This window comes from Spermophilus citellus (genome assembly GCF_964194105.1).
Source record: "Spermophilus citellus genome assembly, chromosome: 3".
In the NCBI taxonomy this organism is placed as follows: domain Eukaryota; kingdom Metazoa; phylum Chordata; class Mammalia; order Rodentia; family Sciuridae; genus Spermophilus; species Spermophilus citellus.
In genome coordinates, this window is record NC_138184.1 from 6,058,457 (window position 1) to 6,130,545 (window position 72,089).

At 40.8% G+C, this 72,089-nt stretch overlaps 7 protein-coding genes and 1 pseudogene across 8 annotated transcripts; 5 read left to right on the forward strand and 3 right to left on the reverse strand.

Moving 5' to 3' along the window:
• Positions 1 to 879: 879 nt before the first annotated feature.
• LOC308645913 (olfactory receptor 7G2-like) lies at positions 880 to 1,818 on the reverse strand (the record flags this gene model as incomplete). Its single annotated transcript, XM_081288368.1, has 1 exon — positions 880 to 1,818. One exon carries the CDS (start codon positions 1,816 to 1,818, stop codon positions 880 to 882), a length of 939 nt encoding a protein of 312 aa, XP_081144494.1.
• Positions 1,819 to 7,861: 6,043 nt separating this feature from the next.
• Positions 7,862 to 8,788, forward strand: LOC308645963 (olfactory receptor 7G2-like; the record flags this gene model as incomplete). The annotated part of the gene is made up of 1 exon (XM_081288411.1): positions 7,862 to 8,788. Exon 1 carries the CDS (start codon positions 7,871 to 7,873, stop codon positions 8,786 to 8,788), a length of 918 nt encoding a protein of 305 aa, XP_081144537.1. The 5' UTR covers positions 7,862 to 7,870.
• A 10,311-nt stretch (positions 8,789 to 19,099) lies between these two features.
• Positions 19,100 to 19,688, forward strand: LOC308645732 (olfactory receptor 7G2-like; annotated as a pseudogene). The gene has a single exon. The product of its transcript is annotated as an olfactory receptor 7G2-like (transcript).
• A 4,174-nt stretch (positions 19,689 to 23,862) lies between these two features.
• On the forward strand, positions 23,863 to 24,825 carry LOC308645946 (olfactory receptor 7G2-like; the record flags this gene model as incomplete). The annotated part of the gene is made up of 1 exon (XM_081288397.1): positions 23,863 to 24,825. The coding sequence occupies exon 1, from the start codon at positions 23,887 to 23,889 to the stop codon at positions 24,823 to 24,825; it is 939 nt and encodes a 312-aa protein (XP_081144523.1). The 5' UTR covers positions 23,863 to 23,886.
• Positions 24,826 to 31,695: 6,870 nt separating this feature from the next.
• Positions 31,696 to 34,195, forward strand: LOC308645933 (olfactory receptor 7G2-like; the record flags this gene model as incomplete). Its single annotated transcript, XM_081288386.1, has 2 exons — positions 31,696 to 32,244; positions 33,806 to 34,195. 2 exons carry the CDS (start codon positions 31,696 to 31,698, stop codon positions 34,193 to 34,195), a joined length of 939 nt encoding a protein of 312 aa, XP_081144512.1.
• Positions 34,196 to 44,070: 9,875 nt separating this feature from the next.
• Positions 44,071 to 45,009, forward strand: LOC308645922 (olfactory receptor 7G2-like; the record flags this gene model as incomplete). Its single annotated transcript, XM_081288379.1, has 1 exon — positions 44,071 to 45,009. The coding sequence occupies one exon, from the start codon at positions 44,071 to 44,073 to the stop codon at positions 45,007 to 45,009; it is 939 nt and encodes a 312-aa protein (XP_081144505.1).
• Positions 45,010 to 53,748: 8,739 nt separating this feature from the next.
• On the reverse strand, positions 53,749 to 54,687 carry LOC308645925 (olfactory receptor 7G2-like; the record flags this gene model as incomplete). The annotated part of the gene is made up of 1 exon (XM_081288381.1): positions 53,749 to 54,687. One exon carries the CDS (start codon positions 54,685 to 54,687, stop codon positions 53,749 to 53,751), a length of 939 nt encoding a protein of 312 aa, XP_081144507.1.
• Positions 54,688 to 66,676: 11,989 nt separating this feature from the next.
• On the reverse strand, positions 66,677 to 67,594 carry LOC308645934 (olfactory receptor 7G2-like; the record flags this gene model as incomplete). Its single annotated transcript, XM_081288387.1, has 1 exon — positions 66,677 to 67,594. One exon carries the CDS (start codon positions 67,592 to 67,594, stop codon positions 66,677 to 66,679), a length of 918 nt encoding a protein of 305 aa, XP_081144513.1.
• Positions 67,595 to 72,089: the final 4,495 nt, after the last annotated feature.

Consider the following 72,089-nt stretch of genomic DNA (forward strand, 5'->3'; position numbering starts at 1 on the left):
ACTTCAACCTAATTAAGTCATCAGGTGAAAACTATTGTAGGGGTTCTGTGTTTGGGATGGGGATCCCTGATGACTTCATGGCTGTGGCATGTTTAGTGTGCCTGAGAAAGTTTCTGGGCAAAGGCATAGGTTACCTTGTTGCAACGGCAATGCTAGAGTCTTATCAGCGTCAACCTTAACCTTAGGCACATAACTCCTGGGAATAGAGGAACTTGCTTGCTAGATAACTACAAGGTTTCCCCAAGCTCCAGTGCTCCTGGAGCTGCCCAACTAACAGTAACTTCAGACAGTGGACCTTCCTGAGAGCTGCACAAAGCTCTTGACACTGCATATTGTAACTATGAAATATAACTGCAGAATAAGCAGCCTTCCTAAATGTGGTTATGGTACTAATGACCTAATGTAACCTATTGGTATAAATAAAGGTGGCCGCTTGGACAAAGAGCTACTCTGCCACCTTCCCTGCCTCTGCACCTTGTCTCTGTCTCCTTATTATTATTCTTCTTTACAAATTATTCCCTAGGTATGACTACCATTGGGCTTATGGTCCTTGGCCTGTCCACTGTGTCTTAACTTGCCTCTTATGAGGCAGCACCAAATTTGTTTCTTTCTGAAATTTTGAACTCTGACATATGCTCTTCTTCCATGGAACCTGAGTAAATCAATGGTATTTAGAGAAATGAAGTCATGCATCCAGCATTACAGAGTTAGACAGAAAGCAAAGTGAGGTTATAAGCCAAGTCACAATGCACCCAGTCATGTGATCTCATTACTTTAGAAGAGGCCCTTTAAAGAATATAAGTGACAGGGATTCAGGACCACCGGTAATGATGTCATTTTGACAGAGTGGAGAAACCCTTGTGCAAAGCACATGAATCATTATAGATGAGCCAATATCCTGCCAGAGAGTTTCCTCAAAGCCCCCGTCATGTCCCTGTTCCTCAGGCTGTAGATAAAGGGGTTCAGCATTGGAGGGACCACAGTGTACATCACTGAAGCCACTGCAGTCTTTCTGGGGGAGTCACTAAATACAGAGGTAATATACACCCCAAAAGATGTCCCATAAAACAAGAAAACAATAGACAGGTGAGACCCACAGGTGGAAAAGGCTTTGTGCTTTCCTCCTGATGATGACATTTTTAACACAGAGGACACAATGTGAATGTAAGAAAAAATTATTCCAGAGAAAGGAAAACCAACAAATATGCAAGCTGCCAAATATACCAGGATGTTGTGAATAAGGGTGTCAGAACAGGCCAGCTTGATGAGCTGAGCAAGTTCACAGAAGAAGTGGGGGATCCCCAGGTCTGTGCAGAAGGACAGCCGCAGCACCATCAGAGTGTGGAGGAGGGCATCCCCAACGCTGATGATCAGAGAGACCTGGACAAGCACAACACAGAGACAGGGGTTCATGATGACCATGTAGCTCAGGGGGTGGCAAATGGCCACATAGCGGTCATAGGCCATCACTGCAAGGAGAAAATTTTCTAAGACACTAAAAACCAAGACAAAGCAGAGCTGCGAGATGCATTCTGCGTAAATGATGCTCTGATTCCATGTCTGGATGTTCACCAGCATCTTGGGGACTGTGGTGGTGCTTAAACAGATGTCAGTAAAGGAGAGATTGGAGAGGAAGAAGTACATGGGAGAGTGGAGGTGGGAGTCAGAGCTGACAGCCAGGATGATGAGCAGGTTCCCCAGGATGGTGACCAGGTACATGGACAGGAACAGGCTGAAGATGAGGGGCTGCAGGGCTGGATCATCTGTCAGTCCCAGGAGGAGGAATTCTGAAACAGCTGTGTGGTTTCTAGCTTCCATGTTGTTGACAAATCTTATGAAATTGATGGGGTGAAAGCTAAAAATTAATGGACCAGCAGGTGCAGCATCACCTGGGAACAGGTTAGGACCACCTGGTAGACTCCTCAATCGTTAGATTTTTAGAACCATTAGTATGGAAATTTCTATTAAGACACCCAGTCCAAGGTAATTGGTTATGATGCTCCTACCAACTAATATACTCACCACAATCCCTGCTCAACATGCACAAGAACACCAACACATTTCAGAATATTTTGTAGGTCATTGCATTTAAGAAGCAGCAGATTTCTGCTGTGTAGGAACAGTGGCATCTCCTTGAGGAAAGTAGGAGACGGCAACATTGAGAACTGGGTGGGTATCAGTTCACATGTCGGGGAATTTGTCCAGAAGATGATGGTTGACAGGAGTGGGCCAGGGAGACCGGCTTCTCATCATCAGGGTGTCCTCTCCTCCCTGCTTCCCCAGGATGAAATAACCACAAAACATCAGCTCTGCTTTCCAAAGCTTGATTAAGGCTGTGTGTTCCCTGTTTGGGTGGAAGAGGGGTGGTGTTGAACATCTTTCTTAATGTTTTCTGTGGTGCTGGGGATGGAACCCAGGGCTCACAAGCAGGAGGTAAGTGCTCTACCACCGAGCCACATCCACAGCCCATCTTACCTGAATGTTGCAGATATGAGTCCTCAGGAAATACAGACTGATTAAAGGAGTGGATGAGACCCTGGTCAGGAAGGCTCGTCTCTGGGAGGAGGCTCAGGTGCTGCTTCCAAGATTGGGAAGGACTTTTGAGGACACAGAGGCTCTAGTCTCTGTGTCCCTGGGGCTCAATATCCAAAGCACCTCATTAGACCAGTTATCTCACTAGTATTCTAATCTCAGGAGTGCATGTCCTTAAAGACCAAGAATGGAGGTGAGGAGTTTGGGACAGGCCAGATGTTCCCATTCAGTTCACCCTATTTTTTCTGCCCATCTTCATTTCTGAGTCCTTGAACATGTAACACACACCACTTCTCATACATTCCAGTGTTCCTTTTGACTTACAAACTAAGCCATCTCTATTTATTTTGTGAAATCAGGAAGCCTGGTTCTTATTTTAGGTATCGTAATATGTCTTATATATGTGGATCTAAATGGTGTCATTCTAACTGTTATCTAAATATTATAAAATACAGACCCTCAGGGATGGCTCTTATTAGCTATCATTGATGTTAATTTTTGCTTTCATATTGAGCACAGAGGATTATAATCTATTTTCTAGGATCACTGCTAATGGCCAAAATTATAGACAGGACCGTGACTCTTCATTTAGAATTTAATGAACACCTGCTTCAATTTTATCACAATAGTTTTCTTCACATACAGAGAGGATAGTTGAACTTATGGTTCTTCATCTTTACATGAAATTCTAATTCAAATTACAAAATCATCCCAAAGTAGTGTGTCCATATATTTAGCTCATCAGGTTGGATTTCAACCATCGCTTAATGGAGTTGGTGTTCCGCATTGGTGTTTATTTTAAAAAAACTTTCTTTTTTTTCATTTTTTTATTGGTTGTTGTGAACAACAAATAAAAAACTTTCATATTGGGGGATTTCTCTATGATCATATGTTTATCAAGTTACTTTACATTTAACCTCTTTTCATGTGAACTTATAATTCACTGGATATATTTTTTGCAATTTGTGAAGAGATAGATTGGTATGGTTTTCTTCAATGTCTCAACTCTATTAATTTTAAAAGGAGAAAGAGTGAAAAAAACTGTAATAGGTCTTCAATAAAGTTTGGTTTAATTTTTAAGAGAAACTCATATACATTGGATGCTACTATACATGATCTCATCAAATCAGAAAAAAACGATGCAGAAGAGAGATGAAGGGATTTCTAGAACTATGTCTTAGAATGAGAGAGTTCAATGCAAGATGGGAATATTGGATTTAATTATGTGCACACATCTCTCTCAATAAAAAACAGAAAGCAATTTGTCTTGGAAACAAAAAGTAATTGAACATTTATCAATAATACAACTTTCCATGGAACATCACCAGCCTCACAAAATTTTATACAGAAGTTCTTCCCAACTTTCAGGAGAATTGATTTCAATTAAAGGGCAATTTCAGAAAATATGGGTAAGGAATATGCTCTATATTATCCTCAATTTGAATGTCAGATATAGACAAGTTTAATACACAAAAGGGAAACCCAAATGTACTCTGACTGCAGATTTACTGGCAGAATATTAGAAATAGGAGTCCAGCAAAGAATAGAGAGTGTGACCATTTTTTGTTTGTTTTCTCTCAAGGAATGCAAAGTTGGTTCTATCTCTACATAACCACATCATGTGCTCTTGACTACACCAGCTCTTTTCTCAAATGTCATCTTTTCAATGAAGCATCTCATTATCATCCTATTTTAAATTAGAATAACTTTCACATCATCATATTCCTAACATATATAATCCATAGCATTTCTCAGCACTGAAAAGAATGTGATTTTCATATGAAAACAGGTTTGGCTACCAAGAATAAAACAGAAACAAAGTTTTATACTGAAAGGTTATTAGGATGTGTAACTGGGATGAGACCCTGTGGAAGAGAAGTGATTGAAAATTGATGAGGCTGAGGGATAAATTGTGCTGGGACAACCAGCATCCCCCAATAAGTGTCCTCTGACCTGCCAGGGGTTAGGAAATGGAGATGAACCTTCAGATTTGTCCCAAATTAGGGCAAGTGAGTCAGGTCCTTAAGCTGCATAGTATTACCACGGATGCAATTTGGGAAGGGGAAGTAACCTTGGTTGCAGTCAATCTCTTTTATTTTATAAAATTAATCAATTGATTTATTTATTGGTGCTAGGGATTGAACCTAGGGGCACTTAACACCTGAGCCACATCCCTAGCCCTTTTTTTTGTTTTAGCAACATAGGGCCTTTCTAAGTTGCTCAGGATCTCGTTATCCTCCAGCCTCAACCTGGGATTTCAGGTGGGTGCCACGGTGCCCGGCGCAGTCAATCTCTGCTATGGAGGCATTCCCAGAAGGGGTGCAAGAGGAAGGGCTGTCTGCTAGCAGCACCCAGCTGCTGTGGTGATGAGTCCATCTCTCCTGACAGGACATGCAGATGGTTCATCTCATGACCGTCATGCTTGCTTTCCTTGTGCATTGCCTATTTCTCCTCTCATGGACGAATCAGGATGTTTGGATGAGGGCACTGGATAGATGGGCTTGATGATCCGATCCGGGTGAGTTTGCAGAAGAGGGCATCTCCAGGTCTGTTCAAAGGGCAGTCACGGCCCCATCTGACTCATCAGGCTGTCTGCAATGCTGGCCAACAAAGGCCAGAACCAGCAGGACTCAGACAGGCAGGGGTTCATGGTAACTGTGTACCCAAGGGGTGATGATGGCTATGTAGTCATCACCATGTAGACATGATTGCAAGGAGAACATTTTCTAAGGCAGTCAAAACCAAGACAAAGCCCGACTGGGAGAGAAATCATGCTTAAGTGTTGCTTAGATCCTGTGCTTGGGTGTTCCCAACATCTTCGGTATTGTGCGGGGGCTTAAGTGCATGTGCAACTGGTGGTCTTGCTCTGTCTCTGGATGTTCACCAGCATCTTGGGGGACCATGGGAGATGAAACAGATGTCAGTGAAGGACAGGTTGGAGAGGAAGAAGTACATGGGGGTGTGGAGGTGGGGGTCAGAGCTGTTGGCAGGTTCCCGAGCACCTTGACAAGGTACATAGACAGGAAGAGTCCAAAGAGAAGGGGCTGCAGTTCTTGGTCCTCTGAGAGTCCCAGGAGGAGGAACTCTACTGCACCTGTTTGGTCTTCTGGTTTCATATTGCTGAGGAGGAGGATGGGGAAAGTAAAGGTCATGAACCAGAATGAGTGTACAAGGGTCCTTTATTTTGAAAACCTTCCATATATATTTTGGGAAGAGAATATTACTAGTCTCTCTCTCTCTCTCTCTCTCTTTCTCTCTCTCTCTCTCTCTCTCTCTCTCTCTCTCTCTCTCTCTCTCCCCTCTTTTTCTCTATCCCTCTCCCTCTTTCTCTCTCCCTCTCTTTTCTCTTTCTGTCCAAGTAGTGTCTACACTACTTGATTGCCCAACACTTTTAATGGAATGCCCACTCTTTTTCACATTGTACAAATGACTAGAAGAGCATGCGACTGTAGATAGACCAGGAGGTGTAGTGCACATAAGGTTTATTCTTTGCTTTTCTAAAGAGAAATTTCTGACTATTTGACATCATATCAGACTTTGGAGTTGACACTGTTTTCTTTCTGTGATACATGAGAAGACTGACATTTTAAAATCATCTCAATGATATCTCTGCACATTTTATCTACAATTAACGTGTTATCAAATTTAATGAGTTTAAAATAGTGAAGAAAGATGCCATCTTGCCAAAAATCTCAAAGAACATATCTTGAAAATTAGAAATTCATACAGAATGAGTGAACATGGGGTAAAATGATTTGATAACACATGAAGGTATTGAATCCTTAAGTAAAATGTTACAAAATGAACACACATGTGGAGCTTCACCTCTGACCACATGTACTGAGTATGTGCAGATTGGCACAGTCTGCCTTTTGGGTTCTTTTTAGTTATGCATAACATTGGCATTTATTTTGACATACTTATAAAGGCATGAAATATAATTTCCCCTTTCCCTCCCCTATTCTCCTACCCTGTTCCCTTTCATGTTTCTGGTATTTCTTTTTAGTTTTTTCTTCCAGTTTTTAGTTATTTTGTATTTTTTTAATTTAATTTTTTATTTTTTAGTTGGAGTTTTGTGAATATACATTATGATGAGATTCATTGTGGCATGCATATATGTATACATAGGAAAGTTAGGTCAGATTAATTCCCTGATTCTTAGTTCACATTTAAATGTCATAATTTATACCTGTATATATGTGGATATAAATATGTATGTGTGTACACACACTCACACACACATGTATGTATGTATGACATTTATTTATATATATGTGTGTTGTGTGTGTATGTATGTATATATATAAAATATTCTCACATCTAAAATAGGAACCAGGCGTTAGGAGGTAATTAAATACACAGCTGTTCCTTAGTTTTTAACTTGGACGGAACACTGGGATCTATTGTAGAGGCGGTAGGCATTGCAAGTTCAAGGTCTGGGAATTGGGGATGGGCAGGAACCATGGGGAGAACTGAATGATGAACAGTTTCCCTCAGGGGTCAGGAAATCAGCCATCCTGAACTCCCCACCACCAGAGTCTTGGTCTTTAAGGACCTGCACTCCTGGGGTGAGAATGACTGTGAAATAGCTGGTCTAATGAGGAGCTTTGCATATTGAGACCCCAGGGAAATAGCATCAGAATGCAGCATCTGACCTCACTCCCCAGCGCTGCCCTGCTCAGGAAGCAACACCCGAGCCTCCTCCCAGAGACGACCTTCCCTGACCAGGATCCCATTATCCACCTGGTCTGTCTGCACGTCCTGAAACAGATTTTCCATCTTCAGTATTCAGGTAAGATGTTCAGCTTCTTTCCTCTTGAAACCAGAAAGGGAACACAAAGTCCCCTAGTTAATGCTCTAGGAATGAGGGAAGACGTGTTTTGAGAATTTCATCCTGGGGAAGCAGGAGAAAGCATGTGCAGGAGACCATGAGAAACAAGATCCATGCCCAGCAAGTCAGTCTCCACCCCTTAACCCTTTGCATAGGCGCTTACCTGATGTCATGCAGCTCCTGTTCTTCACTCTGTGCACAAGTTCATGGGCCATTTCCTTCAGACAGGAAATCTTCCCTTTCTCAAAGGTGATGACTCTTACAAAGCACTCTGACATTTACTCAAAGACTTATTTGGTGTTGGGTGTATTAGCTGTCAGGAATGCCAAAACCACCTACCACAGACTAGTGGCTTTGCAACAGAAGCTGATGTTCTCACGGTCCTAGATGCTGATGCGCAGAGGTAAAAGTATCTCAGGAGTGGTGTTCAAACACATTCCCATGTTGGGCTGCTGCCACGGATCTATGTATATTCACCACTTTATTTGCAACAGATTGATCAACATCATGGAAGCTAGAAACCACACAGCTGTTTCAGAATTCCTTCTCCTGGGACTAACAGATGACCCAGCCCTGCAGCCCTTCATCTTCAGCCTGTTCCTGTCCATGTACCTGGTCACCATCCTGGGGAACCTGCTCATCATCCTGGTGGTGAGCTCTGACTCCCACCTCCACACCCCCATGTACTTCTTCCTCTGCAGCCTGTCTATTAATGACATCTCCTTAAGCACAACCATCATCCCCAAGATGTTGGTGAACATCCTGAGACAGGATCAGAGCATCTCCTACACGGGATGCCTCTCTCAGGTCTGCTTTGTAATAGTTTTTGTTGGTATGGAGAATTGTCTCCTTGCAGTGATGGCCTATGACCGCTATGTAGCCATCTACCATCCACTCAGGTACACAGTTCTGATGAACTCCTGCCTGTGTGTCCTGCTGGTTCTGGTCTCCTTTTCCATCAGCACTGTGGACGCCCTGATGCACAGTCTGATGGTGCTGCAGCTGTCCTTCTGCACAGATTTAAAGATCCCCCACTTCTTCTGTGAACTTGCTCCTATCATCAAGCTGGCCTGTTCTGATACCTTCATTGAGAACATCTTGATTTATATTTCATTTTGCATCTTTGCTGGTGTTCCTCTCTCTGGGATCATTTTCTCTTATGTTCACATTGTGTCCTCTGTCTTGAGAATGCCATCATCAGAAGGAAAGCATAAAGCCTTTTCCACTTGTGGGTCTCACCTGTGTGTTGTCTCCTTGTTCTATGGGACAGCATTTGGAGTGTACGTTAGCTCTGCAGTGACTGACTCACCCAGGAATTCTGCTGTGGCTTCAGTGATGTACACTCTGGTCCCTCAGATGCTGAATCGCTTTATCTACAGCCTGAGGAACAGGGACATGAAGGAGGCCTTCAGAAAACTCCTTTGACAGCTTCTCATCTATGACAAGGGGTCTCCAGAGTAAGTCACAGTGAAGTGTTCCTGCTTAGCTAGAATACCTGACACTTTGTCACTACATCCTTGTAAGATGTTGAGATAACACAATGACCACTTGCATTTTAACTTGGCTGAAACCTTACTTTTAAGGTGGTCTAGGTTGGTGATGTTTGACTTATGATTTACATTCTCTAAACACATTTCCTTGTTCAGGTTTCACAGAAGTGGAGTCTAAAACAGGGCTTCCAGTTGTAGTGAATTTCTCTGTGTTGCACCTTCAGTAGATGGCACATTAGTGAAGCAGAACAGGAAAAGGATGGACACAGGAAAGCGTGGTCACATCTGCAGGACGCTTCCCCTGGAGCTCTTGTCCAGGGCCATCACAGCTGCCTTCCACTATCAATCCTACTGTGAGACAAAGGGATGCAAATTCGTAACCCAGGAAGCAATTCCTTGGACCTCTTACTGGTAACCCATATCTGTGTGAGGCAGAAGAGCATCAACACAAACATTGTCTATCTGAGAAACTGGCATAATTAAATGATGTCCGTGATTTGAGATGACTGTGACGTAGTAGAACATTTAAATGAAGATGACTTCTGTGCTAATACGAAAAGAATGCCATGTGTATGACAGCTCTGCCAACGAAGAGAGTCACCTTCCATTCCTAGATCTTGGGAATGCACTGGGACAGATGGTAGAGCTTCATTCAGATCCCCATGAAGTGGCCTCATCTTAGCACTTGTTCTGTTCCTGTCTCCAGGCCATAACTGCATGGGCAGTGTCACATATGGACAGGATGCCTGAGGTGACACTCTGAGAGTCTTTCCCTGGTGACTTAACTAGGAAGTCATGGGTTATGGGTCAGTCACATTGTATCCTTGAAGTGGACTGAATGGTGGCCCTCAGAATATCCCCAATCCTGTCCTGTGAACATGCAATATATGTGGGATAAAGGTGACTGTTACTTGCTTATAGAGCAGGAGCTTTTACCTGATTGCTGTAAATGCAATCCTGTGTTTCCTTATAGCAGAGCAGAGGACACGCAGCACACAGGAGGCACTGTGACCAGAGGTGGGCGTTGGATGGATGGAGTCGCTATTGATGCCAGTGTTTGATCACTTAGCTCCACAGAGCTGTCGAGATTACTTAGACTCTTATGGATTTGTAAAAATCAATCCTTTAGGTATCCCTCTTATTAAGTAAAGTAACTACTATTGCAGTTCAGATTTAATACGTGAATCCCATGACTTCTTGTTAGTCCTGTGATTTTGCTTCAGAATCAGTCATGCTATTGGGTGTGGCAGTGATTCATCTATTTTCAATGCTCTGTGGTTGCATATTATGTGTGATGAGATTAAAATATGGAGCATTTCTGGCATTGATGAAGTTTAAGTAACTTTTTTTTTCTCTTACAAGAAAGCTACTTTAACATTCTCCTCTATGTCCTCTGAAGGAATGAAAACATAATTTTGTTCTTGTGGTAAAATTATTGGATACAAAAGAGGATCTTTTCACTTTGGGTTAGTTCCAAAAAGTTTTAAGGACTTAAATCTATTTATCCTACCCTCGGAAATTTCTGGTGGTCCACATCCTCCCTGAAGCATTCCTTTACCCTGACAATCTAATGGGTCTAAAATAGCATTCAGTTAATTTATGTTTTTCTTATTATGAGGCTGAGAATTCTTTTATACGTTAAGGTCTATTTATTTTCTTGTCTTTTGAGAAACATGTCTGTGATATTTCCAATGTTCTGCTTAATATCTTATTCAAAGGAGTTCTTTATGCAATATCACAAGGAATTATATATTATTACACATATTATACATATTATTATCACATATATAAGGTATATGTATATTGACATGTATGAATGGCAAGTGGATTGCTTAGTTGTGTGTTATAGTATTTGTAGATACCTACCCCTGTCTAGTTTTAACAGGGTTAAATTTGTCAGTATATGCCCTCATTATCTCTGCTCACTAGGTATTGGTCTTGAAAAGCGTACTTCCTTTTCAACTTGAAACTTCTACCAAAAAATCCTACTGAGATTTTCATTGTGATTTCACTGAATTTACTTATCAATCTAGGGGCAATTGACATTTTGACAAAGCTAAGTCTTCCAATTTGTGCATATATTATACGTATCCATATTTTTAGACTTTCTTTAATTTTCTCCAACAGTTTTTATAGCTATCAGGGTACAAAACCTTCACATGTTTTTTAATATATTTTTAAGTATTCATGTTTACAAAAAAATTTAAAAAACTAATCCAACATCCATACCTGTTTGAAATAAACAAAATCCCCAAAAACACCCCTCAGTAAAGCAGAAATAGGAAAGATCTTCCTCAGTCTGATAAGCTCACCTATGAAATCCTTCGGCCACTGTCACACGTATGGAAGTTCTCTGCATGCCTCTGCTCAGCGGTGTTGGCCGGGCCCTGCTCACAAAACACATGACATCTCTCTAATGAATTCCAGGGCCCCTCTTCAGTGCAAAGGCATCTCTAATAACGATTTCAAGAAGTCTTATTCCATTTCAGATGTGAAGCAATATTCTGTATATAACTGCATGGGTAATTTGCTAATAAATATTATATAAGATATTGTGTTATCAGCCTTTGTAGCTTAATCAAAACTTCAAATAAATCAGTCAAAAAAAAGGGAAAGGTTTATTTTGGCTCATTTCAAAGGTTTTACTTTATTGTCATTTCTCCTGTTTCTTTGAGCCTGGGATTATGAAGAACATCAAGGAGGGAATGTGAGACAGAGGAGGCCACCAGGAAGAAAGAGAGAGAAAGAGAGAGAGAGAGAGAGAGAGAGAGAGAGAGAGAGAGAGAGAGAGAGAGAGAGAGGAGGGGGCTTCACTATCCCCTTGACCTAACTACCTTCTGCTACACCCCATCTCTGAATGGTCCCACCACTTCCCAAGAGCACCCCAGTGTGATGAACAATCCTTTAACATACTGGCTTTTGTTGGGCCAATATCCAAACTACCACATGGTAAAAATGTAAATGCTCAGGGTGTTTCTTCTTGACCTTCATTGAATATTTGATGAACTGTAGCTTTTCTACCCTATATTTTACAAATATTTCAATATATTTTCATTGATCATTGCTAATGGTGAAAAATATCAACAGGTTGTGTCTCCCCACATACAGTTTTAAGAACACCATTTGCAATTCCATCATGATAGTTTCATTATGCTTTTCTTCATATTAGGGGATTGTGAGGTGAAATTATGGTTCTGTATGTCTGTTTGTCTTTTTTGACTCTCTGATATGTTTGTCTGTCTTTTAAAACTGCTGCATTATGACAAGACATACCAATGGGATTCACTGTGACACATCTGACACACAGAGAACATGTGATCAGTTTCATTCCCCAGGATCTGCCCTTCCCCTTCCTTTCTCCCTCCTCCAGTCTTCTTTCTCGGTTCTGCGGGTCTCCCTTCTATTTTCATGAAGTTTCTTTTTTTTATTAATTTTTAAATTTGTTTTAATTAGTTATACGTGACAGTAGAATGCATTTATGCACTTTATAGATCATACATAGATGGGACATAATTTCTCATTTTTCTGAGTGTCCATCTTGCAGAATCATATTGGTCATGCAGCCACATACATGCAGACAGTAATAATGTCTGTTTCATTCCACTATCTTTCCTATCTCCACAGCCCCTCCTCTCCTTTCACTTCCCTTTACCTAATCTAACACTATTCATCATAAAGTTCCTTTTTATGCTTTTTTCTTGCCAGTGTCCACCTGTGGAGAAAAACACATGACCCTTGTCTTTCTGTGTCTGGCTTATTTCACCTAACATAAAGTTCCTTACATTTTCTTGCAAATGAGACAATTTCATTCTTCTGTGTTGCTGATTTAAACTCCATTTGGTATATACACGAAATTTTTTCTTAACCCTTTTTTTTCATTTTTCATTTATTTACTTATTTATTTTTATTTTTAGTGATTTATAGTTATTCAAATAGCAGGGTTCATTTTGACATAATCATGAATGCATATTACATAGTTTTACCCATTTCAATCCCCAATACTACAGCCTTTCCTGCCTTCCTTCCTCCGACCTCCTCTGACCCCTTCATCTACTCTATTCGACTTCATTCTATTTATTTTTAATTGATGCATTATTTTATATGTAAACTTGGAATGCATCATGGCATATTCCTACATTCACCTAGTATAATTTGGTCAAAGTCATTCTCTAGTTCTTATCACTTGTTTTATCACTTGTTTCCTGTTTCTGCATGAATTTAAAATTTTAAAGATATATTATTTGTGTTGGGTGCAACGGTACACACCTGTAATCCCAGAGGTTTGAGAGACTAAGGCAGGAGGATTTCTGGTCCCCCACTTCTAGTCTATTGATCTCCCTTCTATTTTTTCGAGATCCTCCTTTTTATTCCTTTTTTCTTTTTCTCTTTAGATTCCACATGTAAGAGAAAGCATCTGATCCTCGACTTTCTGAGTGGCTGACTTCACTTAGTTGATGTTCTCTTCTTCCAACCATTTATCAGCAAATAACAGAATCTCGATCTTCTTAATGGCTGAGTAGAATTCCATTGTGTGTATATACCACTGTTTAAAAATCCATTCACCTATTGATTGGCATCTTGGCTGGTTCCACAACTTGGCTATTGTTTATTGTGCTGCTATAAATATTGGTATGCATGCATTAATATAACATGCTGATTTTAATTACTTTGGATGAATACTGAAGAGTGGGATAGCTAGGTCATATGGTGCCATTTCTAATCTCTTGAAGAATCCCCATACTGCTTCCAAAGTGGTTGTACTAACTTGCATTCCCTTAAAAAAAAGTATTAGTGTATCCTTTCCCCCACATCATCACCACCATTTATTTATTATTATCTGTATATTGATTATTGCCAATCTGTGAATGGGATGAAATCTCAATATAGTTTTGATTAACATTTTCTTTTTTTTTATTGGTTGTTCACAACATTACAAAGCTCTTGACATATCATATTTCATACATTAGATTGAAGTGGGTAATGAACCCCCCATTTTACCCCAAATGCAGATTTCAGAATCACGTGGGTTACACATCCACAATTTTACATAATGCCCTATTCGTAATTGGATTAACATTTTCTTGATTGCTAGAGATTCTGAACAACACAAATGTGTTGCTATTTGTGTTTCTTCTTTTGAAAAATCTGTTTAGTTTGTTTGCCTGATTACTCATTGGGTTAATTTTTTCTTTTAGTGTCATGTTTTTTGAGTTCTTTATATGTTCCGGATCTTAATCCCTTGCCAGAGAAGCAGATGGCAAAGATCTTCTCCCGTTCTGCAGGCTCTCTCTTGGCATTCTCGATCATTTCCTTTGCTGTGAAGAGCTTTTTAATTTGATGACATCCCACTTACTCATTTGTGTTTTTATTTCTTGAACTTCAGGAGTCTTGTAAAGAAAGTTGATGTTTGTACCAGTAGGTCGGAGTGTTGACCCTGTGAGAAATTACTCTTTGTAAAGTGAAAAATCTGCTTCAAGTTTCAGCAAGATCAAGATTGTCTACAAGACACCGATTAAAAAATAAAGGATAAATAACTTGCAGAAAAATTAGTAGAGAGGAGGGAAGGGAGCAGAGGGGAAGGTGGGCAAAGGGGGAAATGTTGGGAACTGAATTAGAGAAAATTATATTCCATGTTTTTGTGATTATGTCGAAAAGTATCCTAACATTATATATAACTGAAAAGAATCAATTAAAAAAATTTAGTGAGTTACACTGGAATTTGCCTTTATTAAAAAGTTGGATTTTAATGCATATTCACAGAATTATGTGCATATATTAATATGTGTAAATAGACACTCTTTACTTGCACCTACAGCTGTCTATATTACTGTATATAACTATAGAAACCATCTTTTATAGTTTGTTTTTGAGAGGAAAGGCAATAGTTTTCCTAAATTGTGTTTTAGCTTCGACTGCAGCGATGCCTGGGCACAGAGGACTAGGATCCACACAGAAGGAAGCCATGTCCATGTAGCTCAGGATGTGGGATCAGCCACCACCACGCTGGGAAAGGTCAGGAATCCCTCAACCAAATACCACCTAGCGAGGGTCTCACAGGCAGCAAGTGACTACCAGGCTCAGCAGCTGGTGCTGATGAGATATTTCAAGTTCCCGGAGGTGAAGGTTGTGGAGGTGCCGAGGCACGTCCTGCTAGAGGCCTGTTTTGTGTTGAGGTCTAAGTGCTGGGCAGTCTTCCTCCCCCTTGTCCTCTCCCAGCTGCATCAGCTGCCTGGACTCCTGTCCTGGGAGACTGCTTTCGACCTCCTAAGAGTTGGTTTACGATGCAGTTACGAATATGGCTACTTCTTCAGGTTTTCAATTCTCCGCATATTTATATTTCCTTATTCCTCTGTTTTGGAAAAAAAATGTGCAACCTGTCACCAGAACTCATAGAGATTTGATCTTCAAGTAATTACTGAAAACAATGTCTGACCAAAATAATAGTCATGAGTCCTAAGGTTTTGGAAGCAAGTCCTCTGACCCAGAGTGTGGGTGCTGTCTGGATGCTGGCCCTTGGTGGATAGGACCTATGAGGCCAGCAAACTGGAGACCTTGAGAGCCGAGTGTACCTGTGTCTCAACTCAGGTGGAAGTTCTCAGTGACGCTTCAGTTTTCCTAAGCTAGTACTTCTCAGAGATCAGTGAAGCCTGACATCCTTACTCCAAATGCATATGAACTTCCCCTAAAAATAAAACAAAGAGATCTCACACTCTCATTCTGCTCCAGCTGCCATCTCTCCTTTCTTTGTAACACAACTCCTCAAAGGAGATCTCTCTACTCACCATCCCTCCCTAAGTGGCTGAGGCTGAATTTGAACTTGCAATCCTCCTGCCTCAGCCTCCCAAGCCACTGGGATTAGAGGCATGCACCACCACAATTGGCTTATTATTCATTCTTTTTTAAGTGAATGGAATTAGAATGAAGAAAAATAATATTACAAGTCCATCTTGTCATAAACATCAAATATATATCTTTTTTTTTGTACTGGGAATTGAAACCAGGGGCACTTAATCACTGAGCCCCAGCCCTTTTTAAAAAATATTTTATTTAGATACAGGGTCTCACTGAGTTGCCTAGGGTTCCACTCAATTGCTGAGGCTGGCTTTGAACTCGAAATCCTCCTGCCTTAGTCTCTCAAACCTCTGGGATTACAGGTGTGTACCGTTGCACCCAACACAAATAATATATCTTTAAAATTTTAAATTCATGCAGAAACAGGAAACAAGTGATAAAACGAGTTGATAAGCATAGGGAAATATTGCTGTCCTGAAATATGAAAGGTTTTAAATGAACACTAACATGGAATTCCGTCTCTGCCTAGTAGAGCATGCTTGAGATCCAGCCAAGTCTACTGAGTGTATGGACGCATCTGCCTACTGCTAACTTTTGCTCCTTTTAAATTGAAGAACTGTAATCTCAGTTCACAGCTTCCTTATGTGAAGAAAAGTGAGCCGTGATGACACAGCAATGATTAAAGAAATAGATGAGAATGTGCTAGTGCCCTTCAACAGATGAACAGATAAAGAAAGTATGGTACATATACACAGAGGAGTTGGACTCCGCCATAAAGAAGAAGGAAATTATGGCACTTGCTGGTCAATGGATGGAACCCGAGAACATCATGCTAAGTGAGATCAGCCAGACTGAGAAGGTCAAGGGTGGAATGTTTACTCTAATGTGGGGGAGCTAGAGCAAAGTAAAGAAAAAGGTGGGGTAACCCCAAGAAAATAGAAGAGAGGCCAGTGAAGGAGGGGAAGGAGGTAGAGATGGAGGAGGAGGGAGAGAGAAAGTGGGAACTGCAGAATGACATGGACCAAATTATACTATGTACAATACGAATATATCACAGTGAACTTCACTTTATGTAATCTATAAAGCACAAATTAAAAATAACAGACTATAAATAAATAGAAGGAAAGATCATTAGAATGGAGGAAGTCGAGCAGGAGGAGAGAGGAGACAGGGGAAGAGAAGTACTGGGGAGTGAAGTGTAGCAGATGTGTGTATAATTATGTGAACATGAACCCCAATATTATGTAACTAACTATAATGCAGCTGTAAAAATATAAAAAAGATCGTGAGAAAAAACATTAAGGCTCAAGTATCATCAATGATAATAAGAGAAGCCTTTTTTTTAAAAATTTTAAAACCTCTCAGCTATATTTGTAGTCGTGTTGTTTATACTCCGTGTATATTTTCACACCTAAAAGCAAATCGGGCTTCCAGATGTTATGAATAGATAGACACTTGTTTAAAGCTAAAGCAGAAGTTTTCAATTTATTACAAAATGCTATGTGTTGTGTTCACAGGCTACAATAAATGGAGGGGAGGAGAAACAGTGGAGAGAACTGGATGATTTGCACCTGGCTTCTGGGGTCAGGTCTGAAAACAACCAGGTAACATGCAGTCCGTTGGTTAACACACTGGACATAAGATTTGGTGAGATTCATATATGTAATTCATTTATTACTTAACTCAATTTCCTATGTTTAGGATATAACCCTGCCAAAAGAATTTTGGAATTATTGATGTTTCTTTACTCACTTTTCTCCATGACCAGCATTCCCAGAGGGGAGTTCCGCACATAAATGTTTCCCTGACATGTGCATTTATCATATTAATCATGTTCTCTTACTTCTTTCCTCATCTGTCCCTACACCTTGCTTTTTATGAGGAATGGGAGGTGTCAGGAATAAATATTTATGACAGAAAAAAATAGCCCAATAGGAAATGTATTAGGGTCCTACCTGCCGTACACTGAGCTGACAGCGTTTGTTATGTTCCTTTGTCATCATTCCCCAATTTTTTCAGCTTATTCAGGAATAATTTAATAAAAAAATATATTCAGATGTACAGTGTGGGGATCCCATATACACCTGTACTGAAAAATGATCAGCATGATCCAGCTAATTAGCACGGCCATCATGCAGTTCCCACTGAACATGGAGGACACCAGGGCTTCTCATACAGTGAAGATGTTTCCTCTACACAAAGTGTGTTCTGGAGCACAGATTAGAATGTATGAGCCCATATTACGTCTAATCAAAATCTCTGTCATTGACAACCTTGTTTCACCCTGTAGAGAGACCACTAGTCAAGAGGGACACTCCCGGTAGCACCCTAATTATATGTATCTCATAAACGTGATAATTCTGTGTTATGAGGTCTCTGTTTTCTGAAGAACAGAGAATCATTTTTTGTTTCCATTGACAGTAGTTTGTGCACATCAGTCTTTCTCTCATTTTAAGAATCTATTTTAAAAATCCTATGTTCCTATTACCTTCAGGGAAGAATTCCCTTGGGATGACACAGAATCCCATGGACGGAGTTCCCCAGCTCCTCTTAGAATTAATGCTAAAGGAGAATGACTTGCTGCTCCATGGGTCAGTCTTCTGAGCTCCAGGCCTAGAGGCAACATTTCCTTGTGTCCACCTGGATCTATGCCACCCACTAATTTCATCTCGTCGGGGAGAAGTCAAAAACCCTTGAAGGCCAGGGATGTCTTTACACTTTGCTCAGGAAGTAGATGTTAAAAGGACAAAGGTAAATTGTGAGGTTGGAATGATCGTCAGGAATGCTGCTTCTTGCCACCCAGAGTCATTGGCAGAGCCTGGCCAAGATCTAGCTCCTCAGGGAGACATTCTGAGTTTGTCCCAGTCCTTGTAAGCACTCATGGGTGTCGCACATCCAAGGAGTATTCACGGGTAGATTTGGCAAGGTCTTCAGATGATTTTGAGAGACTCCAGACTTTGTGAACCACGGATCAAGTAGACGGAGCTAATGAAGTCATTATCACCTTTTTGTTTATTTGAAGGCATGGGCAATTCTGTCTGAAAGCCTTATCCTTTTCTTTATTCTCAACACTGAGCACAATTCATGAGAAAGAATTGGTACTCATCCAGAGTGGCTTGTATAAAGGGATTCCAGGGGAAAGGAAGGCTGAGCAGAAAGGAACAAATGGGAAAGGAGAAGGGGGAACTATTTGGATACTCGTGAGAGCTCATGATACAGGTATGAAGTGTTTGTTTTTAATGAACTGGTTCTCAGTGTTCAGCTTATATCAAAACCACCTGGAGGGCTGGTTGAAGCATAGACTGCTGGCCTCATCCCCAGAATTTGTCACCCATAACTCTGGAGGGGGGCTAAATCTTTACATTTTTAACATTTTCCCAACTGATGCTGCTGCTGCCGTCCATTCATGTTATTATTTTTTAACTGTATCTTATCCGTCAGATTATTCAACAACATGAAAGCCAGAAACATGTCAGTTTCCTCAGAATTCCTTCTCCTGGGACTGACAGATGACCCAGCCCTGCAGCCCCTCATCTTCAGCCTGTTCCTGTCCATGTACCTGGTCACCATCCTGGGGAACCTGCTCATCATCCTGGCCGTCAGCTCTGACCCCCACCTCCACACCCCCATGTACTTCTTCCTCTGCAGCCTCTCCTGCACTGACATTGGCTATACAACATGCACCATTCCACAGATGCTGGTCAACATCCAAATGCAGGATCAGACCATCACCCACGCAGGCTGCCTCACCCAGGTTGGCTTTATCATAATTTTTTAAACTCGTGGAAAATTTTCTCCTTGCAGTGATGGCCTATGACCGCTATGTGGCCATTTGTCACCCCTTGAGATACACAGTCATCATGAACCCCTGCTTGTGTATCCTGCTGGTTCTAGTCTCCTTGTCCATCAGCACTGTGGACGCCCTGTTGCACAGTCTGATGGTGCTGCAGCTGTCCTTCTGCTCAGACCTGGACATGCCCCTCTGGAACATGCATATTAACCTCATTCATGAATATACCTGTGAACATTCTAAGGAAATATAATCAGGAAATACACTTAAAATTATAATGGGAACAATGATATTCCAAGCATGTAAGGAAATTTCAATGTGTTTCCTCGTATTAATACTTCAAAAAAGAAAACAATATGATGTTGATCACCTATGACTGACACTAACTTTAAAAATGCATAGTAAAATAGATACAAACCTTGCTTATAGTCCCATATATGTCTTTGTAGAGTTTAACCATTATTTCTCTTTTTAAAAGTGAAGAAGGTTATCATGGTGAGGAAAACCACTATGATGCTATCTTCTCATAGATTTCAGATGATTCATGTTTGTAGGTTGTTCTCTTATCTGGCAAGCTTTCTATATTCTTTTATCAGTTCTAACAGATTGAGGGTTGATTCTGATTTTTCCTAGGTAAATGATTATGTAACCTCAAATAATGACAAATTTAAGGTTTTATTTTCATAACTTCTAAACATGATGTATTAGACACTAGCTAGTCAGTCTCACCAGCAAAGCATTAAAAGAGATCCTACTGGTAGAATAAACAGACATGATTACCTTATGTACATAGATGACTGCATGACAAATGTGATTCTATAACATTACAATAAAAAATGAGAAATTATACACCATTTATGGAGGATGTATCAAAGTGCATAAATGCATTCCCCTGTCAGGTATAACTAGGTAAAACAAAATATTTTTTTTTTAAAAAGAGATCCTACTAAAATCAAGGAAAAAAAAGCACATCCATTATCATTATTTAGTACTTTTCTGGAAGAACTACAACTGGACAATAAAAGCAATAAGAGCACAAAAGCTGGAAATAAAGAGGCAAACTATATCACTTATAGTGGATATGGATGTACACATAGATATTAGTCTCATGAAATCATCTTTTTTTTTAACTTAAAAGAGTTCTGGAAATCCTCCTGGTTCATTCCACTGATAGGATCTGAAAGTGGCCTAAGTCATCTGAACCCAACTGCTTCTGCCCGAGTCAATTCTTGGAAAGACCAGGAATTTTTCCATAAAAAGGAGACCAGCAGAGTAGAGGGAAAGCCCTAGAGAAGGGAGGTGGGGATAAACAGGGGTGGTAGTAGGGAATGACATTGACCAACTTAAGTCGTTACCTTGTGTGCATGTAGAAATATGGAACAAGAACCCCTCTGTTACATATAATTATAATGCAGCAATGAAAATTTGAGAAAAATAAATTTAAAAAATAAATAAGTAAAGAATAAATCGAAAAATTAAAAGGGTCTTTTCCCAAAATAAAGAATTTATACATTACAAATGAATCAGTCAACATATGCAATGCTAAAGCCTTTAAAGGTGAAAGAGTTTAAAATGAACACTCACCTGGAATGTCACCTGCGCTGATTAAGTGATGGGTGAAATCTAGCCCAACGTACTGAGTGACTGGAACATCTCTGTAGCACTCAGTCTCATTGATTTTGTCATTAAGTATCATTTAAAAAAAACAACACAATTTTACCTAAAGGTTACCTAATAAAAAGAAAAATGTATTGGAAATGTTATGATGGAATTGTAATGGTGCTAATTATACTCCATGCAGGAAGTAACAGCTCTGTCTACATTTTGATAGTCAGCAGTGATAAATGAGAGTCTATTAGAATCTTTGTAAAATATGAGAAAAAATAGTTCAACAAATATTTCATAATGATTCACACGTGTGTTAAGTATACCCCTTTGTTACAGCAAGTAGCTTTACACCTAAAAATGAATCAGGCATGCTGAAATCATTAATTAAAATGTGATGGTTTCGTTTGTAGTTTAAAGGAGGCCTGTAATTCTTTAGAGTGAGGCCACCTGCTGTGTGAGTAGGGGCGGGGCAATGAGCTGAGCAGAGACAGTGCAGAGAGCTGAGTGGTGCAAACAGGGCCTCAGGGGTCAGGAATCAGCCACCCTGAATCCCTCACTCCTGCAGAGTTGGTCTTCAAGGACCTGCACCCTTGGGATCAGAATGATTGTCAAGTAGCTGCTTTAATGAGGAGCTCGGGATATTGAGCCCCTGGGACACAGAGACTATAGGAGTCAGCGTGGGGCAGCCCACTCAGCAGCTCTGCCCCAGCCAGGAAGCAGCACCTGAGCCTCCTCCCGGAGATGAACCTTCCTGACCAGATACCACTGAGTCATTCAGGTGGCCTCCCTTCCTGTGGACACATCTTTCATCTTCGATAGCCAGGTGAGATGCTGAATGACATTCATACATAAGCCAAACAGGTATGTGAAGTCTCTTAATGCTTTGGGAGAGTAATCCATGTTTCAATTCACTTAGCATTTATTTCATCTTAATACCTATGTATTTAAACATATTCCAATGCCAAATGAATATTGGTCTTATTGGTGTTTCCTTATGTTTTAATCTGACAATTCCCAGAGGGAGTTTTAGAATATTAAATAATTCCCTGATATTTTCATTTATCATTCGCCTTCTTTTCTGTTTGTTTTTGTTTTTTTTTTTTGTACTGGAGATTTAACCCAGGATCTCACTAAGTTGCTTAGGGCCTTGCTATGTTCCTGAGGCTAGCTTAGAACCTGTGATCCTCCTGCCTCAGCTTCCCAAGTCTCTGGGATGACAGGCATGCACCACCACCATCTGGCTCTTTCTGAGGAATGAATAAACACCACTTGTGATAGCTCACTACAGTATAAAAAGAAATCAAGAGGAAATGTCAGCATGAGGGTCCCATAAGACAAGCAGCATGTTGGGTGCTTTCCTTTTAGTCTTTCCTCATCGTGAACTGTACCTCCTATTGTCCTTCTAGCTTCATTGTAGTAAAATTGAAAAAAAAATAATGTATATGTGAGGAGTACAAATAATGGTTAGATATATTTATGCACTGGAAATAATGAGCACAATTAAGTAATGAACACCTCCCTGATCCAGTTTCCAGCCTACAGGTACCTACAGGTAGAACATCCAGGCTGTCCACAAGGTCCATGACGGCTGCTCCTCACAAAGGACATTCTAGAGCCTCGGTAATATTTGGAGTGTGTGACTGCAATATTGCACCAAGTGGTAAGTGCTGACATGCCCAGTTTTCATCACAGACATTGCTCTACAGGGTCCTGGTAGGACCATGACAATGCTCACCAACAAGTGTGTGTTATCTTGCAAGCTTCTGATTTCTGAATATCAGGGAATGTACTTTACTTTTGTCTGTTTTCTTACATGTCTATGAATTTCACTTTTTCTCTAAAAAAAAATGATGTGACACCTATAGAATTAAGGCCACAACTCCCTTAATGAGACAGAGGATCACAAAGACAGAGTTTTCCAACTTCCCTGAAAATCAATTGCTAAAGGAGACGCTGGGTGTTTCTTTGGGGAGTCTGCCGGGCTTCAAATGCAGAGGCAACATTTTCTGATTTTCACTCAGATTCCATCCACCTGCTCTAATTAATTTCACTGGTAGCAATCGATACTTTGAAAGAAAGGGAAAGACCAGAGGCTTTGGTAAGGAAGAAGTCATTAAAATGTCCAAGGAGAATCATGAGAACTGAGTGATCATGGAGCCATGCTAGTTCTGAGGCTTTGCTGGCGATGACTCAAGAATCAACTAGGCAGTCAGAATATCTGAGTTCCAACCCAGTTTTGACCAGCATGCACTGGGGATCTCATATCCATGATATAACCTCACTTTACCTAAGTGTCCTCGTGGGTAAATGGAGATGATAGTAAGAATTAACACATCCTTGGTTTGGAAATATCTTTAGATGATTCTGAAGCAAGACAAAGCCAGAGAACCTTTGCTTTAGAAGGATTTCAAAATTTCATTCTCACTTTTTAAATTTTTACTGTCACGAAATGATTTTGATACCTGACACCTTCTACTTTGTTTCATTCTCTGCACTTGGCACAGAAACAGTGTGTATTCAGTAAATTTTATTTTGATAGAGGGTATGGAGAGAAAAAGAGGAATGAGTAAAGAGATGTGGAGGGAAACGTTTTCAGAGGGATTTATCTGAATAATCACTTGAATTCAAATTGCCCACGAGAAAGCTTTTTTTAATTGGTTTGCAAAATTCAACATGCATGAACCACCCAGAGAGCTTGCTGCTATTCCTCATCCCTGGAGGGTACCAGCAGTAAGTTTGGAGTGAACCAAGCATCTGCATTTCTATCATCTTCCCAAGGGCTGCTGCTGTCCATAAAATTTATTATCTTTTCACACATCTTTTCTATCAGGTCCATTAAGTACATGGAACCCAGAAACCACACAGCTGTTTCTGAATTCCTTCTCCTGGGACTGACAGATGACCCAGCCCTGCAGCCCCTCATCTTCAGCCTGTTCCTGACCATGTACCTGGTCACCATCCTGGGGAACCTGCTCATCATCCTGGCTGTCAGCTCTGACCCCCGCCTCCACACCCCCATGTACTTCTTCCTCTCCGCTCTTTCCTTTAATGACATCTGTTTGAGCTCAAGCACAATCCCAAAGATGCTGGTGAACATCCAAAGACAGGATCAGAGCATCACCTACACAGGCTGCCTCACCCAGGCCTGCTCTGTCATCGTTTTTGTAGTCTTGGAAAATTTTCTCCTTGCAATGATGGCCTATGACCGCTATGTCGCCATCTGTTACCCCCTGAGGTACACAGCCATCATGAACCCTCGCCTCTGTGTCCTGACGGTTCTGGTCTCTGCGTTCATAAGTACCATGGATTCCCTGTTCCACTCTCTGATGGTGCTGCGGCTGTCCTTCTGCTCAGACATCAAAATCCCCCAATTCTTCTGTGAGCTTGCTCAGGTCCTCAAGCTCTCCTGTACCAAAACCCTCATTGATAACATCCTGATCTATGTGGCATCTTTCCTATTTCTTGGAGTTCCCCTCTTTGGAATCATTTTCTCTTACGTTCACATTGTGTCCTCTGTCTTGAGGATGCCCTCATCAGGAGGAAAACACAAAGCCTTTTCCACCTGTGGGTCTCACCTGTGTGTTGTCTCCCTGTTCTATGGGACAGGTTTGGGGGTGTACATCAGCTCTGCAGTGACTGACTCCCCCAGGAAGACTGCAGTGGCTTCAGTGATGTACTCTGTGGTCCCTCAGATGATGAACCCCTTTATCTACAGTCTGAGGAACAAGGACGTGAAAGAGGCTTTGAGGAAGCTCAGGGGTAGGATTGCTTCTTTTCTGTGATGTGTCCTTGCTTTGGATATAGGTTTGTAGTGTAAATCAAAGTGACAGAATTTCTGGTGACCCAGAATGCCTGTCTCCCCCATCAATACAGTTTTTCTAAAATAATGAGACAAAATCCTGACCATATGTACTTTAAACTGCCTTGAAACCTGAATTTTCTTTTATGAAGAAGATTTCAATTATCTGAACACATTTCCCTTTCTTGGAGCTCTGGATTTTTCCGATTCTGTGTGGCACACACTTAGAAAAAGGCAAGCTGGAGGACACGAGTGTTTTGGGAAATAATGAAGTGACCTGTGGTGGGATGCAGAGTCTGTTTCCCGTGATCATATGGTTGGGAGGATAGATGACAGCTAAGTGCATTTCTACTTGGACTTCAAACTTGTCATGGGTTTTGAACAGTTCTTCAGTGTTTCCAAAATAATTCAGTCTCTAACTTCAACATCATTTCTTTGATTCCATCCAGCAGAGCCTGAGTTGGGTTTTTTTTTTTTTTACTTTTGTGATATTTTATGGGACAATCTCAGAGGTCAGAGAGTTGTAGAAGGTAGACAGGGCATGGAAAGGTTTGCACAAGGTCAAGATCATATCTGGAGACTGTCTTCAATCTGATCCCATGGGTCGGGAGGGCTACATACACTGCATCTCACAGGTAGATCAAATGTGAGGCAAGAGAACTGTACTTTCATACTCAATTACATAATTACTGAGGCATTCCCTTAAAAGCATATTATTATAAGGTCATGCTTAGTTTCATTATTTATAAAATCCACATTATTTATAAAATCCACATAATAAGATTATCTCAGTGACTTGAGATGGTTTTGTAATTAGGGGAAGCTGTCATTTTACAAAGAAAACAAAACTCTTATAAACCTAGACAATGGAGAGAATTATTATTCCTTACCAAGAATTCAGAAGTAGAAATGTGTAGTTTCAGGCATTTGGGCTTCACTGAGCCCTACGTGAGGTGACCTCCTGCCAGGACACGTGCTTCTCAGAGTCCCCAAGTGGTTACAGCAAATGCGGATGCTGTGCCTGGACATGGGGCCAGGGCCAGAAAGATGAGAGCCCATCCCTCTGTGTTTTGGTAACAGCTTTCTCTAAGGAGTCACACAGAAGACATCTGTGTCCTCAGTTGAATGGCGGCCTCCAAAATGATGCTTCCATTTGCTAAAGCCTCTTATTCTTGCATATAGACCTATATGGCAAGTGGGTGAGTGTTACTTATGTTGGAAGTGAAGGTTTATAGAGAATGATCTTTTCCGGATTATGTGTTTGGGCCTTCGTGTAATTTCATGCATTCTTACAATACCAATAGAGGTAGAGAGAAATTTCATTAGTGGAGCCAGAGTTTTTCTAAGTCCTGGGGGCTCCTTTTATATAGGCTGCATCTGTGGGTTTCGAACAGTTCTGCAGTGTTTCCAAAATAATTCAGTCTCTAACTTCAACCTCCTTTCTTTGATTCCATCTATCAGAGCCTGAATTGGGTAATTGGGAAATCAAAAAGCTGCTTTAGTAGAAATCCAGTGCATTGGTATCACCCATATTTATCTGCCTGTAGAATCAGTTACATCCATTTGATTTTTGACTTTGCTATAGTTTCTAGGTTATGAATGATTTCTGGGGCTTTGTTGTCATTTTCATCATTGCATTTCTGAGAGTTCATCATATTTGGGGTTTAGTCCATTAATTTTCATTATAAGGTCATGCTTAGTTTCTTTATTTATAAAATCCACATAATAAGATCATCTCAGTGACTAGAGATGGTTTTGTAATTTTATGTGATATGTAGTAACAATAAAAAGCAGGTGTTCTTTCTGATAATGATGAAATTTAGACAGTCACTTTTCTGCTGTTGTGAATAGAGGTGATTGAATATTCTCTTTCATGTTTCCTGGTAGAAATGTAAGATGGTTTTATTTGCGGGTGGGTTTATTGAATACAAGTGTGCAAACTTCCTCCTTCGAGTAGTTCTAGTGAGTTTTCCACAACTGTGATAATAAATGTTTGTGGTTTAAGTCACCTAGTCCACGATATTTTGTGAGAGCAACTCCAGCTGATTGATAAATACACTCACCCATGAATAGAGAAAGATCAATCCCAGAGAGATACGTGTGGAGAGGACACTGTGATGTGCTGATTGAATTCCAGAAGTAATGAGAATAATTATTTTCCTAGAAGTTGTTTTTATTATTCATTCATTTATCCACAAAAGAACACAATACAGCCAGGTCCTATTCTGGACACTGAGGATATAACAAAACTTGGTACAAATCCTTGTTCTCAGGGAGAGTTCCTTCATCTGTGAAGGCAAGAGCTGGCGGGTGGCATGGACACTGATTTACACCAGGATCTGCTGTCAGGGGGAGGGAATTACTGCCCCACCCTGGGAGTGCACCTGGCAGACAGCCGTTCATTGGCAGCCCAGTTCTTGGACTGCCTCAGTAGAAGGGAAAGACTGCACCCAAGGTCTACAACCAATGACTAATCAATGAAGCATTTAAAGGCCTGGCCCACTTGCCACAAGATGGGAAAATTCAGAAGGTACCTCTCATCTCCATAATTTCAGTGGGCACTGACACTGAGAGAATGTCACAGTTCAGTTTCTCCCTTTTGTTGTTATTATTATAGAATTTTTATTGTATAGATTTTATAAAAATTCCATTGGTTCATAATAGCTATACATAACATTAGGATTTATTTTGACATAATTATAAATGCACATAGTAGAGTTTTCTGCAATTAAGTCCCCTGTACTTTCCCTTACCCTTCCACTCCTTCTCCCCCCTGTTTACTTTCCTCTACTTTGATCTATTTATTTATTTTTGGAAAAAAATAGTACCTTGTGGATATACATAATGGTGAAATTCACTATCATATATTCATACATACAGATTGGAAAATTAGGTCAGATTCATCCCGCTGTTTTCCTGTTATCCTATCCCTTCTTCCTCCCCTCAATTCTCTTCTATTCCCTTGATCATTCTTTCATTTTGATGTCATTCTTCCCTGCATTTCTTCCCTCTCTTGCTCTCTCTATCCCCACCCATCAAAGTTTAGACTAGCTTCTTCATGTTGGAGAAAACATTTGACCCTTGACTTTGTGAGTCTGGCTTACTTCACTTAGCATTATAGTCTCCAGTTCTATCCATTTACCAGCAAATGTGATAATTTCATTGGTTTATCCCTTTCCTAATCATCCTGTTACTTCCACAGGAATAGAACTCATGTAGACACCCTAATATATTTCCCCAGTAGCCCAAGAAAATTATAGTCTGTTAGATGCTGACTAATGCATCAGGAAGTAGGATAAGAACATATTAAAGTATTGTACTTTTTGTAGAGTGGTAGCATAGGGGAAGCTTCATTGATAGGCTGGCGTTTGAGCAGAACTGAAAAGGGTTCAGGGATGACTGATGTGATTCTGTAGAGAACGAACCAACCTTGCATTCCTGGAGCAAAACCAAACTTGAAAGAATCCATTATACCTTTGCATTCCTTGCTGTATTTTATTTTCTGAAGTCATTTTAATAATTTTTAGGAGGCAGGGTACTTTGGTTTATTACCTCAGTGTATTAATCTTGTCTGAATTGGGCATCCATCTTACGGTGATCTAATAAAACAATTTGCATGCAACTTGGCTTTGTAGTGATATTATGAATGAATTCACACCTGAATTAAATGCATAGAAACATACTTTCAGCTAACAGTCCCCTAAGGTGAAGAAAACTATCCGTTGAAAATATTGGGATTGAATTGGAAAAGTATTCATAAGTGATAATTAGGAAACAATAGTCCTTTTTAATGCAGCCAGAAGTATCAAACAAAAACAGATGAGAATCTTCTGTACAAAATAAGTAGAACAAAAATTAAGGTTTAAGAAGCATTAATACACTTAAGAAGAAATATCTTTGTATGCAATTTTGCAACATCTTAGATCTATTTACAATTCTCTTGTATGTGCCTATGTATATGCAAGTTACATTTTTCACACCTAAAATTCAATTAGGCTTTCTAATAAGATGAAATGGATGGGGATATGTAAAATGGGAGGTGGATATTCATTGGGAGATTCAAAGTGTTTGGTATTCAAGGTATGTGAAATGGAGGTGAGCAGAATCATTGGAGAAAACTGGATGACGTATGCCTGGCCTTGTGGGTCAGAAAATCAGCCACCCTGATTTCCTGTCTTCAACAGATTTGGTCTTTAAGGACATTCACTCCTGGGATCAGAATAATAGTAACATTTCTGGTATAATGAGGAGCTGTGGATATTGAGTCCTGAGGGACACAGAGACTGCAGGTGTCAGCTGGTGAAAACCTCACTCAGAAGCCCTGGGAATCAGGAGGCAGCAGCTGTGCCTCCTCCCAGCGATGGTCCTCCCTGATCTGGAGCCCACAGGCTCAGAGTGTATCTTCCATCCTGAGGACACGTTTCTGTCTCCACATGCAGGTGAGGTGTTGGGTCCTTCTCAGGGAAGTCACCTAGGAGCTCACTGTCCCTGAAGGCTTTGGACACTAGGGCAGGTGTTTTGCTCCACTTTTTTCCTAGGGAAGCCATGAGGAGCGTGCAGGCAGAGGATGAGGAGAAGCAGGTCCCTGTGGTGGGGGGGCTGCTGCCTGACTCCACCTTCCTGACACATTCTCTTCACCAATATCCAAGCAGCACCCATTCTGCTGGGCACTTGCTCTCTCTGGACAGCTGCAGGGACATTTTCCTCCAAATCAAAATCTGTCCCTTCTTGGTGATGCTTCTTTCAAAATATTTTCACTTCTTTATTTTTTATTCTTGTGTGGTAGGTGGGTTTTTGTCAGTTTGTGAGGGCTGCCATAAGAAGATGCCCCAGACTGGATGGATGAACGAGAGAGATTTATTTTCTCTCAGTCTGGAGACTAGAAGTATGAAGATCAGGGTGTCAGCACGGTTGGCTCCTCCCGGGGCCTCTCTCCTCACCTGGTAGCTGACTGTCTTCCTCCTGTGTCTTCACGTGGACTTCTCTCTGTGTGTGTCTGTGTCCTAATCTCTTGGGAGGACACCAGTCATATTGTATTAGGGACACACTGTGAGCTTGTGTGAACTGATCGTTTCAATGCATTATCTCCAAATACAGTCACATCTTCTCTAATTGGGAATTAAGATTTCAACATTTGAGTTTTAAGGATAGAGAGTTCAGCTCATACTAATTATTCCCTTTGCTGGTTCTTGGTGCTTCAATGTACAGAGAGCTTTTGTTCTATTTCTCTAGCAGGAGTAACAGGGCTCTGGGCTCTGAGGTGTAGACACAGAGAGGTTCACCAAGAAGCTTTCTAGTCCTTATGCTTCACTCTCTGGAGCTGACAAATATTTTGAGTTGGAATAGCAGAGAGAGTTCAATTTACACCACCACCGCAAACATGGCCACTCGCCTCCTTTTTCCACAAAAATCCAATGTTAACATTATGTTCTATCCTTTCAGGTCTTTTTTTTGTAAAAGGAAGTAATAAAATAAGAAGCATACTAAATTGACTACCTTGGTCTCCTCACTCCCCATTTCATCTTCTTCCCTTCTCAGGAGTACCATCTTGAATGTGGGCGTGTCCACTACACATGGCTTTATATTATATATGTAGTCATGAATAACAGGCAGTATCCAGGACCACCTGTCAGTTAAAGAATATAAAAGTAAATTAAGTTGTAAAAATGTAGTGGAATATATAACAAGTCTGTTATGTTGTAAGTCTCTGTCTTTTGAAGGGCAAATGTTTTTACTTCCGTCTGTCTTCATAGGCGCCTCTGAATTTCATTTGTCATTTAGCTATTGTTGCTTGCTCTCTTGTTTTAGATAGTGATACATTACCCAGCTCCTTCGGGGAAGAAGTTCCCTTGGGATGAGAAAGAGAATGTCATCAACATGCACCCGCTTCTCTTAGAATTTATTGCTAGAACACACTGCTTGTGTTTCCAGTGGAGAATCTCATGTGCTGCACATTTGGAGGGGACATTGTCTCATCTTTGCTCCTGTCCACTTGGTTGGATATCCTCCACCTGCTAAAATTTACCCTGTGTACAACAGGACACACCTTGAAAGGAAAGGATGCTTGGTCTTTTTTCAACAAGAAACAGCTACGATTCTAAAGAAAAATTGTGAGACCCTAGGGAACAGTTTGGAATGCTAATCTTGTACTGTCCAGGGGCACTAGACAGACTAGTTAAGAGAGTAACTTTTGCAGACAACTGGAGCGTGACCCTGTCCCTCTCCCTGTCAAATATGCTATGTACTTTGTACATGTCCTCACCAGCCCCTGAGGCTGAAGCATGAACTAACTCATCTATAATTTGGTGAGTGTTTGAATGATTCTGAGGCATGCCCAAGTTAGGGACTGTGGCTCTAGAAGATAGATTCGATGTTTGTCCTCATCTTTCTTTTTGATTCAATGCATGGACTAATTCTGAAGGAACAACAACGTCTTATGGTTCTTACAGTCTAAGCACTTGGCACATGTGTGAAAAAGGTTACTTATGAATGCAGGTATTAGAGGGGAAGATGGAAGAGAAATGGAGGCAAAAAGAGGCCAGAGGAAAGATCCGAATATCCATGTAGGTTCACAATGTAAATCAGATTTTTTTATTTACTTTTAAGGATCTGTGTGTTTAAAAAAATTTAAAAAAACTTAGAAATATTGAATTCATCTATACTGTGTGATAAAACATAGACCACTGCTCCTCATCCTCAGATCTTTTCAAACATTCTCTCCAGAGTGGCATCGAGAGTGTTCCTTTCTAGAATTTCTATCAGTTCTACCATTCGCCAGGTGATACCATTTCTGCTTCTCCAGGAGATATTCCTTTTATTCTCACTCATCTTTTCCGTAAGTTTCATAATCAACATGGAACCCATAAACCACACAGCTGTTTCAGAATTCCTTCTCCTGGAACTGACAGAGGACCCAGCACTGCAGCCCCTCATCTTCAGTCTGTTCCTGTCCATGTACCTGGTCACCATCCTGGGGAACCTGCTCATCATCCTGGTTGTCAGCTCTGACCACCACCTCCACACCCCCATGTACTTCTTCCTCTCCAACCTGTCCCTCACTGACATCTGTATGGGTACAACCTCCATCCCCAAGATGCTGGTGAACATCCAAGCACAGGATCAGAGCATCTCCTACACAGGTTGCCTCTCCCAACTGTGCTTTGTCTTGATTTTCAGTGGTTTAGAAAACTGTGTCCTTGCCGTGATGGCCTATGACCGCTATGTGGCCATTTGTTACCCACTGAGGTACATGGTCATTATGAACCCTTGCCTCTGTGTCCTGCTGGTTCTGGTCTCCCTGCTTATCAGCATTTTGCATGGTCTACTTCACACCCTCATGGTGCTGCGGCTGTCCTTCTGCACAGACCTGGAGATCCCCCACTTCTTCTGTGAACTCGTTCAGGTCATTGGACTCTCCTGCTCTGATACTCTGGTCAATAGCCTCCTGAAATATTCAGTGGGTATTATATTTTTTGGTGTCCCTCTCTCAGGGATTATTTTTTCTTATATTCAAATTGTCTCCTCTATCTTGAGAATGCCATCAGGGAGTGGAAGATCTAAAGCTTTTTCCACCTGCGGGTCTCACCTCTCGGTTGTGTCCTTATTCTATGGGACAGGTTTTGGAGTTTATTGCAGCTCTGCAGTAAGTGACTCTTCCACTAAGAATGCAGTGGCTTCAATGATGTACAATGTGGTCCCTCAAATGCTGAACCCCTTCATCTACAGCTTGAGGAACAGGGAAATGAAGGGAGCCCTGGGTCACCTCTTCACTGGGATACCTTTGCTGTGACTTTGGGCTTAGGATTAGAGAATGTGTTAAAGGGACAGGAGTACTGTGATCCAGAATGCTTGATGCTTCTGTTACTGCGTTCTTCCATCGCAACTAGATAATGTGATGTGTAAGTTCATTCCACTTGTACTTTAAACCTGACTGATTTTGTTCACATGTGATTTTGTCAAATGATTTCCATCTCAAGGTTCCGTTTTGTTGCTGTGACATTATGGAAGCAGATTCAAGTCTGTGGTTCAATGTTAGTAATTGCTGAGGATCAGTTTCAGAAGAAAGAGTGCTGGACCAGTGGGTGGGTCAAGGGTGGGTTACGGAAGGCTGTGTGAGCGTCTGCAGACTAGCTTCCTGACCTGAGCTCATGGTCGGGGCCAGGTGGGTGTCATCCCACATGTAGACCTACAGGGAGGCCAAGAACTGACATTTCAAACTCCATTAAATAACAAGTAAGGTTTGCCCTGGAAAACTGTGTCCTTCTGATGTAGTGTTAACAGACTCCCTACTCAGTTTCATTATTTACACAAATTGCACAGTTTTGAGATATTTGAGATTTTGGACTTTATCTGTAAGTTGACCTTCTGTTGTCATAAGAAAATGAGACCCTCACCCTAATAAGGTCAGACCATGAAGAGAACTACTGTTCATTGCAACAAGTCGAGATAGAAGGAATGCATAGTGTCAGGGATTAGGGCTTCATTAAGTTCTACACGAGGTAGACATTTCCTAGGACGGATCTCCTCAGTGTCCCCGGCTGCTATAATTTGGGTCTGAAATGTGCTCAATGGCCAATGTATTAAAGGCTTTGTTGGTGTCATGACTGTAAGAGGTGGAACCTAGTTGGAAGAAGTTGGGTCACTTAGCTGTGCTCTTGAAGGGGAGAGAGGGATGCCGCACCTTCTTCCTCTTTAGCCTCCTGCTGTTTGCTTTACCACATGCTTCCAATGTGATATGCAGCCTCACCACAGGTCTGCTTTGTCTTAGTTTTCATTGACATGGAAAATTGTCTCCCTACAGTGATGGCCTATGACTGCTACATGGCCATTTGTCCTCCCCTTAGGTACAGTCATCATGAACCCCTGGCTGTGTGTCCTGCTGTTTCTGGTCTCACTACCCATCAGCACTGTGGACGCCCTGCTGCACAGCCCGGGAGATGCCCCACTTCTGTGAACTCGCTCAGGTCATCAAGCTGGCCTGTTCTGACACCCTCATCAATAACACCTGGAAACATGCTCCATCTTGCATATTTATTGGTATTCCTCTCTCTGGGATCATTTTCTCTTATGTTCACATTGTGTCCTCTGTCTTGAGAATGCCATCAGCCGAAGGAAAGCACAAAGCCTTTTCCACCTGTGGATCTCACCTGTCAGTTGTCTCCTTGTTCTATGGGACAGGTTTTGGGGTGTACATTAGCTCTGAAGTGACTGACTGCCCTAGGAAGACTGCAGTGGCTTCTGTGATGTACTCTGGGATCCCTCAGATGCTGAACCCCTTTATCTACAGCCTGAGGAGCAGGGACATGAAGAAGGCCTTGAGGAAGCTCATCAGAAGGACTGTTTCTCTTCTCTGACACGTCATTTGTTGGTTTGTAAAAGAAGTCACAATGACAAGGTTCCTGATTTCCAGAATATCTGACTTTTCCCACTACATTCTTTTAACATGATAAGGTAACTTAATAACCAGGTACATTTTAACTTGACGTGAGCCCTGGCTTTTCTCTGTGTCTCATTTTGTGAAGTTAGATGCAGAATTTTAATTATCTGAACATAACTTGTTTCACAGAAGAAATTGGTCAGCTCTCATAGAAAGAGTACCTGCAGAAGGGGTTCTAGTTTTAGTGAATATATTATATTGTTGCCCTCTAAGAAAAAAGTAAGTTTGAGGAGAAGGGCCAGGTAAATGCTAAAGCAGAGCTGTGGTCATATCTAGAGAAGAGACCCCACGTGATCATGTGCTTGGGGTTGTGTGCATTAACTCCTAATTTTAGTCCTACTGTGAAGCAAAGTGGTGGCTATTCCCAGCCGACAAAACAATTCTGAGACCTCTTCAGAGGCAAAAATAGAATGTTGATTATCATCTTCTACAAACTCAACATAATTAGATGATCTCAGTGGTTTGAGATCACTGTGAAATGGTTGAAACCCACCAATGAAGTTTTCTTCAGTCCTAATTTTTTTAAAAAAGGAAGTCTAAGATGAGTATGCTCTGATAGTAAAGAGAATTATCCTTCCTTACAGAGACTTCTGAGGTATGGAATGTGCCCAAAGAATGTATGACTTTCATTACTCCTCCATGAAGTGGTCTTTTCCTAGGCTTCATTCTCTTTCAGGTCAACAACTGATAGCAGGAAATTCAGGTGTTGCACCTGGACCTGATTGTTCTTCCTTGGATCAATGGACCAACCATACTGCATCTCTGCAGTGAACTGAATGCTGGTCCTCAAAATATGTTCAGATTCTTTCCCAATAATTTAACTATAACTTATATGATAATTGGGTGAACATTACTTGTTTGAGGAAAGAGTATTTGCTGAAAAGGAGTTTCTCCTGGATCACATTAAGTGTAATCCCGTGTTTTCTTCTAAGTGGAGAAGACATGAGAAAAGGAGGAGGCGTGGTCACCATGGGATAGCATCGATGCAGCCAGGACTCGATGGCCAGTATTTAGTCACTATTGCTCTATACACTGACATTTTCACAGGACTCTACTGCATTTTGTCACCCTGATAGATCTCCTAGTACAATGTATTACATAAATGTGCTCCTCTTTGATCCTGTTAAACTTCAAATTTAGTACATGAATTCCATGTCTATAGTTACTCTCATCCTGTTTTTCAGAATCAATCAAATTATGTTTAGCAAATATTTATTCATTTTCAAGCACCATTTCTTAAGTTTTTTATTGTGACATTGAAAATAAGAAGTACCTCCTGGGTTGTAGAAGTTTTGATTTTTTTTTTTTTTGCTATTGTAAATCAAGCTCGTTAAATATTCTTTCTCTGTCTTCTTTTTTTATTTTATTTTTTTATTGGTTGTTCAAAACATTACAAAGCTCTTGACATATCATATTTCATACATTAGATTCAAGTGGGTTATGAACTCCCATTTTTACCCCGTATACAGATTGCAAAATCACATCGGTTATACATCCACGTTTTTACATAATGCCCTATTAGTAACTGTTGTATTCTGCTACCTTTCCTATCCTCTACTATCCCCCCTCCCCTCCCATCTTCTCTCTCTACCCCATCTACTGTAATTCATTTCTCTCCTTGTTTTTTTTCCCATTCCCCTCACAACCTCTTTCTCTGTCTTCTGAAGGAAAACAAAGTCAGTTATATACCTTGTGTGGAATTATTAATGATAGGAGAATTGATGATAGTATTAAACTATTCACTATCAGGCAGGTCCAAAGTGGTTGAACTGTTTTACTTCACCAGTAGATATTTTGGGTGTTTCACATCATCACCACAACTTTGTCACTTTTCCTGACAATCTAATGTGTATGAAACTACAATTAATTTCCATTTCTCTTTTGATGAAGTTCAGAGTTGTTTTATATAGAATGGGTCATGTTTCTCGCTTATTAAAAATATGTATTTATTATTATTTTTTCATTGAGCTTCTTATCCATCTTAAAACTAATTGCTAATATTTCCTTTATAATTGTAATTATAGTCATTTTTATTCATGTATATTACAAACTTATTCTTCATGTGCATGTTTCCTTTGCATGTGTATAGTAGATGCCTACAAATGCTTAGATTTAATTCAGATTCCCAGTTATATTCCCAGTTATATTTCCCAGATATATTCATTATTCAGTTGACACTCCTGAGTTAATTTTATTGAATTCTGTTTGTGATATTAATAATACCATGAATACCATCAATCCAGCCAGAAGTCTGTTGCTTCTGAGTGGCTTTTCTGAAATCTTCAGCTCTTCTAAGTCCACATACGTGAGTTCAGGCTGTGTCGAACACCTCTGTTCACACTTCCCTAACCTTGAAGCAATACTTTGACTTTGCCTTTAAGCACCCAAGCTCTTCTTGTGCCTTTAGACTTTATTGTCTAGACATGGTAACTTCTTCCTTCTGGACATAAATCTGTTGAGCCCCTTGGCTTCAACCCAAGCACCCTTTACGTCATAGTGAATTTTGTGGCATACAGGAGATTTTGTCTTGCTTTATGAAATAAACTATCTCTCTTTACAATTGTCTTTTCATGCATTTGGGGTAAATGGGGGAAAGATGGTGTAGTCTGACATAACAATGCCATTTTTTAAAAAATTGATGTTAAACTTTAATAAGTTAACATGGTTACTCTGCAAAAGGCACTTTTAAGAAAATGAAAAGAAGCCATCCAAGATACAATATTTGTAAAACACATATTTTACAAAGGATTCATGTTCAAATACACAAATGAGTCTCTAATTATAACAAGGCAAAAACTAAAATAGGTAAGTGGTTTGGACTGACATTTCACAAAAGAAGCTTTATGGGTGATGAATGAGCATATGTAAAGATGCTAAACATTATTACCAATATGGAAATAAATACTGAAACCACAATGAGACAGTACTATATACCTATAAAAAATTGATGTCAATATCAGCTTCTGGCAAGGATATAAGACATCAGGAATTATGATACATTTCAGATGAGAATGAAAACATGTATCATTACTTTTGTAAACAAGTAGTTCTTTACAAAATGATGCATACAACTATCATAAAACCAAACAATACTGCTCTGAAGTATTTGCCTAAGAAAATGAAAGCAAATGTCCATTTAAAGTTCAATGTACAAAAGTAACAGTAGCTGTAATCATCATCACCACAAAAGGAATAATGCAGTGTCCTTCAACTGATAAATAAAAAACTATCGTGTTACTGTATAAGGGAAATGCCACTTAAAAATCAAAACAATAAAAAGCAACAAACTATCAATTCCTGCAATAACATAGACAAATCTCAAATGCATTATTTAAATGAAATAAGCTAGACTTTAAAAGATATATAGTATATAATTGTATTTAGGTGACATTCTGGAAAAGGACAGATAAAATGTTGCCAGTGTCTGAGTTTGGGCAATAGGGTGAGAGACATATTCTCTATCTCAACAATACTGATGGAAAATTCATGCAACTATACATCTAAAAAGGTCTATTTCACTGTATGTAAATTATACCTGCATAAATCTGATTTGAAACAAACTTATTAGAAAAGAATAAGGAGAAAACCCTGAGAGTTGAGCAAAAAGGTGTTTTGTTTTTGTTGTTGTCATTGTTTTGCTTTTTTAATATGGTATATTGTTTAAAAAATTTCATCTGTTGAAATTTTGAAATGGTAAAACTGGGGCTTCACATAATAATTCCAAAATACATCCTCTCTCTCTCTCTCTCTCTCTCTCTCTCTCTCTCTCTCTCTCTCTCATCTTTAGAGAATTCTAGTGATCATGTTGAAATATAGGTTTCATTTTCAAAGTTCAAATTCAGTAATAATGCTATTTTGACACAATTGGTATTTTATATATATATATATATATATATATATATATATATATATATATGGCATTTTTATAATCTTAGCTACATCATGTGCAAATATATTTGTATACCCATGTGTAAGATTAGGTTGCTACACCTCAAGGTAGCATCAGGCTTCATATATGCCATTGATTGTGTCATATATATATTTATATATATATGAAATTTTATATATGAAATTTTAAAAGTTATTATAGAAAGATTTAGCATGCTGCAAAAGATATCTATAAATGCAAGATAATATTGAATTCATTTAATATAAAATTTTTAAGTATTAGCACACAGTACTGTCTTCACGTGTTAATTATGATTGAAATCTCATTGTGTGATCTGGGAGGATGGATAAACAGCCAGCAGACAACTGCTTGGTCATTGTTGTCATAAAGTCTCATAACTACATTAAAAATCAAGTCCTAAGGTACACCCATGATCACCTGATATGAAGAAAAGTTTTTCCAAAACTATTGTGTTGAAATTTGAAAAGGTGGTTATGAAACTAAACAGAGATTACACACATCTCTCTCTTAGTCACGGTCAGAACTGACTACAGAGAGTAGATTAGAATCTGCTGCACCAAATACACAGAATGGAGATTCATTCTCAGAAAACATTCAGTAGCTTTGAGGAAGAAACTCCTCTGAGTGTTGGCCTTTTTACAATCTGAGCTATATATGTAAATATATTTGTGTACCCACATGTAATATTAGGCTGCTACACCTCAAGGTAGCATCAGGCTTCAGATATGGCATTGATTATGTCCAAAAATGATCTCTGAAATCAAGTTAGAGAAGGGTGGGACATGCATGGGACACGAAGTGGAAGTCAACAGACAGGTGACAAGAGGTGGAGGAGTCCCTTGGCTTGGCAAAGCAAGGGATCAGCCATCCTGAATTTCCTTTCTGGATTATTGGTCTTGAAGGAATTGCATTTGCTTAGGATCCAAATCACAGTATCAACATTTCCCTGATGAGGAGCTTTGGAATTTGAGGCCCCTAAGACACAGGAACTACAGATACCCTGTGTGTGACCAGTCAGGAAACAACAGCTGAGGAGCCCTCAGAGATTATGTCTGCGGCACAGAGATCAGCGCTGCACTGTCCCTCTGCCCTTGAGAGGACATATCCTCTGTGACCACCCAACATCCAGGGGAGAGGACAAACATCTTCCATCAATAATACCAGCAAAGTCCCAAGGTCTCTTAGACTGTACTTTGGAAATAAGGCAGGAGTCACTACAGTTCCATCCTGGTGAAGCTGGGAGGAAAAAAAAAACACAGAGAATGGTCAAAACCAAGTCCTCCTTAGGGCCCTTTCCTAGCTGTCATCATTGAGAACTTCTTTGGCTCCATCACACAATTCCTCAGTGCAGCTGTAATTCTGTTAGTGTCCTTTGTCTGTACAAGGGCAGCGATCTTTTTGTTCTTGAGCATGAATTCTGCCTCTCAAATAGAATCACAGAACTGTGGTGGTGGAGGAGAGGTGTTGGTCAGCTTCCCTTATCTTTCCTCCCCAAACCTCTCCCTGCAGGACTGTGATGTCCTCTGTGTGTGCTGGAGATGAGGAATCTGGGAAGGAAGCACTGGCCCAGGCTGACCCTGTCTTAACAGTTCCTTGTCTTAACAGTTCCTCTTTATGAAAACAGAAAATTTTGAATGACACTATAGCACAGAGAGTGTAAAAATAACTTTTAAGATTTTTAAGATATTATCACCCTTTTCCAGTTAAACCAACATGGAGGTTCCTACTACCTGAGCTTCAAGTATTTTCATGTTATATATTTATATTTATTGAAGGCACAATTATATATTTCCCTTTACTGCTTTCCATCACTTCCTTGATGCAAGAGCAACCTGATAAATTTCCCTGTACAAGGTTTCTTCTTGTGTATGTATCTATCTATGTATAAAGAGAAATGACAAACACCATAATATCAATCAGACAGAAAGTGGATAAATTAATGGTGAAGTAACAGCACTGTGTAACTGTTTTTTGGTAGTTAATATTAATGAAGCAAAGAAAACATTAAAAATAAAATACATATTAAGTAAAAAAAATCTATAATAAAATGAAGTGAACAGGATGATACTGTTTCTTTGCAGCTTTTTGACATGAAATATGCAATTACTTCTGGATAATACCAAAACTCACAAAAGTCCTGGGGGAATCATGTATACCAACGTAATGCCCTGGTTCTGCTGTGGATGTCAAGAAGCAAAATGGTTAAAAAAAAAAAAAGGCTTCAGGTCTACATCTGCTATTGATTGCAATGGTGATACTTAAAGTGAGGATGATGAAGCTGTAAGTTTAATAATTTGGTAGGTACCTTGCCAGTCAATATTATTTTCTGTTCTTTTCTATGGTTCAACAATCCATAAGAGACATAGAGTACTTGAGCAGGTTTGCTAAATATTTAAAAGAGTCTCAAAAATCATAACTTTTGTATACACTTCTCTTCTTCTATAGATTTTCACCACTTACAGAGATGCCTATGCTTATTTTTCTTCACAAGAAATCCACTGCTCCCATAATCTGCAGTTATAATTTTATAGTTGTTTCTCTCTTTCTCTCGTGGTTTTTGTTTGCTCCAGTGACCACTGCTTCCCTAGGCAGGACACACAGATTCCCAACAGGAAATGTCACGATGTCGTCCCCAGGTGTGGAGCACTGTGCTGGCTGACTTGGGCCTGTCCATTTCTCATTGCGACAACCCCAGCATGTGTTATGATAGCTACGAGGACGCTGTGGCCATGGAAACAGTGGAAGGAAGCTGGGTCCCTGGGAGCCTGCCCTTAAAGGGGACATTTGGATTCCATTCCTTCCCTTTCCCTGATTTTGTGTTCCCTGAATCTGGCCATGCTCTCCCTCCACGAGGTACCGTTGTCACTGGCTGAAAGGAACAGGCCAAATAAGCATGAAACCACACCTCTGAAGCCAGCTGCCAAAATAAACCTCTCAGGTATGTGCTAAGGCAACAGAGAGCTGATCACCACACACCTCAGATAATACTTTAAAATGTGCTGTTTATGTCCTTGTGCATAGGACACGCCTTCATGTTTACAACTGAAGCAGTCTCCTAACATCTTTAGTTAAAAAGTGATGACTTTGTTTATACCTTAAAAAGAGCACTGGAATTTACCAGAGTGTCGTAGATTAGTGAGCCAAGCCCAGGCAAGGAAGCTGAGCAGAAAAAGTGGTGCAAACATGGCCTCAGGGGTCAGAAATCAGCCACCCTGAATCCCTCACTCCTGTAGTTGGTCTTCAAGGACATGCCCCTTTGGGGTCAGATTGTTAGTGCTATCACTGGTCTAATGAGAAGCTTTGTGTATTGATCTCCAGGGACACAAGAGACTGCAGGAATTATCCTGGGACCACCTCCCTCAGCCGCCCTGCCCCAGCCAGGAAGCAGCATCTGGGCCTCCTCCACAGATGAGCCTTCTTGACCATGGTCTACTGCCTCATTAGGTCAGCCTGCATTTCCTGAAGTCACACCTTCTACCCTCGATATCCAGCTGAGATGTTGAATAACAGTCCTCTTCAATCCAGCCAGGTAAGTAAAGTCCCAAATTTAATACTTTGCATGTGTCATTTAGTATTGAGTTCAATTTAATTATATTTTAAAATATGCCTCAAACAAAATAAAATGTACTTATTGAATTTTCCTTCTTATTTTTCTTCATTGTCCCCAGTGGTCATTTCAGCGCATTAAACCCTTGCCTGATATTTGCATTTATCACAGTAGGGAGGTTCTCTTTGTCTTTCCTCAATTGCCCTGACACATCCTTTCTTATTAAAGAATAAATAGTGCTACCTGTGATAGTCCATGAGAGTGAACTATCCCATAGGCCAGCACTGTACGGGTGTCAGGTGGCACTCTTGATTTTAAAAGAAAAAACAATCAGCTCAATAAGTGCAATAAGTGAAATATATAGACATCTAAGAAAACAAGAATATAGAAATGCTTCCCTAAAACGTAACCCTATAAGTGAACTATATGTGCTAGGTGTCTTTGTTTTGTACATTTCTCAACATGAAACGTCCCTCAAGTTCTTTCCAGGTTCGCTGAAGTGTATTTGAGTATCTCCATATAGATTCAACGTGTTCCATGGGATGGTTGTATATATGTATATATCACCAAATGAAAACCCCGATCAAGTGAGTTAAGGTATCCATCGTGCAGTTCCAGTGGTAGAAATAGAACATCCAGCTTCTCTGGAGTTGACTGTTCCATTCTCAGTGCATGTGGAGGAGTCTGGATGAAGTTGAGAGTGCTTGACACCAACACCCCACTAAAAGGTAAATGGTGTCTCAGCTTCTTCTGCCTCTCCCTGTGGACAAAGACCATTGTACCACAGGAACACTCCTAGCAGGACCCTGACTGTCTTGTAAGTGTGAGTTTCTTATAAGTGTGCATTTTAGGAAAGTGTTTCTATTTTCATGTGTTCTTGGATGTCTCTATATTTCACTTAGTCCTCTTATTGAGTTGATGGTCTTTTCTTTAAAAATCAATAATGCTGCCTGTCATCTTAAGGGGAGAACTCCTTGAAATTGAAAGAATATTACATATAGAGTTGCCCAGCTTCCCTTAGAATCCATCGCTATACAGGAGGACTTGCATTTCCATGGGGAGGACTTATAACCTTCAAGCATGGAGGCAGCACTTTGATGTTTTTTTTTTTCAGGTCCACATTAATGAATGCATCTCATGGGCTACAAGAAATGTCATGAGTAGAGAAGAAGGCATTTTATTATAGATTTAAGAGACAGAGGGCTGGGGATGTGGCTCAGGGCTGGGGATGTGGCTCAGGGCTGAGGATGCGGTGCAAGGGCTGGGGAAGTGGCTCAAGCGGTCACATGCTCACTTGGCATCCGTGGGATGCTGGGTTTGAGCCTCAGCACACATAAAAATAAAATAAAGATGTTGTGTCAACAAAAACTGAAAAATAAATATTAAAAAATTTTCTCTCCCTCCCTCCCTCCCTCCCCCCCCTCTCTCTCTCCTTTCTCTCTCTCTTTAAAAAAAAGAGACATTAATTTTTGAGTCTGGGTTCTGCTGTGCTGGCCAGGCTGGCCTCTGAGCTATTATCCTCCTGCCCTAGCATGTCCAGTAGCTGGCTGAGGTGGACACACTGTGAAGGCAAGGAAAAGACAAGAAGCTTTGGTCAGGAAGAAAATATTACAATTATAAAGGAAAGTTATGAGATCTGAGTGGTCATTTCACAGTGCTGGTTCTGTACTGTCCAGAGGTATCGAGAGAGCTTGGTCTAGAATGAACTCAGCATTTAATTGGAGGTCAAACCCAGTCTGGGCTAAGCACTCACTGTGAGTCCCACATCCATGACTTAACCTCACCTTTCCTAGGTGCCCTCGTGAGAACACAGTAAGAACTAACCCATCTGCAATTGGAAAAGACTTCCAAGTGATTCTGAACCAAGCCAAGGTTAGGGAACCCTCGCTTTAGAAGACAGATTTCTAAGTCGCATTCATGACTTGGTAAAGGCAGAAGGTGATTCTGACTGAATACCATGTCTTTTGACCTTTTTTGCATCTGAGCACTTAGCACAGCACGTGAAACAGAGTTGGTGTTCACTAAAAATGTTTTACATAAAGAGAGTGAAGACAAAGGAGGAGTGAGTGGAGGACTGGGGAAGAGAGAAAAAGAGGAAAGCATCAGAATATTCACTGGATTCTACAACCGGCCACAAGAAAGGTTTTGTGTATAATGAACAGGTTCTCAACACTCTGCATACATCAGAGCCGTCCAGAGGGCTTACTGAAGCACAGACCGCTGGTCCTCTAGCCCAGAGTGTCTCTCCTTCTATCTTTAAGACAAATGAGACTGCAGCTCTCCCAACATTTTATGATCTTTTCACCTCATTCTTTGCATCAGGATCTTCAGCAACATGGAATCCAGAAACCACACAGCTGTTTCAGAATTCCTTCTCCTGGGACTGACAGATGACCCAGCCCTGCAGTCCCTCATCTTCAGCCTGTTCCTATCCATGTACCTGGTCACCATCCTGGGGAACCTGCTCATCATCCTGGCCGTCAGCTCTGACCCCCACCTCCACACCCCCATGTACTTCTTCCTCTGCAGTTTGTCTTTCAATGACATCTGTTTAAGTACAAGCACCATCCCCAAGATGCTGTCAGATATCCACACCCAGGACCAGAGCATCACGTACCCAGGCTGCCTCTCCCAGGTCTGCTTTGTCATCGTTTTTGCTGTCTTGGAAAATTTCCTCCTTGCAGTGATGGCCTATGACCGCTATGTGGCCATTAGCCACCCCCTGGCTTATACAACCATAATGAGCCCCACCCTCTGTGTCCTGTTGCTGCTGATATCTCTGTCCATTAGCACTATGGACGCGGTGTTCAACACACTGATGATTCTACGGCTGTCCTTCTGCACAGACCTGGAGATCCGCAACTTCTTCTGTGAACTTCCTCAGATCATCAGGCTGGCCTGTTCTGAAACTCTCATTGATGACAACCTGATATATGTTGAAACTTGCATATTTGGTGGCTTTCCTCTTTCCGGGATTATTTTCTCTTATGTTCACATTGTGTCCTCTGTCTTGAGAATGCCCTCATCAGAAGGAAAACATAAAGCCTTTTCCACCTGTGGGTCTCACCTGTCAGTAGTCTCCTTGTTCTATGGGACAGCTTTTGGAGTGTACATTAGCTCTGTAGTGACTGACCCCCCCAGGAAGACTGCAGTGGCTTCTGTGATGTATACTGTGGTCCCTTCGATGCTGAACCCTTTTATCTACAGCCTGAGGAACAGGGACATGAAAGAGGCCTTGAGGAAGCTCATCAGTAGAGTAGCTTCTCTTTTGTGATTAGTTATTTGCTTTATACTTAGGTTTCTAAAGTGGCAGGATTCCTAGGGAGCCATCAATGCTTGATTTTATGGCCCAACATTTGTCTAAGATCATGAAATAATGTAACGTCCAGGTACATTTTAACCTGACCTGAAACCTGATTTTGCCTTTTGTCTAGGTTTTTGGGTTGGACCAATTGCTGAAACACAATTTCTTCCCTGGGTTTCACAGAATAGAGACTGAGGAGGGGTACTAGTTTTAGCAGATTTTGTCCTGGTTCACTCTTAGAAATCTAGGTGAAGGTTAAATGGGACAGGAAGATATTTAAGCAAATTCATGGTGAGAAAACCTAATCGTTTCCAAGTCATTGTTTGATTGAAGCCATGAGAATTTTATCTGCATATTACCCCTGCTGTCTTTCTGAGTGATGGGCTTTCATAACCTAAGAAGTAAAGAGAAAGGCCAGTTCTTTACAAACCATATTCTTCTGAGATTAAAACAGTGACCACCACACTCATATTCATTGTCTACAAACTTGCATAAGTAGACAATATAAGTTTTTTGAAATGATGGTGAGATAGTTGAGTCTCATCTTTGAAGGTGTGTTTATGCTACTAAGACAAAGAAAGTCTATCACTAACATGCTGTAACAATAAAGAGAGGTGGTTAATTTTCTTACAAGGACTTCCAAAGTAGGAAATGTACAGAGCAGAATAGGGCTTGCATCTGTCCTCCATGGGTGGCCTCCTCCTGGGACTAATTGCTTTCCAAGACACCAGGTGGTAGCAAAAAATGCAGGTGTTGTTCCTGGACATCATTCTTGCTCCTTGAGAAACCATTTATTTCATCCAATTCTCACTCTATCTTTCCATATTATTCATCAGCAACATGGAACCCACAAACCACACAGCCGTTTCAGAATTCCTTCTCCTGGGACTGACAGATGGCCCAGCACTGCAGCCCCTCATCTTCAGCCTGTTTCTGTCCATGTACTTGGTCACCATCCTGGGAAACCTGGTCATCATCCTGGCCATCTACTATGACTCCCACCTCCACACCCCCATGTACTTCTTCCTCTCCATCCTGTCCTTCAATGACATCTGTGTAAGCACAACCACCATCCCCAAGACGCTGGTGAACATGCTGAGACAGGATCCGAGCATCTTCTATGCAGGCTGCCTCTCCCAGGTTGTCTTTGTCATGCTTTCTGCATACTGGGAAATTTTCTTCTTGCAGTGATGGCCTATGAACACTATGTGGCCATTTGTACCTTGAGGTACACAGTCATTGTGAAGCCCTGCTGCTGTGTCCTGCCGGTTCTGCTCTCCCTGTTTTTTGGTAGTGTGGATGCCCTCCTCCACACTCTGCTGTTGCTGTGGCTGTCCTGCAGAGAACCAGAAGTCCCCCACTTCTTCTATGAATTGGCTCAGATCATTGAGCTCTCCAGTTCTGACACCTTCACTGGTAACCTCATAATACTTACTGCAGTGTGTGTATTTGCTGGTGTTCCTCTCTCTGGGATCATTTCTCCTATGTTCATATAGTGTCCTCTGTCTAGAGAATATCATCATCAGAAGGAAAGCATAAAGCCTGTGGGTCTCACCTGCCAGTTGTCTCCTTGTTCTCTGGGACAGGTGGGGGTGTGCACATTAGCTCTGCAGTGACTGACTCACCCAGGAAGACTGCAGTGGCCTCAGTGATGGACTCTGTGTCCCTCCAATGCTGAACCCCTTCATTTACAGCCTGAGGGACAGGGACATGAAGGAAGCCTTGAGGAATCTCATGGGTAGGACAGCTTTTCTCTAGGGACGTGTCATTTGCTTTGGATTTAAGTTTCTTGAATACGAAAAAGTGTCAAAATTCCTTCTGAGCCAGAAAGCCTCCCATATCCATCACATTTTTTTTTCTAAAAGGTTGAGACAAAATAATGTCCATGTGTACACTTGTCTTGAAACCTGACTTTTCTTTTTATCTTTCTCTGTGATAGTGACACTTGATTTCAATTCTGTCAACACAGTTTCTTTCCCTGAGTTTCACAGAAGCAGAGAGCTTGTGAGCCTGGTTCCTGCTTTAGGAAATTGAGTTCTCGTGCACTCTTAGAAAAAGGCAAGTTGGATAAGGTGAATGGGGAAACCATTCCATCAACATTGTGTTCACAGGTAAGGTGCAGCTTTCCCCTGGTCCTGTGGTGCTGAGGATATGCTAGATAAGAGCATTTCCCCTGGGACTCCACTTTGATTCTGCACAGTCCTGTGATGTTAGATAAATGATGAAGTCTCTAACCTCCAGCTCATTGCTTTGGTTTGGGGTTCTATTTTAGTGAGCATTTATGAATAATCTCAGAAAAGGAGCATTGTGTAAGTTGGACAGAACAGGGAAAGGTTTGTGTAAGTTCAAGTTCAGACATGGAGACTATATTTAGCCTAATTCCATGGTTAGAGCTGTGTGTCTTGCATCTCAGAGGTAGACAAACTGTGAACACTGTGTCAAATGAGCTGAAATGTCCTGTGTGACAAAGATATAAGTGAATAATTCCCTGGAGAGCTGTATCCATATGAGGTCACGTTAGCATTCACCCTTCTCTATTATTGATAAGATTCACATAACTAGTTACCTGAGTGGCTTGAGGTGGTTCTGTGATATTGGAACCATCTCAAGACATTATGAAACACAGTTCTCAAGGAAAAGGATCTCTAATTCTTACTGACAGAAGGAAGAGAACCAATGTTCATTACAAGGATTCAAAAGTGGGGTGCATATTTCTGGGGATTAGGGCGTCACCAATTCTTACATGAGGTGGCCTCTTCCAAGGACCTGTTCTCCTAAGAGTTCTCAGGTGGTTGCAGCAGATGCAGGTGTTTTGCCTGAACATATGATGCCAGAGACAGTCAACGGAGTGTCCTCTCCTTGTTCTATCTACGGTCCACCTCTCTATGGAGACACACAGCAAACGTGGTGTCATGAGTTGAATCAAGGGGCTGGGATGATATTCTATATCCGAATCACCCTCCCTTTTTAATATGAGCAAATATGATAAGATGGTAAATATTGTTCAATTTCCAAGAGTATTTTTGCCTAGGATGATCTTATTCCCAACTACCTGGGTGGGCTGAACTGTAATTGTATAACATCTTAGAATACACACCGAAGTAAAGACAGAAAGTTTATTAATGATTGCCAATATTTACATATTTTTCTTTTAGGATAGTATTTTGGAGGACCCCAATGAATATTTACCACCACTTAATAAATGCCTGTCCAATTTATTATATGAATTTGCTTATTTTTGACCTTGACATGGTTTTAAGGACATGACTGAGTTCTGGGTCCTCATTGTTATTTCATCACTGAGCATCTGAGAGTCGGCCCTATTGTTGGTTTAGTTGATGCTGGCTCAATTTTAGTCCTATTTCATATGATGTAATGTAAAAACAAAACACAGGGTGTCTTTCTGATATTGATAAATGTTGCATAGTTATTTTCTGTTATTGTGAATAAAGATGATGGTATTTTCTTTTTTTTTTTTTTAAAGAGAGAGAGAATTTTTAATATTTATTTTTTAGTTCTCGGGGGACACAACATCTTTGTTTGTATGTGGTGCTGAGGATGGAACCCGGGCCGCACGCATGCCAGGCGAGCGCGCTACCGCTTGAGCCACATCCCCAGCCCCAGATGATGGTATTTTCTGCTTCATGATTCCTGGAGGAAATGTAAGGTTGTTTCAATCTTGTGGTGGGTGCCTTGGCTATGAGGGTATCGACGTCCTCTTTTGTGCAGTTCCATTGAACTGACCTGCTCACTAGATGATTTTCTGATGTTCCGAATCATCACAATTCATTTACAATTCATTTTCATTTACATAACTTGATGGTGGGAAATAATGTCTTGCTAATTGATATTTCTTTTTTAATGAAGTGGTGTCCTTCTCACATATTATATAAGTCACTTCCTTTTCTTCTTTTCAGAAATGGGTGTTTGCAATATTTCCATTGAGGTGTTTGTCTTTTTTTTAAATGTATAACAGCTCTTTATTTATTAGGAAATTCAATTCTTTATAATAATTTCCAAGTCATTAAAGAGCATGTTAATACAAGAAACCATATTAAACCTGAATACCTGCGCATTTACTAAACACTATAAAGTTCTTAAAAAATAAGCCAAACACACCAAAAGTGAATTGTCATAAATACAGCTGTTATTTTTATTTCAGTGGCATCAAACCTACTGTGTTTAATTAGAATTTGAATTGACATAGAAATCCACATTTCTTTTTACCTCCAATTCAACAAAAAATAATGGCTCCTTCATGGGCCACTAGTTTTCTGGACTGTCTCATCTGACCAAGTTTTTGAACTAGTAACTTACATCTTCATTAATGAAACAAACTGACAGCTAAAATCAAGTTGCTTGTGTTACCAGTCTCCAAACCCTCCTTTCATGAACTTTATGCATATTACATTCTTATTCCATGTTGGTTGCATGGAATATTTTAGAAACAGCTAAATTTAAAAAAAAAATGATGACTTTAGCTAAATCATACCTAGAATTATCTCTTTCTTCGGGGAGGGTATTCTCTGTATTATCACGTTTTTATACAGGAAATAGGGAGATTTCATTAAAATGAAGTTTATATGACTTTTTTCCTCACAGGGTTTGTTTCTAATATTGCTTCTTAGGATAAGACAACCTTCAAAGGCAGCTAGCCTGAGATACGGTGAATTCAGTAGACCGGAAGGGTGTTTCCCTGTGGAATAGGCTGTAAAGTAAGAGATGGGAAGAAAAGGGAGAAGGAAAAGGTAGCATAATCATGTTATCTCAGCTCAGAGCAAAGCCAGTGCCAGACTGAGAAAGGAGAGGAGTCTGTCAGAGTAGTCATCTCCTCTGTTGTCATTGTCCTGATTAAGAGCACATGACTCATTGCACGTGAGTTCCTGCTGAAGTAGTCGTGTTGATGGGATGCTAGAGATGACCTCCACTGTGACCTTCAGCCAGGCACTCAGGGGACTGGTCTCAGTGTCCTCCGCCTTCCCTTGCAGTGCTTCTCCTCCTCTTCCTCATCCGGCAGCTGCAAAAGCAACCTGGAAACTTGGGATGGGACATTGTGTGTCTCTTACCCTAAGATGCAGCCTAAAACAAACTGCACCTTTTTTCTTCTCTTTTTTCAAGTCGCTGCATATATCATCTTCCCTCTAATTCCTGTGTTTTGGGGAAAAAACCACATGCAATACTGCACATTAATGACAGTGATTTAATCATAGAGCTAAAACTTGAGACCACCTTATTAAAATATGTGTCGATACCTGAGATTTCAGGAAGCACATTCTCTGTTCCTGAATGTGGCTCCTATTTTGATGCTGCCTCTAGCTACACACCACCTCTGTGGATGGGAAATTGAAGACCTTGATGACCAGGGGAGTCTCTGTGGCTGTTCTCAGGTGGACATTTTCAGAAGGCTCATAACAGAATCCAACTGGCACATCAGTGTCCTATCACAGTACTGATGCTGAGAGGTCACCTCATGTGATGGTAGATGGCACATATTCCAAATTCTGACATCCTGGGTTCAACTGTTCCAGGATGTCTTTGTACAGATCCCTGAGAGGGGCAGTGGTGAGGCACACTGTTAGACCTGGAGTGGGTTCAATACCAACATTTCTGATAAATGCCCAGGTGATGCCACTACTGCTGTGGGCCAAGGAGTGGTCTGTATTATTGTGGTGTCACCCAGGCTTTACACAGGATTCCTTAGCACCATGAAACCCAGAAACCAAAGAACCATTTCAGAATTCCTTCTCCTTTGACTGACAGATGACCCAGCACTGCAGCTCCTCCTCCTCTTCAGCCTGTTCCTGTCCATGTACCTGGTCACCATCCTGAGAAACCTGCTCATCATCCTGGCTGTCAACTCTGACTCCCACCCCCATGGCTCCATATATTTTTTTCACTGACATCAGCTTAATCGTGGCTTGTTTCCAAAGATCATTGTAAAAATTGAAATACAGGATGAGAATATCACATATGCAAAAACTGTCTCCCAGGCCTGCTTAGTCTTGATCATTGGTGGTTTAGGAAATTGTCTCTTTGCAGTGATGACCTGGGACCACTATGTGACCATTTGTCAGGCAGGAGATAGAGGATCCTCATGAACCCTGCCCGTGTGCCCCACTGGCTCTGCTCTCTCTGTCCCTTGGCACTGTGGATGCCCTCCTCCAAACTCTGGTGGTGCTGTGGCTGTCCTGCCTACACCTGGAGATCCCCTGCTTCCACTGTGAACTTGCTCAGGTGATTAAACTCATCTGTTCCGAGATACTTCTCTCTTTGCCCCTGGGATCATTTCTCAAAAACTTGAATTGTCTGCTCTTTTTTGAGAATGCCATAAACTGGCAGAAAGTGCAAATCCCTTTCCCCTGTGGGTCTCACCTGTCTGTTATCTCCTTGTTCTATGGGACAGGTTTATGAGACCTGAGGAACTAGGACATGAAGGAAGCCCTGAAGAAAGTAATTATTGAGATGATTTTTTGGGTGATTGTCATAATATATAAAGCAGGTGTCTAGAATGCATCCAGATGTCCATTTAGGGCTGTCCTGTAAACAGAGAAGGGAAATTGCATGGTAAAGGAAGGCGACCCTCATTGTTATACAAAATTACATATAAGAGGAAGTGAGGGGAAAGGGGAAAAAACAAGAGAGAGAAATGAATTACAGTAGATGGGGTAGAGAGAGAAAATTGGAGGGGAGGGGAGGGGAGGGGAGGGGGGATAGTAGAGGATAGGAAGCACAGCAGAATACAACAGACTAGTATGGCAGTATGTAAAAGGTGGATGTGGAACCAATGTGAATCTGCAATATGTATATGGGGTAAAAATGGGAGTTCATAATCTGCTTGAATCAAATGTATGAAATATGATATGTCAAGAGCTTTGCAATGTTTTTAACAACTAATAATAAAAAAATATGTAAAAAATGTGTTTTTATGAGAAAACATACTTCTGGATAAATAATTTACTTTTGGAGCAGGTATTTGGTGTAAAAGAAAGAGGGCAGCACTATCAAGGGGAAATTGGCAGTATTGAGGTTCATTAGCTTCCCACAATCAATACATAGGCATGCTAACAAAAAAAAATTCTCAAAGAAGAAATACAAATGGCCAAAAAATGTATGAAAAAATGTCCAGCTCCTTAGCAATCAGAAAATGCAAATGAACACTGAACTGAAATTTCAGCTCACTCTAGTTCAACTGGCAATTATCTAGAATACAAATAATTTAAAAATGATCATGAGGATTTATAATAAGAGGAGCACAAATGCATTTTTTGGTGGGACTTTACATTAGTACAATCAAGATTGAAGAAAGGACTGGGTTTGTGGCTCAGTGGTAGAGTGCTCACATAGCACATGTGAGGCCCTGGGTTCAATCCTCAGCACCACGTAGGAATAAATAAGTAAAATAAAGATATTTTGTCCAACTACAACTAAAAACTATTTTTAAAAAAGATGGAAAAAAATATGAAAATTCCTCAAAACACCAGAAATCTATTATTGGTTAAAAATAAGAATCTCAATGGAAATATCATAGAAAATTTCTTTCACAAACAGGGAAAATAAATGACCCATAATATTTTAAACCACTATCAATCTCATAAAATAAATGGGAATTAATTAAATGCCATTATATACCCATTAGATTGTCAGGCCAAAGGCTATGTTCAGGGGATGATGTGGAACCCAGGAATGTCTAATGGTAAGGCACATTGATTTCACCATGTAGGAAAACTCTTTGGAAGTTCCCCAAACTGAGAAGCTACTTTGTGATATTCAATAATTATATTCAAAGTATAAAACTGTTTTGAATTCCTTCAGAGCACATGGAGGAGAACACTAAAATAGGTTTATTATAATAGCATAAAAATAGACTCTGATGACTTTCTGTCACCAACGTCAGAAAGTCTCCTTATTGTTAAGCCCATCACACATAATGTAAAATTACAGAGATTGGCCCTAACAAATAACTGCTAAATGAAATGATTGATTTTTGATCAAGGATGAAAATGACAAGATGTAGAATTTATCCACTAAGTCTGACTTTTAACAAGGCCAAATGGAAGAACATTTGTGGCATAAATACTGTCACTGATGAATTTCTGAAATGTCACCACCAATGTCAAACCAGCAATGTCATCTAATTGCTCCAATTTTATAGATATTGATACCGAGTGTGGCAGATGGTTGGGAAGGATGTGGCTTGGCAGTGAGGGTTCAGTATTTATTCATAGGACATGAGTGCCCACAATGCAATTCTAGTGGCTCTACTCACATGATCTGGTAGAAGTTTTGTCTAAATATGACCACAACTCTTTAAATACTTTCTTTGTGTTCTTTCTATAATTTTCCTTCTTAGAGATTACCACAGAAGAACTGATAAAACAGAGTCTCTGCTCTAGGATTCGATTACATGGCACCCGACCAAAGAAATTATGCTTGGAGAATTGAAGTTTTATCACTAGGACAAAGCATAGATACGAGTCAAGTAAAATGCAGCTGGTCATGGTGTTCGCCATTGTATTTGTTTTATATTTTATTTTTGCATTGCTGGTCTCCAACCAAGGGTCTCACACAGGCTCAGCAACTGCTCCAACACTGGGCCACATACCCACCCTGTTTAGGCATTTTCAAAAAGGTAGGGGTAGGAAAGTCAGGTGTTCCGCTCACCAGGAATCTGGTAGCTCTGGTTTACTCCAGGGCAAAACAAATGATCCATCACAGAAGAGAAGTGACCCCACCCAGGAGCTTCCTCAAGGCCCCCTTCATGTCCCTGTTCCTCAGGCTGTAGATAAAGGGGTTCAGCATCTGAGGGACCACAGAGTACATCACTGAGGCCACTGCAGCTTTTCTCTGTGAGTCAGTCACTGCAGAGCTAATGTACACCCCAAAAATTGTCCCGTAGAACAAGCAGACAACAGACAGGTGAGAGCCACAGGTGGAAAAGGCTTTATATACTCCTCCTGGTGATGGCATCCTCAAGACAGAGGACACAATGTGAAGGTAAGAGAAAATGATCCCAGAGAGGGGAACACCAGCAAATATCCCAGCTGTGACATATATCAGGAGGTTATTGATGAGGGTGTCAGAACAGGCCAGTGTGATGACCTGATCAAGTTCACAGAAGAAGTGGGGGATGTCCAGGTTTGTGCAGAAGGACAGCCTCAGCAGCATCAGACTGTGCAGCAGGGCGTCCACAGTGCTGATGGACAAGGAGACCAGAACCAGCAGGACACACAGGCGGGGGTTCATGATGGCCGTGTACCTGAGGGGATGGCAGATGGCTGCGTAACGGTCATAAGCCATTGCTGCAAGGAGAAAGTTCTCCGATCCAGCAAAAATCAGGACAAAGCAGACCTGGCTGAGGCAGCCTGCGTAACTAATGGTCTTTCTCTTTCTCTGGATGTTCACCAGCATCTGGGGGATCGTGGTTGTGCTGATGCAGATGTCGGCCAAGGACAGGTTGGAGAGGAAGAAGTACATGGGGGTGTGGAGGTGGGGGTCAGAGCTGACGGCCAGGATGATGAGCAGGTTCCCCAGGATGGTGACCAGGTACATGGACAGGAACAGGCTGAAGATGAAGGGCTGAAGGGCTGGGTCATCTGTCAGTCCCAGGAGAAGGAATTCTGAGGAAACGGACATGTTTCTGGCTTTCATGTTGTTGAATAATCTGACGGATAACATACAGTTAAAAAATAATAACATGAATGGATGGCAGCAGCAGCATCAGTTGGGAAAATGTTAAAAATGTAAAGATTTAGCCCCCCTCCAGAGTTATGGGTGACAAATTCTGGGGATGAGGCCAGCAGTCTATGCTTCAACCAGCCCTCCAGGTGGTTTTGATATAAGCTGAACACTGAGAACCAGTTCATTAAAAACAAACACTTCATACCTGTATCATGAGTTCTCACGAGTATCCAAATAGTTCCCCCTTCTCCTTTCCCATTTGTTCCTTTCTGCTCAGCCTTCCTTTCCCCTGGAATCCCTTTATACAAGCCACTCTGGATGAGTACCAATTCTTTCTCATGAATTGTGCTCAGTGTTGAGAATAAAGAAAAGGATAAGGCTTTCAGACAGAATTGCCCATGCCTTCAAATAAACAAAAAGGTGATAATGACTTCATTAGCTCCGTCTACTTGATCCGTGGTTCACAAAGTCTGGAGTCTCTCAAAATCATCTGAAGACCTTGCCAAATCTACCCGTGAATACTCCTTGGATGTGCGACACCCATGAGTGCTTACAAGGACTGGGACAAACTCAGAATGTCTCCCTGAGGAGCTAGATCTTGGCCAGGCTCTGCCAATGACTCTGGGTGGCAAGAAGCAGCATTCCTGACGATCATTCCAACCCTCACAATTTACCTTTGTCCTTTTAACATCTACTTCCTGAGCAAAGTGTAAAGACATCCCTGGCCTTCCAGGGTTTTTGACTTCTCCCCGATGAGATGAAATTAGTGGGTGGCATAGATCCAGGTGGACACAAGGAAATGTTGCCTCTAGGCCTGGAGCTCAGAAGACTGACCCATGGAGCAGCAAGTCATTCTCCTTTAGCATTAATTCTAAGAGGAGCTGGGGAACTCCGTCCATGGGATTCTGTGTCATCCCAAGGGAATTCTTCCCTGAAGGTAATAGGAACATAGGATTTTAAAAATAGATTCTTAAAATGAGAGAAAGACTGATGTGCACAAACTACTGTCAATGGAAACAAAAAATTGGTGAAGGCGATCCCCCACTCACTGTCTTGACAGGGTCACAGTGAGAAAAAGTGTTGGCAAAGCCGCTCTCCCACTGTCTTGACAGGGTCACAGTGAGGATGAATGCTGGCAAAGCCACACTGGTTGGTGGGTAACCGAAACCATGAGACCCTTTTTTATGTAATTGGGACTTTGCATTTTCATGCTTATGTTTCTCACAGGAGGCATGAGTATGTTAAATGCCAAACAATTAAATTTCAGATGGCTAGAACAGAACAGGTAGTTCATGCCTTGGAAGCTGTTCTGCTACCCACCCCTCAGCATATCAAGGACAAAATAAAAGGCTATTCTTCTATCTTAGTACATTGTGGACAAACCTAATAACAGACAACAATCATCCTCTGAAAAACAAACTCTTTGAAAACTAGTACACCTTGACTGAGAAACAAACTTTTTGAGAACTAGTGTACCTTGACTGAGAAACAAATTCTTTGAGAACTAGTGTACCTTGACTGAGAAACAAAAGAAACTCTCTGAGAAAGCAGCTCAACCAGTTTTACGAAAATAAATTTAGGAATTAATTAAAATAGCTTTATAAGACACAGTTTTAGAATAATGTTAAAAATATTATTTAGATTCTTAAGTTTAAAAATTATTAAGTCTTTAGCTATATAGGTTTCTGATATGCTTTAAGGATGATTCATAAACTTTAGGACATTTTAAATATAAGATTTAAAGGGACTTTTTAAGATGGGAATTTTAGATTAAAAATAAAGTGCAGGTGTACTTTAGGTTAATGATTAATTAGGAGACTTAGAGTCTGGTTACGTAGTTTGACATTAGTTAATAAGGAAATAACATCTTGGGAAAAATAGTAAATCTTGGGAAAATCTGAAGGATGTAAATTGGTGACATGTTTTATTGATGAATCTGTACTTTGATGATTGTATGGCTGGGGGTCATATCCTAAAAGAATGTAGATCGGTGTGCTCTCAATCATGGTTAAGGAAATGTCATGTCTTGGCAAAGTTTTAAGTTATATAATCAATGACGTATTGTGAATCTATAATGATGAGAAAAATTGTAATAAAAAGGGGACCCAGAGAAAGCTGCTTTAGCTCTCTCTCTGAAGATTGCTCAAAGGGAACGACTCCTGTCTCATCATTTCGCCGACGCCACTCCTCCTTCGGGACTCCCTGGACCCCGCCGGGGCTGGCCCCCGGCAAAAAATGATTCTCTGTTCTTCAGAAAACAGAGACCTCATAACACAGAATTATCACGTTTATGAGATACATATAATTAGGGTGCTACCGGGAGTGTCCCTCTTGACTAGTGGTCTCTCTACAGGGTGAAACAAGGTTGTCAATGACAGAGATTTTGATTAGACGTAATATGGGCTCATACATTCTAATCTGTGCTCCAGAACACACTTTGTGTAGGGGAAACATCTTCACTGTATGAGAAGCCCTGGTGTCCTCCATGTTCAAAGGGAACTGCATGATGGTCGTGCTAATTAGCTGGATCGTGCTAATCATTTTTCAGTACAGGTGTATATGGGATCCCCACACTGTACATCTGAATATATGTTTTTTATTAAATTATGCTTCAATAAGCTGAAAAAATTGGGGAATGATGAGAAATGAACATAACAAACGCTGTCAGCACGGTGTACAGCGTGTGGGACCCTAATACGGTTGTTTCCTATTGGGCTATTTTTTTCTGTCATGAATATTTATACCTGGCACCTCTCACTCCTCATAAAAAGCAGTGAGTAGGGACAGATGAGGAAAAAAGTAAGAGAACATGATTAATATGATAAATGCACATGTCAGGGAAACATTTATGTGCGGAACTCCCCTCTGGGAATGCTGGTCATGGAGAAAAGTGAGTAAAGAAACATCAATAATTCACATATACTTTTGGCAAGGTTATATCCTGAAACATGAAATTGAGTTAACTAATAAATGAATTACATATATGAATCTCACCAAATCTTATGTCCAGTGTGTTAACCAAGGGACTGCATGTTACCTGGTTGGCTTCAAGATGTTCAACGCCTCATCTGTGTATTGGTGGTGGAAAGTACATACCAAAGAAGTGCAGACAGACTTGACTGAGCCCACAGGTCCTGTTCAGGAATGGGGTTCTAGGAGGAGGCTCCAGTGTTGCTTCTCCACTGGACAGGGCTGTGGAGTGGGGTGGCCACAAGCTGACTCTATGCAGTCTCCACACCCCTGGGGCTCAATATGCAAGCTCCTTGTTAGACTAGCAATTTCACTACCTTCTGATCCCTGGGGTGCAAATCCTTGAAGACCAAGGAAACAGAAGGGAGGCTTTCAGGCTGGCTTGTCCCCTGGCCCCAGAAGCCAGGTGGAGATCACCCAGTTCTCTCCACTGTTTCTCCTCCCTCCATTTATTGTAGCCTGTGAACACAACACACAGCATTTTCTAATAAATCACAAACTTCTGCTTTAGCTTTAAAGAAGTGTCTCTATCTATTCATGAAATCAAGGAACCCGATTTACTTTTAGTGTGAAATATACCTCATACAGAGGGTATAAATAACACGACTACAAATATAGCTAAGAGGTTTTAAAATAAAAATCAAAGTTTCTCTTCTTGTCATTGATGATACCTGAGTCTTAATTTCCTTTCCTCAAGGCCTTTTTTGTGTTGTCAATTGTGCATTATAGTTAGTTACACAACATACAGGGGTTATGTTGACCCAGTCACGCACACATGGCTTACGATTTGCTCCACTTCGGTCCCTGGTACTTCTTTCCCTCCCTCCTCTCTGCTCCTCTTCTACTTCCTCTACTTTCTCATCTTTCCCTCTCTTTATTTATAGATTTTGAGCTTTATAGATAGACATAAAGTATACAACCAGAGACATGAAAAGTTGTGCTGTGTATGTGTAATAAGAATTGTAATGCATTCCGCTGGCATTCATTTTTTGAAAAATCAATTTTAAAAGATATCCATAAAGCGAAGCTCACTGTGATATATTCGTATTGTACATAGTATAATTTGGTCCATGTCATTCTGCAGCTCCTACTTTCTCTTTCCCTCCTCCTCCATCTCTACCTCCTTCCCCTCCTTCACTGGCCTCTCTTCTATTTTCTTGGGGTTACCCCACCTTTTTCTTTACTTTGCTCTAGCTCCCCCACATTAGAGTAAACATTCCACCCTTGACCTTCTCAGTCTGGCTGATCTCACTTAGCATGATGTTCTCGGGTTTCATCCATTGACCAGCAAGTGCCATAATTTCCTTCTTCTTTATGGTGGAATCCAACTCCCCTGTGTATATGTACCACACTTTCTTTATCTGTTCATCTGTTGAAGGGCACTAGCACATTCTCATCTATTTCTTTAATCATTGCTGTGTCATCACGGTTCACTTTTCTTCACATAAGGAAGCTGTGAACTGAGATTATGGTTCTTCAATTTAAAATGAGGTGTTAATTCAAATACAAACTCAGCAAAAGTTAGCAGTAGGCAGATGTGTCCATACACTCAGTAGACTTGGCTGGATCTCAAGCATGCTCTACTAGGCAGAGACGGAATTCCATGTTAGTGTTCATTTAAAACCTTTCATATTTCAGGACAGCAATATTTCCCTATGCTTATCAACTTGTTTTATCACTTGTTTCCTGTTTCTACATGAATTTAACATTTTAAAAATGCATTATTTGAGTCGGGGGCAGTGGCGCACACCTGTAATCCCGGGAGGCTGAGGCAGGAGGATTGCAAGTTCAAATCCAGTCTCAGCCACTTATCGAGGGATGGTGAGTAGAGAAATCTCCTTCGAGGAGTTGTGATACAAAGAGAGGAGAGACTGCAGATAGAGCAGGATGAGAATGTAAAATCGCTTCCTCTTATTTTTTAGGGGAAGTTCATATGCATTTGGAGTAAGGATGTCAGGCTTCACTGATCTCTGAGAAGTATTAGCTTAGGAAAACTGAAATGTCACTGAAAACTTTCACCTGAGTTGAGACACAGGTACACTCAGCTCTCAAGGTCTCCAGTTTGCTGGCCTCATAGGTCCTATCCACCAAGGGCCAGCATCCAGACAGCACCCACACTCTGGGTCAGAGGGCTTGCTTCCAAAACCTTAGGACTCATGACCACTATTTAATTGAGACATTATTTTCAGTAATTTCTTGAAGATTAAATCTCTATGAGTTCAGGTGACAGGCTGCACAATATTTTTTTTCCAAAACAGAGGAATAAGAGGAAAGATAAATATGCAGAGAATTGAAAATCTGAAGAAGTAGCCATATTCGTAACTGCGTCGTAAACCAACTCTTAGGAGGTCGAACACAGAGTCTCCCAGGACAGGAGTCCAGGCAGCTGATGCAGCTGGGAGAGGACAAGGGGGAGGAAGACTGCCCAGCACTTAGACCTCAACACAAAACAGGCCTCCAGCAGGACGTGCCTCGGCACCTCCACAACCTTCACCTCCAGGAACTTGAAATATCTCATCAGCACCAGCTGCTGAGCCGGGTAGTCACTTGCTGCCTGTGAGACCCTCGCTAGGTGGTATTTGGTTGAGGGATTCCTGACCGTTCCCAGCATGGTGGTGGCTGATCCCACATCCTGAGCTACATGGACATGGCTTCCTTCTGTGTGGATCCTAGTCCTCTGTGCCCAGGCATCGCTGCAGTCGAAGCTAAAACACAACTTAGGAAAACTATTGCCTTTCCTCTCAAAAACAAACTATAAAAGATGGTTTCTATAGTTATATACAGTAATATAGACAGCTGTAGGTGCAAGTAAAGAGTGTCTATTTACACATATTAATATAGGCACATATTTATAACTATAATTTATATTTATTAATATAAATAATTAATGCAAGAAATAAATATGAGTGATAATTCTGTTGAATATGTCATTAAAATCCAACTTTTTAATAAAGGAAAATTCCAGTGTAACTCACTGAAAATTTTTTTATTGATACTTTTCAGTCATATTTAACTTTAGGATACATTTTGACATAGTTACACAAACATGGAGTATGATTTTCTTGAATTCAGGTCCCAACATTTCCCCCCTTCCCCCACCTTCCCCTCTACTCCCCTTCCTCTTCTCCACTGATTTTTTAGCAAGTTATTTACAGTTCTTTTTAAAATTAATGTCTTGTGGATAAACTTGAACTTGCTGAAACCTGAAACTGAGTTTTCATATTACAAGAAGCAGTTTCCCAAAGGGTCACCCCTCCGTCCTACTGGTGCAGGAACCTACTTCATTAACAAGACCCCTAAAGCTCAAGAAATAAAACTAAGAATCAATACGTGGAATGCCATCAAATTAAAAAGTTATTCACAGCAAAGGAAATAGTTAAGAATACAAAGAGGGGGCCTACAGAATGGGAGAAGATCATTGCTAGCTGCTTCTCTGACAGGGGCTTAATATCCAGAATACGTAAGAACTCAAAAAATAACACTAAGAAAAACAAATAACCCCATGAGTAGATGGGCAAACAAACTAATCAGACATTTTTCAAAAGAACAAATGCAAATAGCCAACAAACATATAAAAAATGTTCAAAATTTCTAACAATCAGGGAAATGTAAATCAAAACTACATTGAGAGATTTCATTTCATCTCACAGTTCATCAAATATTCAACAAAAGTCAAGAAGAAACACCCTGAGCATTTACATCTTTACCATGTGATAGTTTGGATATTGGTCCAACAAAAGCCAGTATGTTAAAGGATTGTTCCTCGCACTGGGGTGCTCTTGGGAGGTGGTGGGACCATTCAGAGGTGGAGTGCAGCAGAAGGTAGATAGGTCACTGGGGACTGTGCACTTGAAGGGGAGAGTGAGAACCCCTCCTCTCTCTCTCTCTCTCTCTCTCTCTCTCTCTCTCTCTCTCTCTCTCTCTCTCTCTCCTGGTGGCATCCTCTGCCTGACATTCCCTCCATGACGTTCTTCATGATCCCAGGCCCAAAGAAACAGGAGAAATGACAATAAAATAAAACCTCAGAAATGAGCCAAAATAAACCTTTCCTCTTTTGAGACTGATTTATGACACAATATCTTATCTAATATTTGTTAGCAAATTATTCATGCCCATATATTCAGAATATTGTTTCACATCTGAAATGGAATAATGCCTCCTGAAATCATTATTAGAGATGCCTTTGTACTGAAGAGGAACCCAGGAATTCATTAGAGAGATGCCATGTGTTTTTTGAGCAGGGCCCAGGCAACGCCGCTGAGCAGAGGCGTACAGAGAACTTCCGTAAGTGTGATGGTAGCCGAAGGATTTCATAGGTGAGCTTATCAGACTGAGGAAGATCTCTCCTATTTCTGCTTTACTGAGGGGTGTTTGTTTGGGGATCTTGTTTATTTCAGGTATGGATGTTGGATTAGTTTTTAAATATTCTTGTAAATATGAAATACTTAAGGATATATTTGAAAAACATGTGAAAGGTTTGTAACCTGATAGCTATAAAAACTGTTGGAGAAAATTAAAGAAAGTCTAAAAATATGGACACATATAATATATGCACAGATTAGAAGACTCAGCTTTGTCAAATGTCAATTGCCCCTGAATTGATACGTACACTCAGTGAAATCCCAGTGAAAATCCCAGCAGGCTATTTGGGAGGAGTTTCAAGTTGAAAGGGAATGTGGAAGACGTAGAAGAGCCAAAACAATTGTGAAAAAGAAGAGTAAAGTCAGAGGACTCATGCCACCTGAATGATAAAGCTACAATAATTAAAGCAGCCTGAGGTTGGTTTCGATGCAGACAAACAGATCAACAGGGTCCTCCACAAATGGACAGCTGAGCCTGATATGTCAGACGTGTCTCCAGGTGCACCAGGTGGACCAGGTGTTAATCTTTGCTTTGACCAGTCTTTGCTTGCCACCTTGAGAAGGGTCATGAGCAGTAGCTCCCTCTCACAGATGCAATCCCAGGAAGGGCTGACGGCCAACGCTGTGTTTCACCAGCACTCCTGCAAGCTGGGTGAGAATTTAGGTCCTGGGGGCACACCACAGTGTCCACCACACACACCTCTGTTGGACTGCCCATGTCGTTCCTCCTGAAGGGATGGCCCCTGGAATAAGGGTCTACTTCAGTATGGGTACAGTTGTCTCAGCATCTAGAATAGAGCAGGGCTCCATTCACGTTCATTAAGAATTGGTGGAATGATGAATGATTAAACAATAAGTAAGTAGCTGTTAAGGAAGTGGATCTTCCCATTGCCACTGGAAATCCAATCCCACATTGGATGGCCTCCAGACTTACATTTTGCGGTTGTCTCTACACGTAGACAAATGGGATTCTCAGTCAATGGGGGCTGCTATAACGAAACCGCAGAGAGTGGGTGGGTTCAACAACAGACGTTCATCTCTCAGACTGCTGCATGTTGCAAAGTCCAAAACTGAAGTGCTACAAATTCACTGAAAATGGTGGGTCATCTTTATGTTTTTCACATGGCTCTCTTCTCTTGGCAGAGAAAGAAGTTCTGGTGTCTTTTATTCTCCTTACAAGGATATGAATCCCATCATGTAGCTCTATACATAAGACCTTATATAAATCTAAGTACCTCCACATTACCACCTCCTAAATCACCACATTTACAGAAATTTGTAAAATATAATAAAAGCTGTTGAACTGGCAAAAGTTACCTTCACAACTGTAAATAAAAAAACTTAACACTGAAAAAAACAAATAACCCAATTAATAAATGGGTAAGAAAATGAACAGACACTTCACAGAAGAAGAAATACAATTGATCAACAAATACATGAAAAAGTGTTCAGCATCTCTAGCAATTAGAGAAATGCAAATCAAAACTACTCTAAGATTTCATCTCACTCCTGTCAGAATGGCAATCATCAAGAATACAGGCAACAATAAATGTTGGTGAGGATGTGGGGAAAAAGGTACACTCATATATTTCTGGTGGGACTGCAAATTAGTGCAACCACTATGGAAAGCAATTTTCTGAGGAGATTCCTCAGAAAATTGGGAATGGAACCACCATTTGACTCCTTGGTTTATACCCAAAGGACTTGAAATCAGCATACTGTAGTGACACAGCCACATCAATGTTTATAGCAGCTCAATTCACAATAGCTAGACTATGGAACCAACCTAGGCATCCCTCAATAGATTAATGGATAAAGAAAATGTGGTTTATATACTCAATGGAATATTACTAAGCTTTAAAGAAGAGTAAAATTGTGGCATTTGCCAGTAAATGGTTGGAGTCGGAGAATATCACACTAAGTGAAATAAGCCAATCCTATAAAACCAAAGGCCAAATGTTTTCTCTAATATGCAAATTTTAATTCACAATAAAATGGGAGGGCACTAGGGAAGAATAGAGTTACCTAAGATTAGGTAGAGGGAAGTGGTGGTGGGGGGGATGCGGGGATAGGAAAGACAGTGGCATGAAACAGATATTATTACTGTATGTATATATGTGGCTGCATGACCAGTGTGATTCTGCAACATGTACACTCAGAAAAATGAAATTATATCCCATCTACGTATGATATATCAAAGTGCATAAATGCATTCTATTGTCATGTATAACTAATTAAAACAAATATAAAAATTTTAAAAATAAAGGTATACTAAATTTGGGGGAAAAAAGCTGTATGGCTTATTACTACATCAAAATTAGTGTCAGCCAACTGCTATTCTGTAATCATAGAGATGTGATATTAGAGCAGGATATGATAATCACACTGTTCAGGAAAGAGGGTCCAGAAAAGCATCAACACATAAATGAAGAGTTTCTTCGTTGGTGATTTGGCTTTACAGTGATGGACTACAGAATATAAGGTGGGCTGAGAAATAAAACTGAGTTTAGATTCCTGCCTGAAATCAAAGGCAAAAATAAATTTTGGTAGCTTCATCTTTGGTTGCAAAAGGTAACAACAACAACAACAAATGCTTTCTGAGCTCAAGTAGGCCTTTCAGATCACTACGTTGTGAGCAGAGACAATCAGGGCATATACCGACAAATTAAACCCTGTTAAAACCAAGCAGGGGTAGGTATCTACGAATACAAAACTGAGCAATCCATTCCATTCAGACATAGGCAATATATACTTATATATGGGATAATAATATGTACAATAATATATAATTCATTGTGAAATTACATAATGAACTACTTTGAATAAGATTCAGAGAACAATGGAAATATCATAGATATGTATCTCTTAAGAAAGGAAGATAATTACACCATAATGCATAAAAGAATTCTCAGCTTCGATATAAGAAAAATGTAAATTAATTGCATGCTACTTTAGGCCCATTAGATTGTCAGGGTAAAGGAATACTTCAGGGAGGATGTAGACCACCAGGAATTTCCGAGGGTCGGGTAAATAGATTTAAGCACTTAAAACTTTTTGGAACTAAACCAAAGTGAAAAGATCCTCTTTTGATTCCAATAATTTTACCCCAAGAACAAAATTATGTTTTCACTCCTTCAGAGGACATAGAGGAGAATGTTAAAGTAGCTTTCTTGTAAGAGAAAAAAAAAGTTACCGAAACTTCATCAATGCCAGAAATGCTCCATATTTTAATCTCATCACACATAATATGCAACCACAGAGCATTGAAAATAGATGAATCACTGCCACACCCAATAGCATGACTGATTCTGAAGCAAAATCACAGGACTAACAAGAAGTAATGGGATTCACATATTAAATCTGAACTGCAATAGTAGTTACTTTATTTAATAAGAGGGATACCTAAAGGATTGATTTTTACAAATCCATAAGAGTCTAAGTAATCGACAGCTCTGTGGAGCTAAGTGATCAAACACTGGCATCAATCACGACTCCATCCATCCAACGCCCACCTCTGGTCACAGTGCCTCCTGTGTGCTGCGTGTCCTCTGCTCTGCTATAAGGAAACACAGGATTGCATTTACAGTCTGACCACAGAATCAGGTAAAAGCTCCTGCTCTACACATCCCCTTCTTACAAGCAAGTAACAGTCACCTTTATCCCACATACATTGCATGTTAACAGGACAGGATTGGGGATATTCTGAGGGCCAACATTCAGTCCACTTCAAGGATACAATGTGGCTGACCCAAGATCCATGACTTCCTAGTTAAGTCACCAGGAGCAGACTCTCAGAGTGTCACCTCAGGCATCCCTTCCAGATGTGACATCGTCCAAGCAGTTATGGCCTGGAGACAGGAACAGAACAAGTGCTAAGATGAGGCCACTTCATGGGGATCTGAATGAAGCTCCACCATCTGTCCCAGTGCATTCCCAGACTCTGAGGAACTAGGAATGGAAAATGACTCTCTTCATTGGCAGAGCTATCATATGCATGGCATTCTTTTCGTATTAGCACAGAAGTCATCTTCATTTAAATGTTCTACTACGTCACAGTCATCTCAAACCACGGACATCATTTAATTATGCCAGTTTCTCAGATAGACAATGTGTGTGTTGATGCTCTTCTGCCTCACACAGATATGGTTTACCAGTAAGAGGTCCAAGGAATTGCTTCCTGGGTTATGAATTTGCATCCCTTTGTCTCACAGCAGGTTTGACAGTGGAAGGCAGCTGTGATGGCCCTGGACAAGAGCTCCAGGGGAAGCTGTTCTGCAGATGTGACCACGCTTTCCTGTGTCCATCCTTTTCCTGTTCTGCTTCACTAATGTGCCATCTACTGAGGGTGCAACACAAAGAAATTCACTACAACTGGAAGCCCTGTTTTAGACTCCACTTCTGTGAAACCTGAACAAGGAAATGTGTTTAGAGAATGGAAATCATAAGTCAAACATCACCAACCTAGACCACCTTAAAAGTAAGGTTTCAGCCAAGTTAAAATGCAAGTGGTCATTGTGTTATGTCAACATCTTACAAGGATGTAGTGACAAAGTGTCAGGTATTCTAGCTAAGCAGGAACACTTCACTGTGACTTACTCGGGAGACCCCTTGTCATAGATGAGAAGCTGTCAAAGGAGTTTTCTGAAGGCCTCCTTCATGTCCCTGTTCCTCAGGCTGTAGATAAAGGGATTCAGCATCTGAGGGACCAGAGTGTACATCACTGAAGCCACAGCAGAATTCCTGGGTGAGTCAGTTAATGAAGAGCTAACGTACACCCCAAATCCTGTCCCATAGAACAAGGAGACAACACACAGGTGAGACCCACAGGTGGAAAAGGCTTTATGCTTTCCTTCTGATGATGGCATTCTCAAGACAGAGGACACAATGTGAACATAAGAGAAAATGATCCCAGAGAGAGGAACACCAGCAAAGATGCAAAATGAAATATAAATCAAGATGTTCTCAATGAAGGTATCAGAACAGGCCAGCTTGATGATAGGAGCAAGTTCACAGAAGAAGTGGGGGATCTTTAAATCTGTGCAGAAGGACAGCCGTAGGATCATTAGACTGTGCAGCAGGGCGTCCACAGTGCTGAGGAATAAGGAAAACAACAAAAGTAGGACACACAGGCAGGGGTTCATGATGACTGTGTACCTCAGGGGATTGCAGATGGCCACATAGCGGTCATAGGCCATCACTGCAAGGAGACAATTCTCCATACCGACAAACACTAATACAAAGCAGACCTGAGAGAGGCATCCCATGTAGGTGATGCTCTGATCCTGTCTCAGGATGTTCACCAACATCTTGGGGGTGATGGTTGTGCTTAAGGAGATGTCATTAATAGACAGGCTGCAGAGGAAGAAGTACATGGGGGTGTGGAGGTGGGAGTCAGAGCTGACCACCAGGATGATGAGCAGGTTCCCCAGGATGGTGACCAGGTACATGGACAGGAACAGGCTGAAGAGAAGGGGCTGCAGGGCTGGGTCGTCTGTCAGTCCCAGGAGAAGGAATTCTGAAACAGCTGTGTGGTTTCTAGCTTCCATGATGTTGATCAATCTGTTGCAAATAAAGTGGTGAGTATACATAGATCCATGGCAGCAGCCCAACGTGGGAATGTGTTTGAACACCACTCCTGAGATACTTTTACCTCTGCGCATCAGCATCTAGGACCGTGAGAACATCAGCTTCTGTTGCAAAGCCACTAGTCTGTGGTAGGTGGTTATGTGTACCTCAGGGGGTTGCAGATGGCCACATAGCGGTCATAGGCTAATACACCCAACACCAAATAAATGAGTAAATGTCAGAGTGCTTTGTAAGTGTCATCACCTTTGAGAAAGGGAAGATTTCCTGTCTGAAGGAAATGGCCCATGAGCTTGTGCACAGAGTGAAGAACAGGAGCTGCATGACATCAGGTAAGCGCCTATGCAAAGGGTTAAGGGGTGGAGACTGACTTTCTGGGCATGGATCTTGTTTCTCATCAGCTCCTGCACATGCTTTCTCCTGCTTCCCCAGGATGAAATTCTCAAAACACGTCTTCCCTCATTCCCAGAGCATTAACTAGGGGACTTTGTGTTCCCTTTCTGGTTTCAAGAGGAAAGAAGCTGAACATCTTACCTGAATACTGAAGATGGAAAATCTGTTTCAGGACGTGCAGACAGACCAGGTGGATAATGGGATCCTGGTCAGGGAAGGTCATCTCTGGGAGGAGGCTCGGGTGTTGCTTCCTGAGCAGGGCAGGGCTGGAGAGTGAGGTCAGATGCTGCATTCTGATGCTATTTCCCTGGGGTCTCAATATGCAAAGCTCCTCATTAGACCAGCTATTTCACAGTCATTCTCACCCCAGGAGTGCAGGTCCTTAAAGACCAAGACTCTGGTGGTGGGGAGTTCAGGATGGCTGATCTCCTGATCCCTGAGGGAAACTGTTCATCATTCAGTTCTCCCCATGGTTCCTGCCCATCCCCAATTCCCAGACCTTGAACTTGTAATGCCTACCTCCTCTATAATAGATCCCAGTGTTCCGTCCAATTTAAAAACTAAGGCACAGCTATCTATTTAATTACCTCCTAACGCCTGGTCCCTATTTTAGATGTGAGAATATGTCATATATACACATATACCTTCATATATATGCAGGTATAAATTATGACTTTTTAAATGTGATCTAAGAACCATGGAATTAATCTAACCTAACTTTCTTAAGTACATATGTAAATATGCAGCAGTCATTATGTATATTCACACAACACTAACTAAAAACTAAAAAATGACCTGAAAATAAATACCAGTAACCTAGATAACAAGAGGAAAGGGAAGAAGGTAGGAGAACAGGGGAGGGAAAGGGGAAATACTGGCGAAATTATATTTCATGCCTTTTTAATTATGTCAGAGGAATCCCAATGTTATGTATAACTAAAAAGAAGCAATAAAAAGGAAAAGATGTCAGCTAATCACCAAAAGGCAGACTGTGCCAATGTCCATACTCTCAGTACATGTGGTCAGAACTTAACCTTTTGCTTAAGAAGCAGAGGTGGAGCTCCACATCAGTGTTCACTTAAAACATTTTACTTGAGGGTTCTATATCTTCATGTGTTATCAAAACATTTTACCCCATGTTCACTCATTCTGTATGAATTTGTAATTTTCAAGGTAGGTTATTTGAGATTTTTGGCAGAATGGCATCTTTCTTCACCACTTTAACCTCATTAAATTTTATAACACGTTAATCATAGATAAAATATGCAAAGGTATCATTGAGATAATAAAAGAAGACCAATCTCCCATGTATCGCACAAAGAGAACAGTTAATCTAAATAAAAATAAGTTCAAGTTTTCCACACACTTACAAAGGAACTCCGAGAAAGCATGTTTAATGGATAGAAGCCAAGGATCTCTGGATTTATCCCCATAGCTGTAAAGGAGTTTCCCTTTCCTGGTATGAGGACTAAATGCCCCAGGAGAAGATGTATTCCCAGTGGCTGAGCTAGAGTGTCTTTATCTAAGAAATGTGGATGAACTGCAGAGTGAAGCCCAGCCTAGACCCAGGACTTGGGCTTGGAGCCCCTCAAAATGTCATAAAATCCTCCAAGAGTCTAACCAAGCTCACTGTCCACCAGGTAGACAGATCTGTGACAGGGTCCACATCGTCAAGCAGCAGAAGTCAGTGATGTGAGTCAGGTGGATGGACCTGACTGGCGACTGGTGAGGGCAAATGTGACCTGCAGATGACAAATGTGGCTACGGCCTCATTGGATGGACCTCAGAAAAATATGAGTGGAGAAGAGCTGGAGAGAGCTTCTTGAGGAGTTTTGCTATTAACAAAGAAGAGAATGTGACTGTAGCTAGACCAGAACTGTAGTACACATGTAAGGGTCCAGCGAAACAACGGAGGAAGAGACCACCAAGAGACCAACTCATGCAACAGCAAAAGGGGGTTTATTGAGAATCCAGCATGCTGGGGCTCCCTGCCCACTCGAGAAGGGAGAGCGGCCCAGAGCCCCGAGCAGGGGTTGAGAAGTGCTTAAGTACACTTTTTGGGGAGGGCGGGGGCTTTGCATACATCAGAGCAAATCATCATGAGGCACGGGAAAATCAAACAACAACTCTCAAACATGATTAGCACATTCATTGGCGGGAACAGGTCGGGCGGGAGTGATAGGTCACTCCTAAGGAGGGGGATACATTCAAACTGATTGGTTTGGACCCTGAGGTGCCTACGTGCCGAGCTGCACAGGGTCCAGGTTGTTAAACAACTAAGTGGTCTAATGGGCAGTTCCGGGAATTGTCTTAACTGCCACAGGAATTTCAGGTTCTGAGTGCAGTTTAGAAACTTTACAATACCTAGTCCTTTACATTTTAACTTCAGTTTCTTTTATCCTTTCATTCCCCACTCCTTTTTCTGACTACTTTTAATCTTAAAAGAAATGAATCATAATTATTGGGGAGTCTCATTTTCCATCTCTGTCAGTGGAGCATATTGCTGTCTGATTACTATGAGTTGTCCTGTGTCTCCTGGAATCATTTTCAGCATGGCCTCTATTTTAGATTTCACTCGGTATTAGACCCCAATTTATCTAACTACACTGACTACCTAACTTTAAATCTGGCTTCATTCCCCCCTCTAATTTGGGAACTCCTTACTGCTGTAAGGAAGGGGGGTGAAGAAGATCTTTCTGGCTTCTTCAGGCTGAAAAGGGATGGTGTGGGGCAAGCAGTTTGGAGTCCCCCTTTAAAAATCGTGTCTATCGAGTGGTCCATGATAAAAGTCCAATTGAGAAGTAATAGGCTGGAGGGCCATTTGAGTGATGGGTGGTCTATAAAAGAAACAAGAATTCATTAGTTATGGAACCAGATTGATGCAGCAATAAATCCCCTAGCAAAGAAATATGCCAATGAGTATGATGGCTAAGACAAAGACTAACAATGTTTTCCACCAGGAAGTACCAAGAACCAGGAGCTAAGATGTTGTTTCCATGACAAAGTTGCTGAGGACATGGCTTCTATCTGAGCATGTAAATCTTTAAGGATATTTGTCACATTGCCAGAATTGTCAGGGATGTAAACACAACATTTAACTTTTAGGGTTACAGATGTCCTTTCCCTTAAGATATAGTTTAATAATTTAATGTCATCTGATCTTGCAAAATCCTTTTACTAGTATGACCTCTGTGTCTAATAGAGAAATCTTTAATTCTGTTACTTAGGGCTGAATAACCATACTAAGCCTACCTGTGTAGGTTAGGAATAAAGGCCTTAAACTAAAAAACTACTCTGGCAGTTCCTTTTGACAGTTATCAGGCATTCCTGTCTGAGAATCTCTTTTGTAGCCTCCAGTTTACTTATTTTTGGAAGTTACATTTAACTATTATTATTATTTAAAATGCCCAGGAATAGCTGTGTTTTGGCTTTGACTGTCTTTGCTAAGTGTTTAATATGAAGCAAGTCAAACTGACTTTTGATTCTCTCTATTGTTAACAGTCAGCTGAGTTTCCCTGGGAGTCCTCGGGGAATTTACAGCAGCTTCTCAGTTGGGCTAGTGTCATTTGCGCTAGGATGGGTCCAGGCCTTGCTTGACTATGTGGCTTCCCTCGGAAGCACCCTCCTCTTCACAGAAAATGCACTGATTGGCTTTCTGTCCTCCACTGGTCTCATTAATCTCCCTGATCGGGAGGTTATGTGGCCTAGAGTTGCAAAGCTCTTTGGAGAAGTCTCATATTCCCTGATTCAGACTGACTCAGAGGGCAAGAGCCAAATATTGGTTTTCTTGGCCCTTTTAATTTAACTTTAATTTTAGAAATTAATCTTAAACATCCAGCAAGTAAGCTAACAGCCTTATATTAAGAGCACTGGGCTTTAATGTCTTTCTCTCTATCCTGGAGGTGATAACTCATTGTCTTAAATTAACCCAGGTTGTCTGTTCTTAAATCAGTACCTCTTTAAAACATTAACAGGCAATCCTTAGACCATCTATAAGAAAACTACAGAATAAAATTAACTAGGGTAAAAACATATTTAATTTATGTAATAGCTACCTTGAATTTT